General features: G+C 44.7%; 2 protein-coding genes across 6 annotated transcripts; one reads left to right on the top strand and one right to left on the bottom strand.

The window, feature by feature from the left end:
• Positions 1-938: 938 nt before the first annotated feature.
• SELENBP1 (selenium binding protein 1) lies at positions 939-42,089 on the bottom strand. 3 transcript variants are annotated; one of them, XM_082685862.1, is made up of 13 exons: positions 42,083-42,089; positions 8,616-8,704; positions 6,031-6,087; positions 5,741-5,853; positions 5,298-5,483; positions 4,662-4,782; positions 3,378-3,560; positions 2,930-3,108; positions 2,406-2,484; positions 2,193-2,314; positions 1,842-1,934; positions 1,547-1,665; positions 939-1,366 (listed from the first exon to the last, which is right to left on the bottom strand). In XM_082685862.1, exons 2-13 carry the CDS (start codon positions 8,617-8,619, stop codon positions 1,204-1,206), a joined length of 1,419 nt encoding a protein of 472 aa, XP_082541988.1. In that variant the 5' UTR covers positions 8,620-8,704; positions 42,083-42,089; the 3' UTR covers positions 939-1,203. The 3 variants fall into 3 exon arrangements, with proteins under 3 accessions (XP_082541988.1, XP_082541987.1, XP_082541989.1); XM_082685861.1 differs by lacking the exon at positions 42,083-42,089 and adding an exon at positions 10,201-10,226; XM_082685863.1 differs by lacking the exons at positions 1,547-1,665; positions 42,083-42,089 and adding an exon at positions 10,201-10,226.
• Positions 41,555-49,302, top strand: PSMB4 (proteasome 20S subunit beta 4). Of its 3 annotated transcripts, XM_082685864.1 has the most exons (9): positions 42,160-42,348; positions 42,577-42,783; positions 43,109-43,255; positions 43,431-43,512; positions 43,902-44,018; positions 44,226-44,314; positions 47,948-48,070; positions 48,335-48,420; positions 48,722-49,302. In XM_082685864.1, the coding sequence occupies exons 1-9, from the start codon at positions 42,209-42,211 to the stop codon at positions 48,919-48,921; spliced, it is 1,191 nt and encodes a 396-aa protein (XP_082541990.1). In that variant the 5' UTR covers positions 42,160-42,208; the 3' UTR covers positions 48,922-49,302. The 3 variants fall into 3 exon arrangements, with proteins under 3 accessions (XP_082541991.1, XP_082541992.1, XP_082541990.1); XM_082685865.1 differs by lacking the exons at positions 47,948-48,070; positions 48,335-48,420; positions 48,722-49,302 and adding exons at positions 41,555-41,672; positions 44,522-44,645 and having other exon boundaries at positions 42,107-42,348; XM_082685866.1 differs by lacking the exons at positions 47,948-48,070; positions 48,335-48,420; positions 48,722-49,302 and adding an exon at positions 44,522-44,645 and having other exon boundaries at positions 42,071-42,348.
• The last annotated feature ends 6,582 nt before the right edge of the window (positions 49,303-55,884 follow it).

Genomic DNA, 55,884 nt, shown 5'->3' with positions numbered 1-55,884 from the left:
TTTAAAAATTCACTCATTCATTCATTCATTGATTCAAACAAGACACCTTTGTGGAAGGCAGAGAAGAACATAGGCTGATACCTGAATGTTGCTTGGCATTGTTTTGGGTGAGGTGTAAAGGATTCAATAGAATTACTGCCTAGCTTTGGTCTCTTAGGTTCCTGACACTCCCGTCTCATTCCTTCCATGAAGAATAAAGACCTATTGCAGAAAAAGGAGACATTTCTGCTTTGGGCAAGGTCCTAAAACACCGTCCAGGTCTGAACACAAGAGGGCCAGGTCTGGTCTGTTGGATTGGTTCCCCTTGACGTTTCCGGACCTCCTGCCTGCTCATATTCCTGTCTTCCAGATGGGAGGTGACATGCCTAACCTCCTGACAGCTCTGTGTTCTCCCAGTACTCTTGCCAGCAGATTGCACCATCCATGTCAGGGGCCTGGGGTGTCCCTTGTGTGAGAGGGGACACGCTACACTCTCCTGGGGGTGGTGGGTGAAACTTTACATTCATTGAAAGAAAGCATGGATTTAAAAAATAGTCAAGTTCAGGAACACCAATTGACACTCTCTCCTCCCAGGTCTCTTTGTGACAACAATCTCCCAGAGTTCCACATTCTGTCTGGCCATAAAGAAGAGATCAGAGCACCCTTAGCATCATGTTGTCATCACTAGTATAAACTAGGCACTCCCCTAGAGTACTCTTTTTTTTTTTTAAGATTTTTACCTATTTCTTTGAGATAGCACAAGTGGGAAGGAGTGGGAGAGGGAGAAGCAAACTTCCCGCAGAGCAGGGAGCCCGATACAGGGCTCAATCCTAGGACCCTGGCATCATGACCAGAGCCGAAGGCAGACACTTAACCGACTGAGCCACCCAGGCACCCCTCCCCTGGAGTACTCTCCAGGACTTTCCTATGCAAGATACGAAGGGTCAGCAGAAGAGAAGTCACAGACCCTGTGCCCCCAGAGATGAGGTGATCACTAGGTTCACCAGTTTATTTCTTGGCCAAATAATGTCCAAGAGCTCATGTAAAAACAGCCAGGGAGCAACACAAAGCAGTGATCTGTAAGAGAAGACACTACTCAACACATTCCAGCAGCCTCAGGTTTGGCTTTTGTGGGACAATCTGCCAAGGGTTGGGGGCCAAAAGGAGCAGAACGAAGCCAGGTCTCTGAAGAAATGAGGGCTCAGTGGCTACCAGGGCTGGACTTCAGAGCCAAATGTCAGAGCTGCAGTCACCCCCAGGGTAGCGGAGCTCGTGGGCCAGGGCTGGGCCTAGAGGCTCCTTCCCAAAGTCCACGAGGAAGTTGGGGTTCAACTTCAGGCCTCCCCTTACTGTGTCTACATCGATCTGCAGCATCACGGAGCCTTCCCTGGTGGGAACAGGGAGGGGAAAAGAGAGAGGTCACAGATGGCCCATCCCCTTCCCCTAAGAGTCTGTGATGCTGGGCTAGGTCCTAAGGAAGGAGCAGGGCCTGTAGGATGGAAGCAGCCCAAGGAGTCTTCTGGGACAGGAACATGAGGGAGGGAAGCCCCGGCTGTCTGCTTCTCACCTGATGAGATCGGGGTAAAACTGTTTGTCCCAGGCACTGTACAGAGACGTGGTGACGTAGAGACGCTTCCCGTCTAGGCTAAGCTGGATCATCTGGGGGCCTCCAGGTACCCGTTTCCCCTTGGGAAAACCAGGGGGTCAGCCCCATGGCAACACATGGGTCCTTGGAGGGGGATCATGGAGTATGCCCCCCCACCCCATACTTCCCCAGCATGGATCTGAGGGTCTCATGAGCCCGGATGGGGGCTGCGAGGAGGGAGTTGTCAGGGGGAGGGCAAGGGGAGGTAGCTCCTCACCTTGACTACCAGCGGCTCTGGCTGGCATTTCAGCTCCTGGTCCTCCAACACTTGCACAGGCCCTCCCTTAACGATGCTGCCCCCAAGGAAGAGCTGGGTGGGGAGATCCAGAGCATAAGGGAGGATAATGGTGGGAGGTGAGGACACCACAGAAAGAACAGCTAGCCCCATGTTCCCCGCTCCCTGCAGGTAGCCACGGCTCCCCATAGTCCTGGGCTGCGCTATCCCTCAGCCTCCCATTTTTGTTCTCCCTCCACCTCCTTTAACATCCTTTAGCCACTTCATACCCTCTCCCTCATCCCCAGACTTCTTCCGCCCTCCTTCTGGCTCCTCATTCTGTTAGCACCCCACCTGTCCCGTGAGGCGGGGCCTATGTGGGTCAGAGATGTCATACTGTCGCAGGTCCCCATGCAGCCAGTTGCTGAAGTAGAGGAAGCGGTCATCCAGGGACAGCAGGATGTCCGTGATCAGGCCTGGGGTGTGGGTGTGGTGCCGAGGCTTTAGGACTCTTGTTCCCCAAGCCAGGAGTCCCTTCCTGATTCCCACCCTCCCCTGGACACTCACTTGGCATTTCGGGCAGCAGCCAGCCTTTCACTTTCTTGGGGGGCACCTGGATCACCTTCTCCACAGACCAAGTACCTCCCTGTATTGGTAGGTGGGGATGGGGTGAGGAGGCAGAGAGGTGAGCTTGGGAGATTGGGGGACTGAGGTTGGAGCTGGGTCTTTCCAGAGCCCACTGTCTACAGGGAGACAGCAGATTCAGGGTTTTCCTACCACCAGGGTCTAAGCCCACATGGGCCCCTTAACAGGGATGATGTCGGCTTCTCTACTGCATTCCCAGCATCCAGCACAGTGCCTACTGTAGAAACTCACACAAATAATTTTTGAACAAATAAATGGGACTTGAGAGTTTAGGAGAGAAGCAAGATAGAGCAGGTGGCCTTGGATTTTGTTCCTGGAAAATTTGGGCTAGCAGAGCCAGGCAGAGGGGCCCAGGTCTAGAGAGAGGGGTAGCTCGTGGTTCTGGAAGACTAGCAGAGGTACAAGCTGGGACTGCTGGGAGGAGAGGGCCTGAGGACACATGTTACCTGATTCTTGTAGAAGCGCTGGATGGTGGAGCTGAGGGCACAGCCCACGAAGCCCTGGGCTGCATCGGGGTTGTGCAGGAAGCGGACCTCCAGGGGGATGAGTCCATCCTGCAAAGGCAGGGTCTGCACGATCTCATGGCGCTGCCAGTCCCACACGTGTATGTGGCTACCATACAGCCCTGGGGTGGGGGATGGGGCCAGAGGGTGGGCTCAGGATCAGGTCAGGGCAGTGGGCAAAACCCTCCACACAGCCCCCCCGGCAGAAAGTGGAAAAACCGGCTGGAGGGATTAGGAAGACACCTAAACAAGTCAGAGTACTTGGCACAATCCTATACCATCACCCCAAGAGTTGGGTTCATAGGAGGAAGAAGCCCAGAGAGGGGTTTCCAAGCAGACAGGAGTAGTGTGCATGCTCAGGCTCCAGCCGGCCTCTGGAGGGGATTCTCACCTGCCTCTACATCAGCGGGGTTGAAGCCATCTCGAAAGACGTTGGGAGCCGCCCATTCAGTGCTGATCATGACATTGTGTCGAGGCTGGTACCAGAAGTCATAGCCCATAGGTGCGGCTCCCCCAGGCCGTTCCCATGTCCCCTTCACCTCAAACGTCTCTCCATCCAGCAGCACAAAACCCCCTGAGCAGGGAAGGAAGTGGCAGGTAGAGGCAATAGAGATGCTACCGTCACCCACCTCGAGGCATGTCCAAGAGGCTCCAAGTCCATTGCCAGGTGCCCTTTCCTCCCACTGGATTTTCTAGTTCCTTCAATTCAGGTGTCCAGAGGGTCCCACCCAGAGGACCAGGTGGGAGGTGGGGACTTACTCTGGTACCCCTACCGCCATCAATTTCATCCCCTTCCTAGGGGAAATTTTCTGTCCTCTTGAGCCAAGAGCCTGGGACTCAGCACCCCATGCTGCTCTTGCCCAGCCTCCCATTCTATGTGGGGTTCCTCCCAGAGTCTAGGCTGCATTCCGCTCACTACATTGTTTTACTTTTTTAGAGCAGGCAAATTATATTTACTTCTCATTCAACATGAATGCCCAACACATTTTCCCTTGTTATGACACTTGGGCAACTCTTTGCAAATACAACTAGATGTCAACTCCTCAGTGTTACTGAATCTAGGAATGTCACATTCCTCTGGTCTCTGAGAAGTAGCTAATATTCCGCTCTGATCAGATGGAGGACCCTGACAAAAATGGGTAAGGTTTGGAGGGAAGCAGCCTGGCATGTGATGAAGACGCAGCTGATCTGGATTCCTGGGTTGGAGTTCCACCCACAACTCACTAGCTGTGACTTTGGGTAAGATATTTATCAATCTGTGCCCCGCTTTCTGATCTGGAGACTAGAGATCCTGGTAGTGGCTCCCTCAGAGGCTGTATTTGGCACATAGCAGACATTTTGTGTCAGTCCTAATCCTACCATAAGTGAGAGAGCAAATGTGAAGATGCAGGATCCCAAGGACCGCGAGACTTGCTCCTGAATTCATAAAGACTGACATCAAATGTATGCCTTTTTCTGGGGCCATGTCTGTGCCCACATTCCTCACGGTGGGCTGTTCTGACTATAACTTCTAAGTGTCAGGTTTCATCTTCATAGAAATAATGGGAACAACTGAAGTTAATTGACAATGGTTTAAATTTTGGAGGAGACCCAGTCTTCTAGTTCTCCCTGGAAGGTCATCCCTCAGCTTGGGATCTCTTCTCACCACAGGTGTGCCTACAGTGTCAGCAGATACCTTTGCCATTGCCCTTGGGGTCTCCCAGGGAGCTGATCATCACCTCCCCACTAGCCAGGCAGTGGCTGGTGTGGATGTAGCCCAGGCCACACTTGGCATGGATATCCTCAGCCTCAATGACCTGGAGAAGGATAAGGAATGGCATCAGAAATCTCCCAGGGCCCGGGGGGACCTGCCCACGACTCCCCCATTCCCCTACTCCTGTCTGCTGACCCCACCTTCTTTTCCTTCAAGACATGGACCCAATTTTCCCAGTGGGACTAGGGCAGAGATTCAATCTGGAAGCTTCTGCAGAGCAGCAAGGGAGAGTCTGAGAGACCGCTAACTCTGCAGGCAGAAAGCAGTGACTTCTCTCTCTCCCCCTGTGTCATAGCCCTGTGAGACCAGAAGCTTCTCCTGGCCATTGCCAGCATTAACTTTGTAGCACCAGCAGCCAGCATGTAGCACCAGCAGCCAGCAGTGAGTGCCTGGCACAAAGAAGGTACTCAACAACTTGTTGAAAGGAAGGATTGGAGGCTCCTGCTTAAGGGAGAGAAAATGAAAACAAACAAATAGAAAAGCTACGCCCACCCCTCCACTGCCCACCTCCCCCACCCCCTACCCCTGGGTCCCTCACCAACAAAGGCAGGGGCATACCTTGTGTAGCTTCGGGGCCCGGGGATTGGAGCCCACATCCACCACATAGATACGGGAAGACATGAGACAGGGCAGCATCAGCTTGTCACGTGACTTGGTGCTGTCCCCGAAGCAGCTGCTGCAGGTGTTCCATCCCGAGTGATGGAGCTCATCCTTCAGGTTGGGCATGGGCAGTCGATGGATGACCTTCGAGGGGAGAGGGGGAGGGCTGATGCTCACCCAGACCATGCATCTGGGATCCCTGGATCCACTTGGGCTTGGCAGTACTGCACAGGCGGGAATTCTTCACTGCCCCGGACCTCAGGGGCGCCCTTTGGCAGTGAACACAATCTACAGTCACACCCAAAGGAGGGTGCAGAAGGCTGGAGCTGGGAAAGGGCCTTGCCGGGGCCAGGGCTGAAGGAAGGGTCTCAGGGCCCGCCAGTGCCGGAGCTCCACCTCACCTGGCAATACTGGGGAGACTTGGGGTCAATGTCCACAGTGGCCAGATAATCCGGGGCCTCAATGCCAGTGTTTCGGTAAATACAGGGCAGGTAGACAATCTCCTCCCTGGGTCCTGAAGGGTAGCAAGCAGTTAGTGGGGACAGCAGGGTGGAAAGGAATGATAGGGGCGGCACTGGGTGTGCCCAAGGCTGAGGTCTCGGGGCTCCCACCCCCACTAGCCGTGGAATCAATAGAAGGTACTGGCTTGTAGAATTCCTTTCCGGGGGGCTTTCAGATGTTGCCCACTGACCTTTCATGGCCTCCAGAGGGGTAGGGTAGCCGGGTCCACACTTCCCGCATTTTGTAGCTGTGGAAACAATGGGGCATGTTGGTTGGACCACTTTCTGGAGGGTGAGGGCTCCTTCCCCATGTGCCATCACCCATGTGCATGTGCTGCCACCGGCCAGCCAGCAGAGGCAGGCTGTCCCAGGTCGTGGGTCAACTCTGGTCCCATCACAACCACCCATCTCCCTGACCCTGAAAGCTCTGCTGAGAGACAGAGAGAGAGAGAGTGAGAGTGTTTGTGTGTGTGCCTGTGGCAGAAAGAGCTGCACAGGTAGGACCTGAGGATGGACAGACAATCAAGCAGGACCCAAGGGACAGCAGGACAAGGGTGAGCTCAGCAGAGGCTGCGCATATAGCGGTTACCATGACAACTTGCTCCCCAGGCCCAGCTGCTCACTAACTAGCCATGGGCGCTTGGGCAAGTTACTTAATCCACTTCCACACGGAGTGTAAAAAGAAGGTAATAAGAACACCACAGTGGGCTTTTAGGAGCAGTAAACAGGAAGGTTCAGTCAAGTGTGCAGCGTTGGACTTGATTAGAGCCCGTCAGCCCTGGCTGTCCCCCAGCTAGCAAGAGTGGTACCTGTTCAACTCTGTTGCAGACAGTGTCTCTACCCAGACCAGGGACACTTCCTGTTTTTCTCCCTTCTTGGTCCTGACCCCAGGCTGCTGGCCAGAACCTGGGTGACTTAGCTGAAGGTCTAGTAGGGAACAGGAGGTTGAAGTTCAAGGCTGTAGGGCTGTTACCACCTAGATGGCCTCAGACCAGTTTGTACCCCTACCTGTGAGCCCACTACCTTTATCGGTGTTTGGTGCACCTCTGGGGGGCTCAGAGGCCCACCCAGCAGAGCTGTAGGGTGTGGCCCTCCTTGTCCCTTAAGTCTGGCAACAGAAGCCACAGAGCTCTACCGGACCAAAATCAGCTGCTGAGATGGCCGGGGGCAAGGGACTGGGCCTTTGGCTAAGGTTTTGGAGCCGGGAGGAGCTGAGGAATAGCCCAGAGGGAGCGGCAGGCTGGAGGAAATCCCGGAGTGGAGATCACAGGACTGGGTGCTGCCTCCCTGCTCTGGCTCAGGGCCAGTCTGGCCACGGCCCTGTCGACTGGGGTAGCCTGGGGGGGGGCCCGCACGTGGGGAGGCAGGGGGAGGCAGGAAGAGCTAGGAGTCAAGTTTCCCCAGGAGCCTGGGCTCAGGCCCTCAGCCAGGAAACCAGGTCCTCTACACAGGGCAGCCAAGTGACAGGAGGCCAAGAAGTGGCAACAGCGTTTTGGAGTGCAGAAACCTAGTTTCAAGGTCCAGATCTGATACCTGCTCTCTTCACTTTCTCCTTTTCTTTGGCTAAAAGAGGGTAATCATATCTTACCTTCTTTTCTAGGTGACTATGAAGGTCAAATAAGCCAAGGTTTTCACGAAGAACTTTTGTAAAGGAGCAGCACTGTATAAATATGGATAGGGCTGTGCCAGAAAGCGAGGGGGTGGGGGGACAGAAATCCGGGGCCTGTAGTTGGTGCCCCAAGAGAGGGCTGGGGTAGATGGGGCAGGGTGAGAGGTCCAGTCCAAAACAGTTAAGGGGACTTGTGCCAGGGCCTGGCACAGGGGGGCATGGGGGAGAGGAAGGAGGTTGCTGGACACAGAACAGAAGATTCAAAACTCCAAGACTCAAGACAGAGACTCGAAAACCACAAAGCAGAACAAAGACAGAGAGAAGGTGTGAGAGTGGTGTTGCGGGTTGCATCATCATCCCCTCCCCACCCCAATCCCGGTGTTTCAGGCCCTTTGCAACTCCAGGTCTCTAGGAGCATTGATGTGCTTGCTGGGAAGCACCCTCCTTGTCCTCTAAGCACCTCAAGCAAGATCTCTGAACACCTTTGGATTTGAGATGGACCCAGGGGAAGCTCATTGGGTCTTCCTAGTGTCAGGCTGGCTGGTAGGTATTCTGCCAGTCCAAGAAAGAGTCAGATGCAAGGGACAAAGACATCGATAACCCCAAGCAGACCCAAATTCTTCCTCAGCCTGACATCGGGGAGCCAGAGGACGACGAATAGGGGGACTTTGGGGACTAGGAGGGTGGGAGATACTGGAACAGTGAGAGTGTGTGGGCTCTCATTCCCTTTCAAGGGGGTTCAAGGTGGTTAGAGTGAACTGGCCCCAAAGGCCTGGGTTTCCTACTTTCTGGAGTAAAAATCTGGCCCAGGGCTGGAATGAGGATTATCTTTCACCTCCAGTGACAGCCAGGGACAAGAGGTTCTCCTTACATATTCCTCCACCCCTACCAGATTTTCCCAGCTGCAGAAAGGCCACTGGCTCCAGGCTGCAGTGGGAACCCACTGGGGGGGGGGCAGGGGAGGGCCCAGGGCCACCCACCCTCCTCTCCTTGCAGCTCTAGAAACTCTGGCTGAACTGGGAAATGCAGGGGTAGGGGTGGGGACAGTGGAGCAGAGTCCAGCACTCCGTCCCCTAACTAGCTTCTCCCCACCCAGCTTTTCTGTCAGTCCCTGTATTGTGGGCAGCAGGTTGGTGGTACTGGGTTGCCAGGAGGCCCCCTCCTTACCCATGCTGCTTGCTGCTATGCTGCGATCCTGACCGGCCTGCCAGGAGGGAGCAGAGAGCTGGGGTACGCAGGCGTCCAAGTAGGCTGTGCTGGAAAGGGGCAAAGGGAAGGAATTTATACAACCAGTCGGGGGCGGGGTGGAGTAGGGGGCGGGCCTGGGCTGCAGCCCAGAGCAAAAAAGGGAAAGATCAATGGCAGTTGGCCAGGACTCTCTCACACAGTCGGCTCCCTCCCTCCCGAGGCTGGTGTTTGAGTTACTCTGTGTGTGTGTGTGTGTGTGTGTGTGTGCGCGCGCGCGCGCGCGCGCGCGCCTGGGCACATGGACTTTGTGGGGCTGCATGGTCTTATATACCTGTGTGTAGCCCCTGGATGTGTGCGTGTGTCTCTCTGTGTGTGAAAATGTGCCAGTGGGAGTGTTCCTGTGTGTCTGGACTTGGGCACATCTGTGTGTACCTATGTGAGCCTGTGCCTGTCAGAATGTTTACGCCGTGTGGGTCTGTGCGTGTGTGCATGGGAGTGCGTGTCTGCGGTGTTCCTGTGAGCCTAAGCGTGGAGGTGTTCCTGCATCTAGAGGCTCTCCTCTGGACTTGGATCTGTTTCTTGCTATGTAGGGGAACTCAGGGCCCTGGGCCCATCTGCTATTATCCACAGCCAGGGTCAGCTCTCTCCTAAAATTACCCTCCTATTCCGGACATCCACAGGCCAAAAGGCACAATCTTACCCACCCTCAACTGCTCACCCATGTCTTCCCATGTCTCACACTCATGTATTCCTCTTGAGCTTTGAAGTGGAAGGGAAGTTGGCAGTGCCCGTCATCCCCTTCTGTTACCCTCATCAATCTCAGGAGGTGGAAGTTGAGTCCTCCCCACCCTCATCTCTCCGCTTGGCACCTCAGCAGCTCCCAGGGTGGAGAACAAGGCCCCAGGGCAGCCCAGCGGGGTGCCACTGTCCCTCACTGGCCTGTGATGAGTCACAAAACTCTCCAATCATCCAGGAAAGAAGGAGGATTTGGTCCTGGCCAGGGCTGCTGACCCTGCTAGGGATAGTGTCCCAGGGACGTGGGATGGCCTCCGGCCAAATGGTAACTGCTCACCAAGGCAGGGTTGAGGCCTGATCTGTCAGCTCTCCCTGGGGCTGCCCTCATCCAGAGAAGCTGGGGTTGAAGGGCCCCCAATAGTTCTTCATCTCGAAGCCAAGGGCCATCCCTCTTCCTGCAGCTGGCTGCCTGACAAGGGTGACCTTGCCCCCCTCTTCTAGGTACCTGCTGACTCTGTGTCTACAGAAGCTACTTTCATCTCCTTGGATGAAAGCTATGGGGTGAAGTTTTTATTGGCTAATGAAAGGGACAAATTTTGGTCTTCAGACGGCCGGCGGAAAGATCCATGGACTTCCCAAACTGGAGTGGAAGGAAGGAGAACAAAACGGGGCTGCTGTATGATGGGGATCTGTCCTCCTCATTCCCCTGGATGAGAGGGCCCACACAGGAGGAGGCTACGTGGCTGCCTGGGACAGGGAGGCTCCCTTACCCCCTGCTCCCCAGTAACACTCAACCTCTCCTGGCTTTTTCCTACGGCTACATCCTCACCAGGGCACCATTGGCCAGGCCTGTGCCACAGATGACCCTGTGGAGGCAGCTGTCCCACCGCGAGCCACCCATCATGGCTGCTTCTTCACCTCTGCTAGCTTCCTTCTTCGTCTGCTGGTGGCCTCCACTTATCCTGCCTTAAGCCCACCACTCTGGCCTCCTCCCTCTCCTCCTGAGGTCTCATCTCATACCTCCTCCACTTCCCTGCTCTGGGGCTTGAAGTAGACCAACATCCAAAATCTGAAAGAGAAAGAAAGCCCATGTTCACCCTCTCATCCAAAGTCCCTGAGCTGTTACCTCCAAAGAAGCTGTGATTTTGCTGGCTCTAGACAAGAATTGCAAAGTACCATTTCGTCCTGAACTGCCAGCTCTGCATGCCCTGACCTTGGACTTGGCGTGCTCGATGGCTCCTGCATGGGACCCTAGCCTCTACCTGCTGCTTTCTCCCAGAAGGTTTCCTCCAGAGCCTGCAAGGTGCTTGGGAAGAGTTGTCCAAATTAGGGCTATGGGTGGAGGCAGTCCTGGGAGAGGACTCAGGCTGGTAATAGTGGTGTCCATGACCCCTGGCATTTTTGCTCCCATAGTGGGCTACCCCGGTCAGCCTTCTTATGGCCTGAGCATCCCAAATGTTGCTTCTCAAGAACTTAAGGGCTCCTTTCTCTATCTGATTTGCCCTTTCCTAGCCAACCAGAGTCCAACCACAGCTGGCAGACTCCCAGATTCACACAAAGGGATATGGGGAGAGACCTGAGCTTCCAACCCTGGGCTGGCCCGGGGGAGGTGGGACCGCAGCCCAGGTGTTTGTCCCAGGAGGCTGTACACAATCCTGATACTGGGCACGGCCACTGCAAAGAAGGCTGGGTGCAGCCCATGCTCCTTCCTGCTCTTTCAAGTTCTAGAAAAGCTCAGTAAATATTAGAGGAGGCAGGTTATCAGGCTAGCCGCTGAATAGCCAGGTGATTATGTAATTGAACTTTGGCTCTGCTCCATCTCCACAGACAGAAAATGGATTCTTGCAGCCTTGGGGGCATGGAGCCCTGCTGCTGGTTCCTCCCTTTCCCTTCCAGCCTCAGCCAGATTTCTATGGACCTCTTGAAACAGGTCCTGAGACCACCATTTGGTAAGATGGCAAAGGGAGAAAGGAAGGATGAAAACCAGAGAAGGAAAGGGGGAGGAGATGATGAAGCTGGAGTCTCCAAGAATCAAAATGTTAAAAATGTAAAAAAAAAAAACAAAACAAAAAACAAAAAAACAAAACAAAACATAAAAAAGAAAGGGAGCCTGGGTGGCTCAGTTGTTGGGCATCTGCTTTCGGCTCAGTCATAATCCCGTGGTCCTGGGATGGAGCCCTGCATCGGTGTTTCCCTGCTAGGCGGGAAGCCTGCTTCTCCCTCTCCCCTCCCTCCGCTTGTGTTCCCTCTCTCACTGTGTCTTGCTGTGTCAAATAAATAAATAAAATCTTAAAAAAAAAAAGTTGTTCTTCCTCTCTAGCAAAATAAAAGCGACAGGGAAACAATCAAAGTCCAGCCAGGGGAGTGATATCAGGAAGAAAGCAGAACTAACCAGTATGTACCACTTGGTCACACTCACCCCTGCACTTAACCCTTGCTATGCCCCAGTCTTGTAGGTAACTCATCTTCCCTTTTACTGAGGAAGAACCTAAGGCTCAGAAGGGGCCAAAGGCACCTGGGAAGACGCAGGGCAGGAATCCCAGGTTCATCTGACTCTAGAGCTCTCAGTTTTTCTAACTACTCTGGGGTCGTCTTGTGTTTTGTCTGGTTCTGGCTTTGGCAGGGGTGAGGAGGGGGCATGGTAGTGGGGAGGCAGCGGGGAGGCAGAAGCACCAGAAGGAAGGCACAAGCTGTGGTGTTTTGTCTCCGGGGTTCTCCGAGGCCCTTTCTTGGGAGTGGGGAGAGCAGTGAAGAAGGCGTCCCCTGAACTGAGCAGTGGGGTCTTCACCGTGGGAAGTGAGTAAGGGATACCCAACCCCCGTGCTATCTGAAAGATACTACATCCAAGTATGACCTTTGGAGAGGGGTGATGGAGGGAAGGGGATAATTTTCCATTTTTACTTGAGATACTTGCATATTTTAAAAAATAATAAGCATGCATTACTTTTGTAACCAAGACCCCAAATAAGGGTATTAACTTTGTTGTTGTTGTTTTTGGCCTATCTGCCCTTTCCTTGGGGACACACGTTCATTCATTCATTCTTGCATTCCACAAACACTTCTGGAGCACCTGTTTTGGTGGACAGGGTGGGGAAGGAAGCAAAGTTTCTGCCTTCATAGAGATGACATACTGATAATCAAGGAAGCGTAGAAACAAATCACATATGGCCAAGAAGTGCTATGAAGGACACAGGATAATGCAGGTGGCTGAGAGCAGATGGGGGTTCGACAAGGTTGTCCGGTCTATACACGGATTTGCCTGCAAAGGAGCATCACAACCCACTATACACAGGGTCTGTGGTTCCTACCGCAGTAGCCTGGGGAGGTCTGAGGTAGGACTTGCTGGGCAGGTTGAGGTTTCTACCAGCTAAGCAGAGTTTATGAGCCCTGTCCTGCTCCTGCCTCCTTGTTTGACCAGATGGCTCCACACCCTCTGCAGATGGCAGGGACATTTTCTGAGAATCTGTTACCAGATGTGGCTGGCGCCAGGCCGGACCCTGCTTGCCAAGCCGGGCCCTGCTTGCTAGCAGCCGGCTCAGGGACTGCCCACAGCAAACCTGGCCACTTAAGTAGCTTTTTCTTCATCTCACATCAGAGGAAACAGAGTTTCGGCCAGCTGCTCACGCTTATTTCACAGCACCTCCCTGTCTCTGCACATGGCTGAGTTCAAAGCCTGCCGCCCAGAATAACAACAGAGCTTAGAGAAGGGGGTGGGGGAAGAAAGCCCTCTGCCAGGGCTTCCTACAAGGGACAAGATTTTAGAGGTGCTCAGAGGGCTTCTTGCCCGCACCCCCCCAACCGCTCAGAAATGTCCTCCCTTTGGGATTGCCATGGATGCTGGAAACTTTGCCACACACAGTGTCTTTCTTCAGGATGAGGCGGCCTCTTCTCACCTTGCCGCTGTAGGGATTCCCCCTGAGTTGTTAAGTGTGACTTAGTTTTATCAGATGCCTGCCTCTGATGATAAGAGCAAGGGAGACACTGGGAAGTGTTTAAAAAAGCAACTGTTTCCCCATTCCTGGAGACAGAGGAAAAGAATAGAGATTGAGAGAGGGAGAGCTTTTTCTGTGTCTTTGTCTACCTCTCAGGGGAAATTTTCAATATATGCAAAAATAGGGAGAATAGTATAATGAACCTGCAGGTACACCACCCACCTTCCATAAAAGTCTGCCCGTCGCCCATCTAGCTTCATCTCTACCTCCCAGCCCTCCTCTACCTTGGATCGTTTTGAAGTCAACCCTGGACAAGGTCATATTTCTGGCATCAATATTTCTGTATGTATCCCTCCAAGATTAGAACTTTTTTTTTTTTTTAAGATTTTATTTATTTATTTGACAGAGACAGAGAGAGAGTGCACAAGCAGGCAGAGAGGCAGGCAGAGACAGAGTGGGAAGCAAGCTCCCGACTGAGCAGAGAGCCCGATGCGGGGATTGATCCCAGGACCCTGAGACCATGACCTGAGCTGGAGGCAGAATCTTAATCCACTGAGCCACCCAGGAACCCCTAGAATTCTTTTTTTAAAAACCACCATGTCATAAGCATACCTAAACAAATAGTAAGTCTTTACTATGATCAAATATTCAGTGTTCAAATTTATTTCCCCTATCATCTCATCAATTTTTGTTTTACCGTCTATTTGAATCAAGATCTGAAGATGGTTCATAGCTTTCTATTCTTCAATCTCTTTAATCTGTGGGTGAAAAAAGGAGATACCTTGAAGACATACTCAAGTTCAAGAGAAGAAGTGTCTGATTAGAACAGAAATTACATATGTTGTCACATATCTAATCTACTAGAAGAAAAGGTGAAGTGGGTTTGAACCCAGTTATGTAGTCGAAGAGCGGGAACAGCATCATCAGTCACAGAGATGTGGGGGAAAGTTCGCTGTTACCTCTTCCCCTGCCCCTCCTGCCCTAGCCTTCCTTCTGTGCCAAGCCTGGCTCCAGAAAAGCTGAGACAAGAGCCATAAAATGGCTTTTATGCATCATCTCCAACTTCACAGAGGCCCGCTTGGCTTGTACCTTCTCGGTTAAAGGCCCTGGGAAGAAAGAATTACATCAGTCTTGGTTAATGACCCAAATTAAGCCATCAAAACCCCTAATCAAGCCTCCATTTTGGACATGTTATAATACTGTAAATAAAAAATCCAAAGGAAAATAAAAGCCTTTCTATTTGAGGCTGGAAGAACCTTTGGCCCCTGGAGTCATATCCCTGAGTCACAGTTTCTCTACTAAGCTCAGAACGGGCAGGAACAAGTCTTCTCCTTCTTAAGGCCTCCATTTTCTCACCTCTTCACCCAAATGCTGCCTGGGAAGAGTGTCCCAGTGTCCCAAAGACACGGGAATCCTGAAGATTTAGGACCCTTGTCTTCAGTCCTACATGGAATCAGAGGAAGGTCTAGAGAAGAGCCTCACCGCCTTCCTGAATCCTCTGTCTCTCATACACTGTATCTGGCCTGCTATTCCCCTAGGATCTCCCCAGGGTCACGGCCAAGTATAGAAAGATGGAAAGTGCTGTCTGGAAAGGGAATATTTTGGGATTTTCTGTCTCAGTTTATCAAAAGACTGCTCAGAAATTTAAAAAAGGTGAGGGCGCCTAAGTGGCTCAGTCAGTTGATCTGTTTATGGTCTGCCTTTAGCTCAGGCCATGATTTCAGGGTCCTGGGATTGAGGCCAGCATAAGGCTTTCTGCTCAGCAGGGAGCTTGCTTCCCCCCCACTCTCTGCCTGCCGCTCTGCCTACTTGTGATCTCTCTCTCTGTCAAATAAATAAGTAAAATCTTTAAAAGTAAATAAATAAATAAAATACAATAAAAAGGCTTAAACTGAAAAAATAACGTTTGTTTTTAATATACAAAGATCTTTAACATATCAATTAGAAAGAGACAAACAATACAACAGAAAAATATTCCTAGGATATGAAAATGAAGGATAAATGGCTAATAAACATAAGATATGCAATCTCATTAGTAATTAAAGAAATACATGTGGGTTTTTTTTTTTTTAAGATTTTTATTTATTTATTTGAGATAGGGAGAGAGAATGAATGAGACCACAAGCAGGGCGAGTGGCAGGCAGAGGGAGAGGGAGAAGCATCCTACTCTCTGAGCAGTGAGCCTAACACATGGATCGGTCCCAAGACCCTGAGATTATAACCTGAGCTGAGGGCAGATGCTTAACTAACTGAGCCACCCAGGTGCCCCAAGAAATACTTGTTGCAGCAAAAACAACATGATATGATTTTCAAAAATCAAAAGATTGTTAATATTCAGTGCTGGAAGAAGTGTGGGGACAAGGGCACTCTTGTATGCTTTGGCAAAGGTGTAAAATGGTGAGACATTTTAAGAAGGCAGTTTAGCAGGTCCTGGGTGGCTCAGTTAGTTAAGTGTCTGACCCTTGATTTGGGCTCAGGTCATGATCTTGGGTTTGTGAGATCAAGCCCCATGTCAAGCTCCATGCTGGGTGTGGAGTCTGCTTAAGAGTTTCTCTCTTTGGGCACTTGGGTGGCTCAGTTGGTTAAGCGACTGCCTTCAGCTCAGGTCATGATCCCAGGGTCCTGGGATCGAGTCCCGCATCGGGCTCCCTGCTCCATGGGGAGTCTGCTCCCTCTGACCTTCTCCCCTTTCATGCTCTCTCTCACTCTCTCAAATAAATAAATAAAATCTTAAAAAAAAAAAAAAAAAGATTCTCTCTCTTCCTTCCCTCTGCCCCTCCCCCATAAATAAAATAAAATTTTAAAATAATAAGAAAAATAAAATAAAATAAGGCAATTTAGCAATACTTAGCAACATTTTCAGATGAAATCTACTTCTAGTGATCTACTCTGTGGAAATAGACAAGTAAGTATTCATTATATTAATAAGATGTTCATTGCAACATGGTTCATAATAGTGAAAAGTTGGAAACAACCAATAGGGGAATAGATAAAATATATTATGGAACATCCATAACATGAACACCAAGCAACCATAATGTATAGTTTTATACATTTTTTTAAAAGATATGATTTATTTGACAGAGATCACAAGTAGGCAGAGAGGCAGGCAGAGAGAGAGGGGAAAGCAGGCTCCCTGCTGAGCAGAGAGCCCAATTCGGAGCTCGATCCCAGGACTCTGGGATCATGACCTGAGCCGAAGGAAAAGGCTTAACCCACTGAGCCACCCAGGCGCCCCAGTTTTATACATTTTTTAAAAAGATTTTATTTATTTATTTGACAGACAGAGATCACAAGTAGGCAGAGAGGCAGACACAGAGAGAGAGGGGGAAGCAGGCTCCCTGCTGAGCAGAGAGCCGAAGTGGGGCTGGATCCCAGGACCCTGGGATCATGACCTGAGCCGAAGGCAGAGGCCTAACCCACTGAGCCACCCACGTGCCCCTAGTTTTATACATTTTTTTAAATTTTAAATTTTTAGTTTTTTATAATCATATAATAATATATTTTTATCCCCCGGGGTACAGGTCTGTGAATCGCCAGGTTTACACACTTCACAGCACTTCACATACCCTCCCCAATGTAGTTTTATACATTTTGACATGGAAGGATACCCAAGAAATATGGTTGAGGGGGGAAAGGGCCAAAAAATAGTGTGATTCCATTTAATAAAAATGAGATGTAAAATTAATTAGTTAAACCACAGAGTTTTAATTTGGTTCATTTATATAGTAAACTAATTAATTTAAATTATAATTTATAACTACATAGTACATAATTATACTATATAATTTAATTTAGTATATAATATAAACACATACTATATATATATATATATATATATATATGATTATGTGTTTGTAGAAACAGATTTGAAGAGATAAACTTCTTTTATCATACCAAACTTACCAAAGGTAACCAACACAGGTTATCTCTAAGTGGATTATAGGGAGAAATTTTTATTTTTCACATTTGTATTAATTATGTATTTTTTAAATTGTATAGTAAGCTTGAAAGGCATGCATAATTCAAAAATTTAAATAGTGAAAGAATATAATAACACTGTTGCCTATGAGATGAGCAAAAATTTAAATGGTTAAAATCCAGTCATAGAACATGAGAAAAAGGGCAGCATTCAGGATTGGTGAGAGTGCCAACTGGTGCCTTTCTACACAAAGGCAGTTTGTAGGGGCACCTGGGTGGCTCAGTCGTCAAGCATCTGCCTTCAGCTCAGGTCATGATCCCAGGTCCTGGGATCAAGCCCCACATCAGGCTCCCTGCTTGGGGGAGGATAGGGGATGGGGAGCCTGCTTCTCCCTCTCCCACTTCCTCAGCTTGTGTTCCTCTCTCACTGTGTCTCTCTCTGTCAAATAAACAAATAAAATATTAAAAACAACCTTCCCCCCCCAAAACAAAGGTGGTTTGTCAATACCTACCAAAAGTTAAATTGTGCATAGCATTTTACCTGGGAATTCCACTTCTAGGACACAGTCCATAGAAATACCTCCACAAGCAGGGAATAAACAGGTCATAACCATAACAACAGATATCATTTAGGAAATGCTTAGTATAGCCTTGCTATTGTTCTAAGCACTTTAAAGTGAACCCCACACTCACATAAAAGTTTACTACGTGCCATGTACTTCCTTAAGCTCTTTACATGCTCTAGCTTATTTAATCCTTATTAACAAACCTATAAAGTGAAGACTCTTTTATTATGCCCATTTTACAGATAAGGAAATTACAGCATACTAAAGGGAAGTAACTCCCTCCAACTCACACGACTAGTGGGTAACTGAGCCCAGAATTTGAATCTGGGCAGCCCATTTCAGACTCTGTGTCTATAAGAGCTTGGCTCGAATGTAGTGAATCATAGAACGTTGGCTACAGTTCCTGGAGACGGGTTGTTTTTATCTTTCACGCTTTGTGGCTGGCAAGCAGGGCAAGCACCGACAGCCCCTTTTACGTCTGGTCCAAGACAATCAATTACCCACTGCTAGAGGACCCACAGAGTCCAGATAGTCGCTTTCCCAGATCCCTTTGCAGCGGGGAGCAAGCCCGTGACAGTCTGGGTGGGACTGGCGCACCAAGGAGGGCTCAGATGCAAAGAAGTAGAACAGTGGTGGGCATGCAAATGATGGGGTCCCAGGCAAATGTGTGGGTGGCTAGCAATGCTGCAGAAGCTTCCAGGGTCTCTCGAGGCCCGAGGAGCCAGGGCTGTACTGGAATGGCAGGGGAAGAGACAGTGTTCTGACTGTGGGGTCTGGGACGGAGAAGGGCTTTCCGGCTGCTCCTGCTGTGGTTCAACACTTCTGCACTGGGGGCCTTGGGACTCAGTGGATCCAATAGAGCTCTACAGATTGGGGTGATCTGGGTGTGGCAAGCAAAAGCCAGAAGGAGAGTACCCCCCCGCCCCCGGGTGGCCAGAAGACATGTTGAGGCTCAGACCACATCAGCAGGTAACAGCTCCTCTCTTGATAAACAGCCTCTTGTGGGCTTCTGGGTTCCAAGAGAAACTAAACATGGGCCACTGTGACTCTGTGGCCCAAGCCCCTTCACAAATCAAGGAATACCCGATACACTTAGCGGGCCCAGGATCTCTGGAGCACCACACTCCTCACCTCCAAGAACAGCAGGATGCAGCCTGAGAACTTCCTGAGGGTTAGAGGAACCACAAAATGCCCCTATGTGCCCTCCAGCTCACCCTGTCTTGCCAAAAATGGCTCCTTCTCAGTCTGGCCCAATGGTTTCAAGAAAGATATTGAGAAAGAAAAAAGCACTGGAGCTAGGATTACAGGCAGCTGGCTCTCCACAGTACACCATCACCAGGCAGCAGTGGTCTGTTAGGAGATGAAGAGCAAACATTGGAGAACCAGACTGCCTGTGTTTGAATTCCGGTTCCACAGTTCTAGCTGCATGAATCCGGGCAAGTAATTGGACCTCTGTGTACCTCAGTTTCCTAGTCTCTGAAAGAGAGATAGTTAAAAAAATACCTACCCACATAGGTTGTTCAGGGGGAGCCTGGGTGGCTCAGTCTGTTCAGTGCCTGCCTCCGGCTCAGGTCAAGATCCCAGGATCCTTAGATGGAGTCCCTCGCTGGGCTCCTGCCTAAGCAGGGAGCCTGCTTCTCTCCTCTCCCTCTGCCTGCTTGCTGCTCCCCTTGCTTGTGCTCTCTCTCTCTCACTCTCTCTCTCTCTCTCCGTGTCAAATAAGTAAATAAAACGAGTGATGAGATGGTCAATTTAATGTTATAGGTTCTTTACCACAATAAAAAATGTTATAAACTTATGAAAACTGAAGTTTTTAAACATGGAATTTTGTTATTAGGATATTTGCTTTCAAACGTAATTAACGATTCTTTTCTCAGCTCACAGAAAATTAATAAATGCCTCTTTCTTTAAAAACAACAACAACAAAAAGATTAGCAGTGTTTTCTGAGATAGTCCTGGTAGCTAGCGGAGGAAGAAAATCCTTCAGTGGATAAAATTTAAAGTAGAATGCGTCACTGGTTCCACTGGGAGAAGACATAGTCTGAGGATCTTTACGGATTCATGGGCAAGGCCAGTCTTTGGCCAGGTGGACAGATTTGGATACAAAAATTAGAGGACTTGGGTGCCTGGGTGGCTCAGTGGGTTGAGCCGCTGCCTTCGGCTCAGGTCATGATCTCAGGGTCCTGGGATTGAGTCCCGCATCGGGCTCTCTGCTCAGCAGGGAGCCTGCTTCCTCCTCTCTCTCTCTGCCTGCCTCTCTGCCTACTTGTGATCTCTCTCTGTCAAATAAATTTAAAAAATCTTTAAAAACAAAAACAAATCCAAACAATCTGATTAAAAAATAGGCAGAGACGTAAGTAGACATTTTTCCAAAGAAGACACAGAGAAAGCCAACAGGCACGTGAAAAGGTGCTCAACATCACTCATCATCAGGGAAATGCAGCTCGAAACTACAATGAGATGTCACCCCACACCTGTCAGAATAGCTATTCACACAAAGACAAGAAATAACCATTGTCAGTGAGGATGTGGAGAAAAGGGAGCCCTTGTGCCCTGTGGGTGAGAATGTATGCTGGTGGATCCAGTATGGAAAACAGAATGGAGTTTCCTAAAAAATTTAAAAATAGAACTGCCCTATGATCCACGTCTGGGTATTTACCTGAAGAAAATGAAAACACTAACTTGAAAAGATGTACGCACCCCTATATTTATTGCAGCATTATTTACAATAGCCAAGACATGGAAGCAACATAAGTGTCCCTAGATGGAGGAATGGGTAAACAAAATGTAGTGTACACACACACACACACACACACACACACACACACACGAGTATTATCCAGCCATAAAAAGAAGAAAATCTGGCCATTTGTCGCAACATGGATGAAAATTGAGGGTGTTATTTTTTAAATTTATTTAAATTAATTAACATATAGTGTTTCATTAGTTTCAGATGTAGAGTTCAATGATTCATCAGTCTTATATAACACCCAGTGCTCGTTACATCCTGTGTCCTCCTTAATGTCCATCACCCAGTTACCCCATTTCCCTACCCCACTCCTCCCAGCAACCTCAGTTTGTTTCCCTATAGTGTAGTCTCTCATGGTTTTTCTCCCTCTCTGATGACTTCCCATTCAGTTCCCCTCCCTTCCCCTATGATCCTCTGTGCTGTTTCTTACATTGTACATATGAGTGAAACCATATGGTAATTGTCTTTCTCTGATTGACTTATTTTGCTTAGCATAATTCCCTCTAGTTCCATCCATGTCATTGTAAATGGCAAGATTTCTCTCTTTCTTTCTTTTTTTTTTATGTCTCAGTAATACTCCCTTGTGTGTATATATCACATCTTCTTTATCCATCCATCAATTAACATCTAGGCTCTTTCCATACTTCGGCTATTGTGGACTTTGCTGCTATAAACATCAGGGTGAAGGTGCCCCTTCTGATAACCATATTTGTAACTATGGGGCGAAAACCCAGGAGTGCAATTGCTTTGTTATAGGGTAGCTCTGTTTTTAGCTTTTTGAGGAACCTCCATATTGTTTTCCGGAGCGGCTGTACCAGCTTGCATTCCTACCAATGGTGTAAGAGGGTCCCCTTTTCTCTGCATCCTTGTTGAGGGCATTATGTTAAGTGAAATAAGTCAGATAGAGAAAGAAAAATTTCACCTGTATGTGAAATTAAAAAAACAACTCATAGAACAGAGAACAGATTGGTAGTTATCAGAGGAGAGGCGTGTGGGGGGAGTGGGGAAAAATCAGTGCAGGGGATCAAAAGGTATAAATTTCCAGTTGTAAAGTAAATAAGTCATAGAGATGTAATGTATAGCATGGTGATCATAGATAGTAAACACTGTATTGCATACTTAAAAATAACTAAGGGGTGGGGGCGCCTGGGTGGCTCAGTGGGTTGGGCTGCTGCCTTCGGCTCGGGTCATGATCTCAGGGTCCTGGGATCGAGCCCCGCATCGGGCTCTCTGCTCCACAGGGAGCCTGCTTCCCTCTCTCTCTCTCTCTCTGCATGCCTCTCTGCCTACTTGTGATCTCTGTCTGTCAAATAAATAAATAAAATCTTAAAAAAAAAAAAATAACTAAGGGGTGCCTGGGTAGCTCAGTTGGTTAAGCAGCTACTTTAGGCTCATGTCACAATTCCAGGGTCCTGGGATTGAGTCCCGCATTGGGCTCTCTGCTCATCAGGAAGCCTGTTTCTCTCTCTCCCTCTGCCTGTCTCTCCTCCTGCTTGTGGTCTCTCTCTCTCTGTAAAATAAATAAATTCTTTAAAAATAAAATTAAAATAACTAAGTAGATTTAAAGGTCTCAGCACAATAAAGAAAATTTGGTGGTGATGATGTTAACTGTGGTGGTCATTTACAATATATACAAATACCAAATCATCATGCTGTACACCTGAAACTAATATTGTATGTCAATTATATCTCAGTTTTTAAAAAATGAACCGTTGTTTATACATGACAAACTGCACGAATCTTCAGAGATGCTGAGTGAATAAAAGCCAATCACAAAAGTTTACATACTGTGTGATTCAATTCATATAACTTTCTTGAGGTGATAAAACTATAGACATGGAATTACCAGGAGTTCAGGTGGGGCTGAGGGTGGGAGGAAAGTGGATGTGGCTATAAACCAGCAACACGGGGGAAACTGGTGGTGACATAAATGCTGTGTATCTTGACTGTACCAATGATTTCCTTGTTGTAACACTACTACAGTTTGTAAGATACTACCATCAGGAGAAACTGGGTAGAAACTGGGATCTTTCAGTATTTTGTTTTCTCTTAAAACTGCATGTGAATCTATAATTATCTCCAAATAAGAAGTTTAATTAAAAATGAGACCAGGGACGCCTGGATGGCTCAGTCAGTTAAGCACCTGCCTTAAGCTCAGATCATGATCCTGGAGGCCTGGGATGGAGTCGGATCAAATCCTACTTCAGAGTCCCAGCTCAGCATGTAGTGTCCTTCTCCCTCTCTCCCTGCCCCCCCGCCCCGCCCCGCTGCTCATGCGCATGTGCGTGCTCTCTTTCTTGCTCACACACTCTCAAACAAATAAATAAAATCTTTTTAAAAATGACATCAATTAAAAAAAAGCAAGAACAGTACTACTCCTATTTCCTTTCTTACTTCGTGTGTGTGTTTAATTTGAAATCTTTGACAATTTTGTGGCGTAAACACCACTGATTTCAAGCTACCAATGAACCATCACTAAACATGCAATTGGGAGGAGATTAGCACAACTATGCCTCACAAGCTAGGTCCCCAAAACCTTTTTGCCCTATTAGTCTGAAAAAAAAAAAAAAAAGTTAGGAAAAAAAAAGTTAGAAAGGTTGGTAATATCCTCTTTTGGAGAGGTGTGAGAGAATGACACTCATGCATTGTTAACGGGAGGGTTCAATGAAATGCCTTAAAAAATCAAATTAAATTAAATTATATTTTTATTTTTTTAATTTTTTTAAAAATATTTTATTTATTTATTTGAGAGAGAGAGAGAGAGCATAAGAGCCGGGTGGAGGGCAGAGGGAGAAGCAGACTCCCTGTTGAGCAGGGAACTTGATGTGGGTCTCGATCCCAGGAGTCTGGGATCACGACAGGAGTCAAAGGCAGATGCTTAACCAACCCAGGTGTCCCTAAATTAAATTATTTTTACTGAAGTATAGTTAACACAGGATGGTACCTTAGTCTCAAGTGTACAACATAGTGATTCAACAATCTTATATATTATGCAAAGCTCAAATAATGTTTTTTGGAGGGCAATGCTGTATCTTTCTTAAATGTTAGATGTCAAGTTTTAGACCCCAAATGCAATTTTATGGTAATACTTGAACAAGTGAATAAAAGGACAAAAATAGCTGTCCAGTGCAGCATTATTTATAATAACAAAAACAGTAGACATTACTTTTTTTAAAAAAGATTTTATTTATTTATTTGAGAGAGTGAATGAGGGAGAGAGCACAAGTAGGGGGAGCAGGAGAGGGAGAAGCAGACTCCTACTGAGCGGGGAGCCCGATGCAGGACTCGAATCTGGGACCCTGGGATCATGACCTGAGCTAAAGCAGACACTTACCTGCCTGGGCCTCCCAGGCGCCCCCAAAACAGTAGACATTTTATTAGAGAATAGTTAAATACTTTGGGATGTGTCTGTGCTTCATAAAATAAAGAAAGCAGACCACACATACTGGCACAGGACAGTCAAGATATTTGAGCAAAAAACAGGCTGCCAACCGCCAAACTGTATGTGTAACATGATTCTATTTTCAAAAGAATAAAAAACCCTCTTTGTTTGCCTGTGGATAAAAACTGTCTGGAAAAACATGACAAAATGTAAAGGAGTTTACTTGCGAAAAGAGTGAAATTAGATAGTATTTACCTTTTTTTTTAAAATTTTTTATTTATTTGTCAGATAGAGATAGCATGAGCAGGGTGAGCTGCAGACGGACAGAAGCAGTCTCCCCGCTGAGCAAGGAGCGAGACGTGGGGCTCAATCCCAGGAACCTGGGATCATGACCTAAGCTGAAGGCAGACGCTTAACTGACTGACCCACCCAGGCTTCCTGATGGTATTTACTTTGTATATTTATTTGCATACACTTTGTATATAGCATTTTATTATTGTGGTTGTTGTTACTTATGGTAAACAGGTACTGCTTATATACTTTCTAAAACTCAGTTTTGGGCCCACGTGGACCTGAAGAGGGACTATTTCATAAAGTTTGAAGAGTTTTATCTCCTTGAAGAGTTTGTTTTTTTTTTTTTTAAGATTTTTTAAAAATTTATTTATTTATTTTAAAAGATTTTATTTATTTATTTGACAGAGAGACATCACAAGTAGGCAGAGAGGCAGGCAGAGAGAGAGAGAGAGAGAGAAGGAAGCAGGCTCCCTGCTGAGCAGAGAGCCCGATGCGGGACTCGATCCCAGGACCCTGAGATCATGACCTGAGCCGAAGGCAGTGGCTTAACGCACTGAGCCACCCAGACGCCCTTCTTGAAGAGTTTTATCTCCAGACAAGGACCCTAAAACAGAGGTGATATAGAGGAGAACAGTCATTAAAAACAAAGCCGGGCAATTAGATCATAAATGGTCTTACAATGAAAATAGTAAGGCATCAAAAAAGACTAAGTGCAGAAAGACTTGGTGCAGAAACAAGTTCACTGATGTAGGATTTTTGAAGGGTGTGTTCCAAACGTGAAGGAAAGAGGGCTGAAGTTCTCTCCTTTGCCCTCCACTATCTTTGCTTCCTCTCAGATCACTTTTATTTACTTGTTTATTTTTAGAAGGGAGAGGAAGGGTAGAAGGAGAGAGAGACCCCCCAGCAAGCTCCCTGCCCAGGGCAGGGCCCAACGTGAGGCTTGATTTCACAACCGTGGAGATCAGGACCTGAGCCAATAGCCGAGAGTCCAAAGCTTAACTGACTGAGTGCCCCAGGCACCCCAAATCACTTTTAAAACAGCTTTATTAAAACAAAAACAAAAACAAAAACAAAACCCAAACAGCATTATTGAGATATGGTTCACATACCATAAAACTCTCCCACTTAAAGGGTGCAGTTCAGTGGTTTTTAGAATATTCAGTTATGCAACCATCAACACAATCTAATTTTAGAATATCTTCATAATCTCACCCCCGCCCCAAATCAACCCTAGTATTCATTAGTGGCCCCATTCCATTCCCCACCCCCAGCCCTGGGCAACCACTAGTCTATGGATTTGCTTTTTTTGGACATTTTCTATAAATGGAATGATACAATATGTGGCTTTTTGTGTCTGGCTTATTTCACTTAGTGAAATAAGTGAATATTCAAATATTCAAATATTTTCAAAGTTTACCCACATTGTAGCATGTATCAGTACTTCATTCCATTTCATGGCCAAATAATAATTCATTTATGGCCATACCACATTTGGTTTATCTATTCCTCAGTTGATGGACATATGGGTTGTTTCCATTTTTGGTGGTACTATGAATATGTGCGTACCAGTTTTCCTGTGATATATGTTCTCATTTCTCTTGGGTATATGCCTGGGAGTGGTGAGAGAACTTTTTCTGTTTGATTAAAGAGGAGGATTTCTTTCTCCTTTATGTTGGAGGAATTCCTCAAACATCTAGTGACTCCTGGTGATCGTGTTTCTATCTAAATCTGAATTTTCAGCATCCACATCTCAGCCCAGCCTTTCAAGGTACCCAAAGCCTCCAAATTCTAAGATTTTTCAAGATGACAGTGTGTGAAGACATTTATACTTTACTGTCCTAAAACCAAAAGTCTCATGAATACATTAAAAATCAACTACACAAGGGCATCTGGGTGGCTCAGTGGGTTAACCTCTGCCATTAGCTCAGGTCATGATCTCCGGGACTGAGCCCTGCATCGTGCACTCTGCTCAGCAGGGGACCTCCTTCGCCCTCCACTGCCCCCCACCCCACCCCACCCCCTCCTTCGCCCTCCACTCCTCCCCCCCACCGCCTGCCTCTCTTGTCTACTTGTGATCTCTGTGTCAAATAAATAAATAAAATCTTAAAAAAATTAAACTACGCAAGCAATTATTATACCCATTCTTTTTATTTTTTAAAAGGTTTTATTTGTAGATTTATTTGAGAGAGAGAGAGAGAACAAGTTGGGGGACGGAGGAGCCAAGGGAGAGGGAGAAGCAGGGAGCCTAATTCAGGGCTCTGACGCAGGGCCTGATCTCAGGACCCCAGGATCTGACCTGAGCTGAAGGCAGACACCTAACTGACTAAACCACCCAGGCATCCCTGTATCTATTCTTGAAAAAAAAATTATAAAGCTAGAATTCCATTATAACTTCTCCTAACCTCATCTGCCTCTCCAGGGACCAAGTTATTTCCCTCACACCAGCTAAAAGCATACTTCCTGTGTTAATTGCATTTCCAGAAGCAGATTTTCTTGATTTTTTTGTTAGGAAATGTTTTAGAGGTTCCTTAAATCTTCCCTAAGTAAGATTACATAAAACTCACTTTCAATCACCATCATGAGTCTATTAACCTTATATTGATATATGTATTACTTTGTGCGTTTGAATTATTAGGAATGGTATCATATCATTTATATCATTCTGAAGTTTGCCTTTTTTATACAATGTGTTACTTTTTTTTCTTTTTAGCTTCCTTGTATTGTAATACATTTTATAATAACATATTGCATTTAAAAAAATTAATTCCCCTTTTGATGGGCACTTAGACTGTTTCTGATTTTTTGCCCTTGCAAATACTACTCAAACGAATATTCTTATATAGGTTTTCTTAAGCATACATGTGGGTGTCTCTCGCTCATAGATTCACTGGGTCATTCAGGTGTATTTTTCATTTTTATTAGATGCTGTAAAGTCATTTTCAAAGTGCCTGTTTCAATGTATACTTCCATCAGCAGTCTTTAAAAGTTTCTTTCACCAAATCTTCCCCAGTAGTTGATATTGCCAAATAACTAATTTTTGATCATATCATTGGTGAAAAAATGTATTTCAATGTTTTAATTTGCATTTTGTATTTATTAGTGAAGTAAGCACCTTATCAATTTTATTGATTGTGTGGATTTCTTCCCTATACATTGTTGTTTATATTAAAATGTGCTCATTTTCTTAGGATTGGTTGTTTTTCTCACAGATATGTAAAAGTGTTCTGAACTTTAGTCCATTAGAGATGATTTATTTCTCTGTTAATTGTAATTTTATTTATTTATTTTTTTTTTAGAGGGAGGGAGAGAAGAGGGAGGAGGGACAGAGGGAGAGAGAGAATCTTAAGCAGGCTCCACCACTCCATCTCACAATCCTGAGATCATGACCTGAGCCGAAATCAACAGTTGGATGCTTAACTGACTGAGCCTCCCCACTGGATGTGGCATAGTTTTACTTTGTAATGGTATCTTGGACCATATCATTTTAAAAAATATTTTGGTGTTATCAAATTGATTAGTCATTTCCTTTGTGATTTGAATTATGTTTTAGGAATGTATTTACTATTGTAAAAATATAATAATTCTCCCAAAACTTACATATATTTTATATATTATATTAAATATATGTATATTTAATGTATTTCAATCAGAATCCCCATACAGTTTGATGGTTTTTTTTCCAAAAGATTTTATTTATTTATTTTAGAGAGAGCACAAATGGGGAGAGAGAGAGCATCTCAAGCTCAAAATGGGGCTCGATCCCACGACCCTGAGATCACCCGAGCAGAAACCAAGAGTCACACGCTTAACCGACTGAGCCACTCAAGCGACCCCACTTTGGGTTTTTTTTTTTTTTTAAGATTTTATTTATTTATCAGAGAGAGAGAGAGGGAGAGCAAGCACAGGCAGACAGAATGGCAGGCAGAGGCAGAGGGAGAAGCAGGCTTCCCGCCGAGCAAGGAGCCCGATGTGGGACTTGATCCCAAGACGCCGGGATCATGACCCGAGCAGAAGGCAGCGCTCAACCAACTGAGCCACCGAGGCATCCCTGGGTTTTTTGTTTTTTTTTTTTAATTGGATAAAATGATCCTAAAGGAAGATTAAATACCCAGGAAGACAGACAACAGATTAATCTTCACATTTCTTGAAAAGCTTTTATAAATTGTTAAGGAAAAGACGTGCAATCTAATAGAAGAATTGACAGACAACATGAAGAGACAATGCAGAGAGGAGAAAATTCTCTAAGAAATATGAAAAGATGCTTGTATTCATAGATAGTCCAGGAAATAAACTTAAGGGTGAGATGTCACACTCCACCTTGTTGGGCAGACAAAATATGGGAAAGACTATTACAGCTATTGGTAGCAGGGATTTAGAGTAAGGATACTTTTACCTTTACCTTTTTTTTTTTAACCTTTAACTTTTAATGAAAGGTAATGAACTGACATATATACTGGGAAAAAAAACTTAAAAAAAAAACTTTGAATTTTATTTATTTATTTTTTAAAAATATTTTATTTATTTATTTGACAGAGAGGGATCACAAGTAGGCAGAGAGACAGGCAGAGAGAGAGAGAGAGAGGAAGAGAGAGGAAAGCAGGCTCCCTGTTGAGCAGAGAGGCCGATGCAGGGCTCGGTTCCAGGACCCTGAGATCATGACCTGAGCCGAAGGCAGAGGCTTAACCCACTGAGCCACCCAGGTGCCCCCCCCGCCCAAAACTTTTCTCTCTATTCTACACCTCTCATTACACAATTTTGTCTAGATTCATGGTTTTCTTTAATTTTAATCTAGACTCAATGCATGATTTCACATAATTCTATTTCTCATTATTTTTATACTCATCTGAACAGCATTCTATATTTCAATTATGTTTTAATAGCACTGATCTGAACAGCATTCTATATTTCAATTATGTTTTAATAGCATGTCCATTTAGTTTTTTGGATTTTTTATATGGGCAATCATATTGCCTAGTCACAATTTTTTCTTCCTCTTTCTCATTTCCTATGTCTCATTTTTTTTTTCCTCCCTCCCTCCCTTCCTTCTGTCCGTCTTATATCAAGGCAAGGATTGCCAGTCCATCAGATGCAGTGATAATGGGTCTTCTTCATCTTGTTCTTTTCTAATTTTTATTTTTAAAAAGATTTTATTTATTTATGTGACAGAGAGAGAGATCACAAGTAGGCACAGCAGCAGGCAGAGAGAGAGCGGGAAGCAGGGTCCCTGTTGAGCAGAGAGCCCGATGCAGGGCTTGATCCCAGGACCCCGAGATCATGACCTGAGCTGAAGGCAGAGGCTTAATCCACTGAGCCACCCAGGCGCCCCTTGTTCTTTATTTTAATGAGATTATGCAACAACATCTAAGTTTTATCACCAACTAATACCTATTGCAGGATTTTCGGTGGATATCCTTTTCCAGGTTAAAGAAATCCCCCTCTCTTCCTTCTTCAGTAAAAGCTTTTTATATTCTTTTCATGGATGGCTATTAAATATCAAATTCTCTTCCTGCTTCCATTGAAATAATTACATATTCTCTCTTCTTTAATCTGGTGAGTTACATTGATGAATTTCCTAATGGTGAATTAACCTTGAAATCTTGAGATAAACCCTACATGGTCATGTTTTATTATTTAATGCAGTGTTGGATTCAATCTGCTAATATTTTATTGTTTTTGCAAATATGTTTAAAAAGTCTAAACTTTGGGGTGCCTGGGTGGCTCAGTGGGTTAAAGCCTCTGCCTTCGGCTCAGGTCATGATCCCAGGGTCCTAGAATGGAGCCCAGCATCGGGCTCTCTGTTCAGCAAGGAGCCTGCCTCGCTTCCTCTCTCTCTGCCTGCCTCCCTGCCTACCTGTGATCTCTGTCTGTCAAATAAGTAAAATAAATAAAATCTTTTAAAAAAAAAGTCTAAACTTTTCTTATACTCTTCTTGCCTCAAGTCCCAGTGAACTTTGCTTAGAGATATAAAATTTTAATCTGCTCTATTAACTCAATGTATTGACAATGAACCTCAAGTTTAATTTCGGCAGGAAGCATGTGAGAATTACTCTTCTCATCTTCCATCTGTTTTTGTTTGATTTAGGAGGGATTAGGTAAAAATCTGAATACCCATAATCAGACAGTGTTTATTGGACTGGGAGGGGTGTGGAGGTTGAGCACGAGACTTCCTTTACCCCTTCTAGAAACTGGGAGTATGCAGTTCAATAAATGCTTAAAGGCTAGATGGAAGTGTAATGAGAAAACAGCCATTTTGACTTGCTGCCTTGGCATTTCACAATATAACAATTCTGTTCACACCTGGAGTCTGGACGTTTAGATAAGGACCTGAGTTTAGGATTCCACCCGAAGTTCCCCTGTGCTTTTCCTGGGGCACCTTTTATGTATGTATGTCAGTATGTATTTATTTACTCACAAACATTTTATATACACACACATACATATGTGTATATATATATGTATGTATACACACATAATATATACGTGTGTACACACATATATGTATCCATATTGGGTGTATATGTGCACACACACAATATATACACATATATACACACATATATGTATATATATACACACACAAACATATATTTTTAGAAAGGGACTGGGGAGGAGCAGAGGAAGAGTGAAAGAGAATTTTTTTTTTTAAGATTTTATTTACTTATTTGATGGGGTGCTTGGGTGGCTCAGTGAGTTAAGCTTCTGCCTTCGGCTCGGGTCATGATCTCAGGGTCTTGGGATCAAGCCCTGCATTAGGCTCTCTGCTCAGCGGGGAACCTGCTTCCCCCTCTCTCTCTGTCTGCTGCTCTATCTACTTGTGATCTCTCTCTCTGCCAAATAAATAAATAAAAATCTTAAAAAAAAAAAAAGATTTACTTATTTGACACAGAGAGACACAGTGAGAGAGGGAATACAAGCAGAGAGAGTAGGGGAGGGAGAAGGCGGCTTCCTGCCAAGCAGGGAGCCAGATACAGGGCCTGATCCCAGAACCCTAGGATCATGACCTGAGCCAAAGGCTCAATGACTGTGAAACACTGAGGCACCCTGAGAGAATCTTAAGCATGCTCTGTGCCCAGCGCAGAGCCCAGTGCAGGGCTGTGGGGCTCGATCTCACGACCCCAAGATCATGAGCTAAGCCAGGATCAAGATTTGGGTGCTTAACTGACTGAGCCACCCAGACTCCCCCAGGGCACCTTTTAAAATAACCACTTAGTGATGAACCCTTAAAAAGTCAGTGGCCTCTCCCTCAACCACTTTATAAGAGGTCCTTGCTATCCTCCTTTCTACCTCCTGCTTACTGATGACCTGGGGCAGAGGACTACACTTCCTCTAGGTTATAACAATCCTTGTGACTTTATTTTTTTAAAGATTTTAGTGCTCACTTCGGCAGCACATATACTAAAGATTTTATTTATTTGACAGACAGAGATCACAAATAGGCAGAGATGCGGGCAGGGGGCTGGGGAAGCAGGCTCCCTGCTGAGCAGGGAGCCTGATGCAGGGCTTGATCCCAGGACCCCGAGATCATGACCTGAGCTGAAAGCAGAGGCTTAACCCACTGAGCCACCCAGGCGCCCCTTCTGCAGGCTAGAAGTCTAAAGCTAAGGTGCCACCAGCAAAGGTGGTTTCTGGCAACACCCCTATTCCTGGCTTTCAGATGGCTCTCTTTTTGCTATGTCTTTACATGGCCTTTCCTCCGTGCATGTGGGGGAGAGAGAGAAAATGTGTAACATCTCATGGTGTCTCTTCCCCTACACATAAAGAGACACACCAATCCTATGGGATTAGGGCCCCACTCACACTACCTCCTTTAACCTTAACTACCTTCTTAAGTAAGCGCCCTATCTCTAGATACTCCTACACTGGCAATTAGGGCTTAAACATGTGAATTTTGGTGGAGGGGTGGTCACAATTCAGTCTGTAACACAATCCTTTTGAAAATTAAAATTTAATTTTAACTTAATTAAAATTAAAAATGTGCTTGGTCACAATAGCCAACACATGGAAATAACCCAAATAATAGTCAACAGATGAATGAGTAAACAAAATGTGGCCCATTCATACCAAGGAATATTATTCAGCCTTAACAAGTAATGAAATTCTGGGTGCTGGGGTAGCTCAGTCGGTTAAGTGTCTGCCTTTGGCTCAGGCCATGATCCCAGGATCGAGTCCCAAATTAGGCTCCTTGCTCAGTGGGGAGCCTGCTTCACCCTCTGCCCCTCCCCGCTCTCAAGCTGTCTCTCTCATTCTCTCTCAAATAAATAAATAAAATCTTAACAATAAATAAATTAATTAAAAAACCTATAAGTAATGAAATTCTGACAAATGCTACAACATGGATGAACCCTGAAAACACTGTCCTAAGTAAAATAAGCCAGACAGAAAACCACAAATGTTGTATGGTGCCTCTTACTATGTATGAGGTATCTAGAATAGGTAAATTCATAGGAGAGAAAGAAAGTAGAATAGAAGTTACCAGGGCCTGAGAGGAATGGGGAGTGGTAATTATTTGTTCATTACTTAATGAAAAACTTCTGGCTAATATGGTAAGTTTTACGTTATGTGTATTTTATTATAATAAAAGATACAAGAACAAATTTAAATATGCACTCCAATTATACAACGAATACCACAGAGGAAAAATATTCTTACTCTCACACAACTACATAGATGAATCTCAAAGACATATGGCTGAGCAAAAGCCAGGCACAAAAGAGTACAGCATCATTTGTTCATCTGAAGTTCAAGAGCAGATGGACAAATCTATATTGATAGACATCAGGACAGCGGTTTCCTCTCGATGGAGGATTATTGACTTGGAAGGGGTATAAGGGAGGTTTTGGGGGAAAATCTAATAATTTGATCTCAATAGCGGTTACATGGATATATATCTATATACATCTTAACTGAGTTGTGCATCTGGGATTAATGTACTATCTGTATGACATCCATAAAGAAGTAATAAAGGTATGTATCTTTTGACTCAGTTTACAAAAACAAAAGCATCACTATGTAACAACAAAAGTTTAAGAATTTACTGCAGCAATTTATGGGGTGCCTGGGTGGCTCAGTGGGTTAAGCATCCCACTCTATTTTTTTTTTTGGCATCTGTTTGCAGAATTTGCTTGGGATTCTCTTTCTCCCTCTCTCTCTGCCCCTCTCTCCTTGACCTTTTCAAGCAGGGCATACATTAAGGCATGTGGGGTGGGGTCAGAGGGTGGTATAGGTCCTAGCAAGAATAGAAGCTGGAAAAGGAGCAAAGGAAAAAATGTGGCTTTTTTCAAGGGGTCCCTTGAGACAGGAAAACTGAAGGCAGACGCTTAACAACTGAGGAAATGATATAAGAAATAAAAGAAAAACTTAAGTCAGAATTTGAAAAACAATACAACTATGAGGTGATTAAACTCGGGAAAAATTGGAAATAAAAGGACAAATCTCAGAAATGAAGACTATAAACTGGAAGGAATATAAGACTGAATAAATACAACAGATAATGTCTCAAAAGAAACAGAACATCAAAAGAATTTTTAGGTTGAAAATAAATGAAAAGATATTCAGGATTCAAGAGACACAGATACTAAAGATAGGTAAAGAAGATCAGGAGCTCTAACACAGAGATAATAGACCTAAAGAAGAAAATCAAAGCAGGGGAAGAAAATAAATACTAAAAGCTGTAAATAAAGGGAAGAAATATTTTTTAAAAAGATTTTATGTATTTATTTGACAGAGATCACAAGTAGGCAGAGAGGTAGGCAGAGAGGGGGGGGGAAGCAGACTCCCCGCTGAGCAGAGAGACTGATGCAAGGCTTTATTCCAGAACCCTGGGATCATGACCTGAGTCAAAGGCAGAGGCTTAACCCACTGAGCCACCCAGACGCCACAAGGGAAGAAATATTTTTAAAACCCTACACTGTGAAACAACAAACCACATATAAAAGAACATTGACTCAGAATGTTCTTAGAATGTTCTAGTGAAATCACTAGACTTTAAGGAAAAAACTCATCTTGTCCGCTTAACCAAAAGGAGCACATGTCCTCTAAAAGGGGAAAATCAGGGACGCCTGGGTGGCTCAGTTGGTTGGGCAGCTGCCTTCGGCTCAGGTCATGATCCCAGCGTCCTGGGATCGAGTCCCACATCGGGCTCCTTGCTCAGCAGGGAGCCTGCTTCTCCCTCTGCCTCTGCCTGCCATTCTGTCTGCCTGTGCTCGCTCTCTCCCCCTCTCTCTCTGATAAATAAATAAAATCTTAAAAAAAAAAATAAAAGGGGAAAATCATTTTGTGATTAGACTGTTTGACAAGAATGATCTAAGTCAGTAGAAAACAGAGCAGTATTAACTCAAATATACTCAAGGAAAAAACTGTGGGCCAAGGATTTTATATCCAGGAAAACTGACTTGGAAGTTTGAACGGTACAGACAACTGTTGCCATTGTCTTTCACTTCAAAAGTGAGAGAATATAGATTCCATTAGCCCTCCTGGAAGGATCTAGAAAAAAGCTTTAGACAAACAAAATGACCACAGCAACATCAATACAAGGAGAGTTGGTTTAAGCCATATATATGTATTATATATTAAATATAAATTACTTGTAGAATAAATGGGAATTAGAAGAAAAAGAGTATGGTGTTAATGACTCTATGATCTGACCATGTGGATACAGCACATCTATTAAAATGAGGCGGGAGAATGGGAAGAACAAATACAAAAAATGTTTTGTTTTTAGAAATTATATTGTTGGTAGTATTAGTAATACTTTTATCCAGAGACTAATGTATAATGTGGGATTAAAATACATGAATAATCTTGAGATACTTTAATTCTATAACTCTCTAAGTCCTTGAGAAAAACAGGGTCTCTTCCCATTGTGGAAGAAAGTAAGTACAGATAACCATGTAGTCCAGGTTAAATAAAAGGCTTGTAGCATTTTACTTGAAGTGGAAGTAGAAGTATCCACGTCAATTTCACAAGGCACTTTTTTTTTTAAAAAGATTTTATTTATTTATTTGACAGATCACAAGTAGGCAGAGAGGCAGGCAGAGAGAGAGGAGGAAGCAGGCTCCCTGCTGAGCAGAGCCCAATGTGGGGCTCGATCCCAGGACCCTGAGATCATGACCTAAGCCGAAGGCAGAGGCTTTAACCCACTGAGCCACCCAGGCGCCCCTAAATTCCTGTTGTTTTAAGCTACTAAGTTTGTGGTTATCTATTACAGCATCTATATGAATGCACCTGGTAAGCTGAAAGACTTGGCAGGTCAGTCCTTCTACTGCAAGAACAATCTAGATAAATTACAAAAACCTTATTTTTTAAAAAAGCACCAAAGGGCTGTGGAAGGAATGAGGTCTAGGTGAAGTAAAATTCCAGTGATGGAAGAATCTTTCTGAGTTAAGCTGAGCACAGGCTGAGGCTGAAGCTTAACCCATGCAGAATGCCTCCACTTGGGGAAGAGAACTCATCAGTTTTTGGTGGTCATTCAAAGCTGGAGTGACAAGCTGAAAACTTAGGTGGCCAGTTTATTCATGGAACATTTGCTGAACTCTAGGAATGTACAGGAGGCTGGAGAGCCAGACTACAAGCTTCTAAATGGCATAGTAAATCTCCCAGTTTGACATTATTGGTTAGGAAACAAAGACCTGCACAGGCAGAGGAAGGACAAGAACCTCAACTGGACTCCTCCTCAAGATATCTGCCACATTCTGAGCTGCATGGAGCAGGAACCTGGAGATCTAGCTTAATCTTCTTCAGTATTTCCGTGCCAAGGAGATGAATACCTGCCCAGTGTTCAATCAGAAGATTGTGAGGAAATGCCTGAAAAATAGGAGCGAACAGACTGAAACGCAACCCAAACCTCATAAAGCCTAATTCCTGACTGGATTGTGGTGATGAGCACCTCACTCTAACTGCCTGAAAGGAAAAAGGGCGAACATGTTCTTTTCTGGTGGAAAAGAACATGATATGGAGCCTCTAGAATTATTCATCATTTCTAGAAGACAATAAAAAATTAGTCTTTTTGCACAGAAAAAAGAAACATGACCAAAACAAAAAGACTGACAGAAGAAAACTCACAAATGGTCCAGATATTAGAGTCATCATACAAGAATGTAACAGTAACTGTGACTAACATGTTAAGGAAAACAGTGAAAATAATGGAGATCTAGAAGAAAATACAGAGAATTTAAACAGAGAATTGGAATTGATAAAAAAAAAAGTCAGATGGACATTTTATTTTTTATTTTTTTAAAGATTTTATTTATTTATTTGACAGACAGAGAACACAAGCAGACAGAGGCAGGCAGATAGAGAGGAAGGGAAGCAGGCCCCCTGCTGAGCAGAGAGCCCGATGTGGGACTCGATTCCAGGACCCTGAAATCATGACCTGAGCCGAAGGCAGCGGCTTAACCCACCGAGCCACCCAGGCACCCAGATGGACATTTTATTTTTTTTTTTAATTTATTTTTTTTTTTTTAATTTATTTGACAGACAAAGATCACAAGTAGGCAGAGAGGCAGGCAGAGAGAGAGAGAGAGGAAGGAAAGCAGGCTCCTCTGTGGAGCAGGGAGCCCGATGCGGGGCTCGATCCCAGGACCCTGGGATCATGACCTGAGCCGAAAGCAGAGGCTTTAACCCACTGAGCCACCCAGGCGCCCCCAGATGGACATTTTAGAACTGAAAAAAAAAAATACAAAATCTGAAATGAAGAATCCAGTGTAAGAGTGCAACAGCAACTGGACACAGAGAGCATAGGATCAGTGAATTGAAAAACAGGTCAATAGAAAATAGTCCAGCTCAAGTGCAGAGATCAAAAAGAATGGAAAATAAAAATTCTGAAGCATGAGGACTTGCTTAAATAAATAGCATATCTGGAGTCCAAGGAGAGAAAAGATATTGTTGAGCAAAAGCAATATTCACAGAGATAATGGCTGAGAATTTTTGAGAATTAATGAAAGATACCAAACCACGGATTCAAGAACCTCACCAAACCCGAGGAAGATAGATACAAATAAAATCATGCCAAGGTATATCCTCCTAACACTAATGAACATCAAAGACATTGCTGAACATCTTAAAATAAGTAAAAAAAATAAATAAATAAAAAACCAAACCAAAACAAAACCACATTATCTTCAAAGAAACAGTATGACATACAGGGACTTCTAAAAAAAACAGCAGAGGTCAGTGACAATGAAATAACATCTTTAAAGTCCAAAAGAAAACAACTGTTGGGGCGCTTGGGTGGCTCAGTTGTTAAGTGCCTGCCTTCAGCCCAGGTCACAATCCCAGGGTCCTGGGAACCAGGAATCCAGCCCCACATTGGGTTCCCTGTTAAGGGGGAAGCCTGCTTCTCCCACTCCCTCTCCCCAGCTTGTGTTCCCTCTCTCACTGTCTCTCTCTCTGTCAAATAAATAAGTAAAATCTTAAAAAAAAAGAAAGGAACTACTAACCTAGATTTCTAGACGAAAGGGAAAAAATGCCACCACAAAAAAGTTTCTAAAAGATACTTTTATCAAAACACTTAAAAAGGAATAAAGTTGGGGGTCTTAAATTTCCTGACTTCAAATCTTGCTACAAATCTACAGTAAACCAAACAGTGTGGTACTGTCATCAAGACAGATATATAGGGGCACCTGGGTGGCTCAGTGGGTTAAAGCCTCTGCCTTCGGCCTGGGATCGAGCCCCGCATCGGGCTCTCTGCTCCGCAGGGAGCCTGCTTCCCCCTCTCTCTCTGCCTACTTGTGATCTCTGTCTGTCAAGTAAATAAATAAAATCTTAAAAAAAAAAAAAAAAGACAGATATATAGACTAATGGGATACAGCAGAGAACCTAGTAATAAACCCTCACACATATATTCGATGAATTCCATGAAATACCAGTCCATTCACTGAGGAAAAGACAGTCTTTCCAACAAATAATGTTGAGGAAACTGGATCTCCACATGCAGAAAAATGAAGCTGGACTCTTACATTATACCATATACAAAATTTAACTCAAAATGAGCAAGAGATCCAAGGGGCACCAGCTTGGCTCAGCTGGTTGAGCATGTGACTCTCAATCTTGGGGTTGTGAGTTTAAGCCCTACATTAGGTGTAGAGATTACTTAAAAATAAAATCTCAAAAAATTGGATAAGAACGCTAAATATAAGAGTTAAAACTAGGGGTACTTGGGTGGCTCAGTCAGTTAAGCATCTGATTCTTGATTTCAGTTCATGTCACAATCTCAGGGTCTTGGGATGGAGCCTTGTGTCAGGCTCCACAATCAGTGAGGAGTCTGCTTGAGATTCTCTTCCTCTCCCTCTGCCCCTCCCCCTGCTCTCTCATGCTCTCTTTCAAATCAGTAAATAAATCTTTTTTTAAAAAAGAATTAAAACTATAAAACTCTTAGAAGAAAACCAGGTGAAAGCTTCATAACACTATATTTGGGGATAATTTCCTGGCTATGATCTCAAAAGTATGGGCAAGAAAAGATGAAATTGATAAATAGGATTAAATCAAAATGAAAACTTCTGTGCATCGGGGCACCTAGGTGGCTTATTGGGTTAAATGTCTGCCTTCAGCTCAGGTCATGATCTCGGGGTCTGGGATCAAGCCCCACATCAGGCTCCCTGCTCAGTGGGGTGCCTGCATCTCTCTCTCCCTTTGCCTGCTGCTCCCCCTGCTTGTGCTCTCTCTGACAAATAAATAAAATAAAATAAAATAAAATAAAATAAAATAAAATAATTAAAACTATAAAACTCTTAGAAGAAAACCAGGGGAAAGCTTCTTAACATTGTATTTGGGAATAATTTCCTGGCTATGATATCAAAAGTATGGGCAAGAAAAGATGAAATTGATAAATAGGCTAAATCAAAATTTAAAACTTCTGTGCATCGGGGCGCCTGGGTGGTTCAGTGGGTTGAGCCTCTACCTTCGACTCAGGTTGTGATCTCAGGGTCCTGGGATTGAGCCCTTCATTGGGCTCTGCTCAGCAGGGAGCCTGCTTCTCCCTCCCTCTCTGCCTGCCTACTTGTGATCTCTGTCTGTCAAATAAATATCTTTAAAAAAAAACAAACCAAAAAACTTCTGTGCATCAGTGGACACTGTTGAAAGACAATCTCAGTTACCACCTTTGTGAGACTTTTAGTTTGGTGGAGACAGTCTTTGGACAGTGCCATACATGCTGTAAGAGAGATACTGTAGAAATGAATTCTAGAAGACAGAAGATTGCAAAAGTCCTTAGGGAAGACTCATAAAGGAGTGTAGCCACGGACAAACTGGAAGCTCTTTCTTTCTCATCTTTCTGCTTTACGCCCTAGGGCTAAGCCCTGAAAAACGTCAGGAAATGATTCTTAACTCTTTTTTTTTTTTTTTTTAATTTTTTTAATTTTTTTTTTTTAAAGATTTTATTTATTTATTTGACAGAGAGAAATCACAAGTACACTGAGAGGCAGGCAGAGAGAGAGAGAGGGAAGCAGGCTCCCCGCTGAGCAGAGAGCCCGATGCGGGACTCAATCCCAGGACCCTGAGATCATGACCTGAGCCGAAGGCAGCGGCTTAACCCACTGAGCCACCCAGGCGCCCGATTCTTAACTCTTTTGAAGGTTCAAATTCCATTTCTCCTAAAAAGAAGAGTAGTGAAAATGTTTCTGAAGTGATTGTCATGATGGTTATTATTTTCCAATTTAGTCTAGTTTTATTTATTTTTTGAGACTTTCAGGACATCCCCTATACTTAAGGATATCCTGACAAGTATCAGAACCAATCTGGGGATTGCTGACTTAAAAGCTTTAACTTTGGGGCACGTGGGTGGCTCAGCCCACTAAGCATCTGCTTCAGCTCAGGTGATGATCTCCAGGTCCTGGATTCGAGCCCCATGTCGGGCTGCCAGCTCAGTGGAGAGTCTGCTTCTCCCTCTCCCTCTGCTCCTCCCCCTGCTTGTGCTCGCTCTCTGTATCTCTCTCAAATGAACTAATAAAATCTTAAACAACAACAACAACAACAAACCTTTAAATTTGGTGGGAGCTAGACATTAATTAAACTTAAAGTAACAGCCAACCATAGCAAATGAGGCACACTTTACAAAAAGACTTTCCAGAGGGAAACCTGGGTGGTTTAGCCGGTTGAGCATCTGACTCTTGATTTTGGCTTGGGTCATGATCTCCATGTAGTGAGATCTGCTCCATCCTGCGCATGAAACCTGCTTAAGATTTTCCCTCTCTCCGTCTCCCACTCCTCCCTCTCTTGAAAAAAAATTTGCCCCCCGGGTAATACCAGACTGCTTTAAAAAGAGAAGAAAGAAACTTCCTGATTCCCCAGGTTTCAGTTTAATTTATGTCTCATTTTCACCTCATAAGAAAAGACATGCTAGTCACCTTCTTTTGAATATTGCATCATCAAATGTTGGTGGTTTGAGAGCCATTCCACTCACAGACTGGATGATTCTAGACCCTTTCACTTTTCTTCATTTAGACCTAGCTAATCTCTGGAACTGGTACTGACCCAATAAGAGCCTTATTCTGTGACCTAAAAAGGAGTGAGACCAAAAACCAGCAAGCCAGGAAGTTGCTTCTAAACAGGGACATAGCCAGTTAATTGCTGATTGACTGATTTAAAATTCAGAGGATGAAGGCTCTGGCAGCTACAAATAAGAAGGTATTCTTGTAGTTTCTGAGGAATCCCAGTAAGCCATTGTTTGGTCCCCCAATAATGGGACCATGGTCAAAGGAACAAGACTGATACAAAGGGAAGGTCTATTTTGTGCCAAGTATCAAGAATCAAACCTACCGCAAAGAGACCGGTTTCGGCCGCCCCTTACAGAGAGTGCGACCCCTCCCTGCCTCACAGACTAACTTTTATAGAGCAAAGACCATGTGGTTGAGCCTGGCCACACACAGGTGGCCAATGAGACTGCAACACACAGAGGAAGCTGCACAGCCATGCTGGAAAGGGAACACCTGGAATTTAGTTTCACGCCCACAGTCAATGGAATTTTTCTGCTGCTTAAAGGGGTGGGAGGCGGCAAGAGCATTTGACAATCAGGAAACCTTCAGACATCTGTCCAGGGTCCCATAGAGTGAGTGATTCATCTGTGATATAATATACCCCAGGGCATGCACATTTATACGATTCTTTTTTTTTTTTTTTTAAAGATCTTATTTATTTATTTGACAGAGAGAGATCACAAGTAGATGGAGAGGCAGGCAGAGAGAGAGAGAGAGAGAGAGGGAAGCAGGCTCCCTGCTGAGCAGAGAGCCCAATGCGGGACTTGATCCAGGACCCTGAGATCATGACCTGAGCAGAAGGCAGCGGCTTAACCCACTGAGCCACCCAGGCCTCCCACGATTCTTTTTTTTTTTTTTTTTTAAGAGTTTTATTTATCAGAGAGAGAACAAGCACGAGGAGCAGCAGGCACATGGGTAAGCAGACTCCCTGCTGAGCAAGAAGCCCAGTGCAGGACTTGATCCCAGGACCTCATGACCTGCGCTGAAGGTAGATGCTTAACGGACTGTCCCTATATGATTCCTTTTTAAATGTGAGCTTGAAGACTCAGATCTAACTTCACTTGCTCTGTGGCCAGGTAAATACGCCACAAGCTTTATTTATAAAATGGGTCCACACAAGGCTCCTCTGAGAAATACAGATATAAGAGATCCTCATTCACTTTTGACTTTATGTGGGGCTTTTTAATAAAGATCCAAAAAAGGACACGAAAATTTCTGCCCCCTCAAGTGTCTTGAAGTAGCTCCCCATACCTACCTCCCAACCAACCTCCCCTTCCTCGAATTTGTGCGTCAGAACACTCTGATGTAGCCCAGACTGTACTGAGATGCAGCGAAGCGCTGCGACGTCAGACAATTCCAGCTCTCTGGGTCTTTGCCACCAACCAGGAAGATACTTACACACAGCTGTGACTTCATCAACAGGGCTGCTGGAAGCCGCTGGCAGGAAGAGGGTGTGGCCACCGAAGGGTCACTTCCGCTTCCGTTGGCGCAGGCGCTATCATTTCTTCTGCCACCGTGACTAAGATGGAAGCGTTTTTGGAGTCGCCGTCCAGACTTTGGGCCGGGGGTCCGGCCCCGGGGCAATTTTACCACATCCCGCCTACTCCTGGTGCCTCCTTGGAGCCGGCATCCTCGCCCTACGGGGGTCCGATTACGCGCACGCAGTAAGTGTTCGGCATCTTAGCCTGTAAAAGGGGCGGGACGGTGAGGCCTGGTCGGGCCGGCCGGGTCTGAGGAAACCGGGAAAGGCGAGGCGGGGACGCCGGGGCCGAGAGCCCCGGAGAATGATAGGACACATAGAAAATCAGAAGCGGAACTCACTGCGTGGAAGGGAGCTGAGGCTCTTTCCTCTACCTCGTGCTTCTACCCTCGCCAGAACTCTCTCTGTCTAGGAACCCCATGGTGACCGGGACCTCGGTCTTGGGCGTTAAGTTTGAGGGTGGAGTGGTGATTGCCGCAGACATGCTGGGCTCCTACGGCTCCTTGGCTCGTTTCCGCAACATCTCTCGCATTATGCGAGTCAACGACAGCACCATGTTGGGTGCTTCCGGAGATTATGCAGATTTCCAGTATTTGAAGCAAGTTCTCGGCCAGATGGTGTAAGTTATGGGAGAATAGGGAATAGATCCCAGATGGGGAGACGAATTCACTGTTTGGGTTTTTTGTTTATTTGTTTTGTTTGTTTGTTTGTTTGTTGTTTGTTTTTTAAATCCCCTTAGAAGTTCTAGAGTGGAGGAGTTTGAGGCTGCAGCAGAGGACAGGAAAATTGTTGGGGGTGGAAGAAGAGAGTTTGCAATACATAGTTTTCGGCATTAGGGGGTGTAAAATAGGGAAGATTGTGGTAACTTGTTTTGGTGCGGAGGGGGGTGGATGGAATTCCTGACTTCCGTTCTTTCCCTTTTCTCATAACCAATTCCTTTTAAGGATTGATGAGGAGCTGTTGGGAGATGGACACAGCTATAGTCCTAGAGCTATTCATTCATGGCTGACCAGGGCCATGTACAGCCGCCGCTCCAAGATGAACCCCCTGTGGAACACCATGGTCATTGGAGGCTATGCTGATGGAGAGAGGTTGACTTGAAATAACTTAATTTCCCTGACTACCCAACCTCTAGTGTCCATGTAGTATTTTATCTCTTCCTTCTGAGTGAATGCCACTTCTCAGACCCCATGGCCCATCTTTCAGCTAAGATACCTAAGAAAACCTAAGATGAAATGAATTCTTTGACCTCTTGTGTCCTGTTAGCTTCCTCGGCTATGTGGACATGCTTGGTGTAGCTTATGAAGCCCCTTCACTGGCCACTGGTTATGGTGCATACTTGGCTCAGGTAGGTGTGTGAGAGGGGAGGGACGACAAAGCACTGGGGACTAGTTGTCTGCTTGTTCTTCCCTTGAAATTCCAACATGAGGACTAGGCTAGGATCCCTGCTCCTGGGCAGATGGCTTTCTTTGTAGTCTGGAGGCTGTATGTGTTGGCACTTACATTCCAGAGACAAAATGGTATGTCAGATACTTAGTAGACCTGAGTAAAGAGGGATGCCCTAGAATTTACCCTTTAAGTCGGTGTTAGCCCAGGTAAGCAGAATTCATTCTGCTGACAGAGGTGGACTGTCCCTTTTTTTTTTTTTTTCCTTTTTTAAAAATCATTTATGCTGTGGATTTGGAACCGACGGGTATTCAGCCCCTGATATCTCCTGTGTTTTTCCCATTTCCCTAGCCTCTGCTGCGAGAAGTTCTGGAAAAGCAGCCAGTCCTGAGCCAGAGTGAGGCCCGAGAGCTAGTGGAACGCTGTATGCGAGTGCTGTATTATCGAGATGCCCGTTCTTATAACCGGGTGAGGAGGGATATGAGTAATAAAGATGAGGGGACTCTAACTGGTGGGCCCTTGATAGTTGCAGTACCTGGATCTTTGCTTTTGAAGAACTGATTGCCAAATTTCAGATTAGGGGACGATCCCCTACTTGATCTTTGAGCAGCCCTCAGAGACTTCTTCATGGGGGTGAGGGTGGGCATTTTCATTGGGAGCTCTGCTTTCTTTCAGTTTCAAATTGCCACTGTCACCGAAAAAGGTGTTGAAATCGAGGGACCACTGTCTGCAGAGACTAACTGGGAAATTGCTCACATGATCAGGTGATTGAAATTAAAATTACATAATTAAAAATAAGTGGTAGAACAGTTGGGAGGCCCATTGGCTGGCACTAAGCTGGGTTTTTCTGGAGCTCTCAACCAAAAGAATTCTTTGGGTGGAGAGGATTTTGGTAGGAGGGTAGAATTGCTTATAGATATTAATTCTTCCCCAATGGCTTCACAATTTTATTATGCTCTCTTCCTTTTTAGTGGTTTTGAATGAAATACAGATGCATTATCCAGAATTGCAGTTGTACTCTTCTTCTAACTTTGAACTTGGCTGGTTCAAAGATACACTTTTCTATTGTAAAATAAATAAATCCTTTGAAACGCATGCTGAGTGGTTTTACTGTCTGACTAGGTCACACCTGGAGTGAAGGTGTGAAGTACTGCCACACGCCATCTTCCTCCCTGCTCAGAGAACCCTTGGCTCTTGGTTCTTATAGCAAATACAGGATTTTCTGCATGACAGTACAGGAAATCCACCACTGTCTTCATTTGGGCCTGTACTAGAAAAGTTTTGTATAGAGCCCAGGCTTAATCTGTGGGATAACAAAGTGCTTAACATTTTTCTTCAACATATCCATCCAGCTAGATTCTTAAGGATTTTCTGGTTTAATGTTGGCTACAAATGTGATTTTAGTTAAAACACCATTTCAGAGACATAAATGTAGCATCTAATAAAGCTGTGGGTAAGGTGATTCCTAAGCAGGACCTGACAGCTTCAATCTCTCACCCATGCCACCCTCTTCACCCTTAATAGATGGAATACTAAATATCTTGAACATTTAATTTAAATGTTTATTGTTCAAATCTAGTACCATAAAGTCTTAAAATTATGTGTTCATTTAAAGTCCTAAGTTTAGCTGTGAGTCAAATCCTTTGGGGTGTTAGCCAAATTCTCCCCAAATGGTGTTAAACCTGAATTCTAAAAATGAACACTAGGTGAATCTGATGCATATCCTCTCAACTGCTTTGAGAAACTAGTATAGGCAGCAAACTGAAACTACTGCAGAAGTTTAGTAAGGTGAGAGTGCAGATCAAAATATCCCTCCATTTTATCATCCATGTTACAACAAACTAGTAAATGGGAAAGTAAAAGGAAACCATGAGTTTTCTATTTCAGTCTTCACATATTCAGTCTCAACACAGAAAGTAGTCAATAAATACTTGTTTATTGATTAAACTGAATTATAAAAAAACAAAACAAAAAAAACTTCCTTCTACTACTAAGCCATGCGGGCGGAATCCACAAAGATAACTTCCTGGCCAAAACCCAGCTGATCCACTGTTGGTGTTAATGGTCTTAAAAAAATTACCCCTCAAGAAAGTCATACAGTATGCAGAGGACAGGAACCCAGCTCTGCTGAGGCTGGGGCTGCTGTGGAGACTACCAAAGAGGAGGATTAGGTCATTGTAGATAGTTGACCATAGTTCTTGAACTTTCTCAAAGGCAAAGGGTTGACTTCAAAGTCCATACTGTCAAAATGGCATCAGGCAAAAAGCTGGGGAAGAGAAGCCCAAGAGAAGATGGATCCTCAGTTCACTTTTCAGATGCCATGGGTTCATGAAGTTGGCCAAGCTGTTTATGGGCAGGATCACTCCAGTTCACTATATTATAGTGTGCTGGGGGTTAAAAAACCAAAAAAATGGAGGTGAGGAGAAACAGGTGGTAACAAATGTCACCCCTGTACCACCAGGCCCATCACATCTTGAGCATGTCCCAGTCTGTGAAAAGCCTACTAAAATAGGGTTACCTAGAAAAAAACCACATTGTTTATAAATCCATTTCCCCTCATTTTATTAAATGTTCCATTTATGTACATTTTAAAGATGAACCATTTACAAGCCTAAGCAGGCTGCCTCCTTGGCTCCCAGGAGGGACATGTTGCTGAAAGCCTTGGGATGGACAGAAGGTGTAGCTGTGGGAAAGCTGGACTTGGGTTTTTGTTCCTTTTCTATGTATGATACAGTACATTTCAGTTTATAACCATGAGTACATACAGTTAAAAAAAATCCCTCATGCAAACTGTAGAAAAAATTTCTTTCCTTGAAGCTGGCAGTGAAAAATAAAGATTCATGTCTTTTTCTTTGTGCACACCCCTGTGTGTTTCTTCTTCAGGTCACCATCTTCTCTAAGCATTAAAAGAAATAAGGAAAGCCACAGGGTAAGCAGGATTTCAACAAGTGGTCTGTCTTGTTTTTAAAGTTCAACACTTAACTTCTTGCACAATTAGCTCCTGGCTGTAGGACATGTGATCTCTGGAACAGGCATACTATCCACTTAACATGATGAAGACCCATACACTGGGAAGGCTCCCACCCTAATGCTGTAATCACCTCAATACCTCTTGCTTGCTAACGACACATGTATGATCCTTTGTCCAGAGTGATGGTGTGAGCATGGGAAAAGGGGCTAAGATCCCAAGTGCAAAGAATATTGGTTTTGTCATGTTTTTGTTGGAGGGAGGGTGGTGAGGAAAAACAAATCTAATTCTTCATTCTGGATGAGAGGTGGTTTCATGCATTTTTAAAGCCAAAATTTTATACCTCAGAGTTGCTGTAGAAACCAACATCTCTGGAGAGGGAAGGAAACAAAGGAGAAGGAAGAGAGAGTTCGGTGGGATTTTTTTTTTCCATTTTCATTTTTATATAAAAGTGTTAAGACCACAATGAAAAAAGTTTTTTTTATCCATATATATAATAAACCAGTTTGTGAGCTACATATTTTTGTCTTTCCCATCTTCAGAAATGTTCTCACATTGACAATGGTTGGATAGCATCATGCCCAAAGACATTGCCACACAGTAAAACAAACAAAACCAGATGTACTATGATACAGTTGAGGTAAAAGGGGAAACAAAAAATTTTTAACATTCATCCACGAAGAATTTTTTTTCTTTTTCTTGATTTTGTCAGAAAAATACCACACACAGTGATTTAAATTAAAAAAAAAAAAAAAAAGTCACGAAAACCTGTTTTTAGCAGAAGTGAATGACCAATGGGCCAGCTCCTTGGCTCAGATGGGATCACTACTGGTATTCCTAATAATCCACAAATCCACAGGGAAACAGAGTCAACATTGGGGGGAGTGGTGGCATAAAATTAAAAAATATAAACCAAATACCCGACCTGGCATAACCCCCTTTCCCTAAGTCCCTCTACCCCCCCCTTCACACTTTCCCACCCCCACTCCACACCCGCTCATGATGCCAACACTCAAATCTCCATCAGATCTAGGTCAGCTTCTTCAAAGCCATAAAAGGACTCGGTCTCACTTTCACCCTCAAAGAGCTGGTGAAGGCTTTCAGGCTCAATTGTCTCTTCAGGAGATGACCTGGGTCGGGGAGTGGAAGCTGAGGGCTCCTCAGACTGTTCCCCACTTAGCTTCAGCTGCTCCTCGAGGGAGGCAATGAGCTCCTCCTGCATGTCAGCATTTCTTGTGGGTGAGTTAATGTTGCCATCAGGGCCAGGCAGAACACTAGCCACAAGGAAGGACCGTTGCACCAGCTCTGGACAGTCCCCAATGACACCCAGCACCTCAGCCAGCCAGACCAGCACCAGCTGAAGCAGGACGTCCGAATCACACGCAGTATCTGCCATTTCCCGAGCCTGTTCCTTCCACTTTTTGTGTAGGAAGTTCTTGACAGTTCGTTTGATGCATACATCTAACGGCTGGATTTTGGAGCTACAGCCCGCGGGGACCACTGCAGGCAAGGTGCTAGAGGCACTCAGCATAGCCAGCACCTCTTCTGACAAGTGAGTGCGATGACAATCCATCACAAGCATGCCTTTGCTGCGCTGGCATGCCGTGTGCTTCTGCCACACTCGGGCGGACCACAGCTCCATGATCTCATCATCACTGTAGCCACTCTCCTTCGCCTCTAGCAAGATAGAGTCTGGCACATTAGCAGGCTGATCCATTTGTCCTCGGTAGAAAACCAGGGTGGGGAGGACAGTGCCATCTGCCAGAATGGCCAGCACCACATCACACCACGGTTCCCCTGTGCCAACTGTCTGCAGGGCATTCTCCTTACGGTCATCACTGCTCAGCACCTCCGTATCTAGAAACAAGGAGATCTCATCAATCGCCACAATCATGGACAAGGGTAAGTCCTGGTTGTGAATCTGTCGCTGTACGAATTCAATGAAGAGTCCTGCATTCTCTGCCACATCCTTAGGTAGGGTGTGGGCCACGGCGCGCCGGGCATGGGGAGTCAGGTGGTGCCGGAGCATGAAACGCACAGCCCATTCGTAAGAGATCTTAAACCCCCCCTCCAAAGAACGTCCTATTTTGGTGGCCTTCTGGAACAAGGTCTCCTCATTCACAGGTAACTGTTGCTCTCGCTGGGTTAGCACCCACTCAGCCAGCTTCTCTTCTGCCTCTAAGCTCAGGTATTTGCCCTCCAGATTCTCCCCCTGGGAGGCCTGGAAGCGCCGAAGCCAACGCCGGATCCGTCGCTGGGGATTTCGGAAGTGTTCAGCAGCCTGTTCCGTATTGCAGCACAGGGCAAACAGTACCACTCGAAGCTTCTTCACAGACAGCTGCTCCTTCTTGCCAACCCCACCGCCACTACTGCCCCCTATTGCCTGCTCAGGCTCCTGCATGACTGGGCTCCCTTCATCCTGGTCATCAACATTCAGACATTCGGCCCCCTCTGCGGCCAAGGGCGGAAGGGCTAAAGGCTGGGGGTGAGTTGGGGTTGGTGGTGGGGTTGCAGTTGAGGCTGGTGATGGGAGTGCTTGGGCCATAGGAGTCACAAGCTCTTCAGGCTCAGCAGGGGTGGCCCCCGCAGATTTCACAGTGGCAGTTTTATTAGAGGGGAAGGTAGGAGGAGTATATATATTCTTCAAGCTCCGGTCATGCACTCGGTCACGAATGTGGCCATGTCTAAAGGATTGAAAAGAAAGCTCGGTTAAACTAGGAAAATGAAATACTAATAGTAGCAATGATAATAATAAAAAAAGATGAAATACACTGAAAATAGAAATTAAACGATGAAGTGAGTTTCTGTTACCTTGAGTGAGACATCCAAGTGAGTCCTATAGAAAATGAGACAATAAAATGTTAACTCAGAGAAGAAACAAGCCCTTCAGTCTTATATAAATGTCAGGCTGGAATGCTTCCAATTTGGTGATGTCCATCTGAACACCAGATGAGCTAGCCTAGGTAGAGAGGCTCCTGACTCATATGGTAGAACTTATATCCTTATTTTCCTTTTCTGTTGTCCAACTAACTCCCATCTCTACTACTTACCCCGTGGCAGGATGCTGCTGGATCTGTGAGAGGGGTTGAATACCAAATGTTTGGCCATGGCATCTCCCACAGAGGTAACAAAGGTACATGAAGTGCAAGCCAGCTTGATACCACTAAGAAAAAGAATCAAGAGTATATAAAACAAATATATCAATGACACTAGGGATAAAATCTGAGGCCTGATAAAAAAAGAGAATGTTCTTTCTCTTCTTTCTCAAATTAATTCACGTACCTCCCCCAAGTTAATTAAAAGGATTTAATGTTACGAATGTGGAAAATTAAGAGACCATCACTAAGCTTTCCCTTACCTCACAGAATTTTTAAACAAAGCCAAATACTTGGGGCTCTTGCGTGGAACATGATTGCTGAGAAAGACAAAGAAAAAACAGCATGAGTTAGGGGGTTCTGACCATTAAACAAGAGATCATCAGTTTCTGACAATGCCCCAACAAAAGAGATGCCACTTTAATCCATCTTCACCTCAACCTAAGCCAGTTTTCCTACCATATTAATATTCCCTATTAATATGCATATGTATCACCAGAAGAGCTATTAAAACACACATTCTGACTCAATAGTCTGGGGTTGGAAGGAAGGGCTGAATTTCCAACAAGCTCCCATCTATTGCTGCTGGTGTTTGAGCCACACTCTGAGTAGCAAAATCCTACAAAATCAGAGCACAGACCATCAAAGTCAAATGAACATGGGTTTGACTCTTATCCTACTAGGAGAGATGGACAGACAGCTCTAAGAGCTGAAGGAGGGAATAAAATGAGTTCTGGAGACTCTGGAGATAAGATCACTAGTTTAACCCAGACTTACTTGATCATGTGGTTGGCATAGGCTCGAGAGCAGCAGGTGCTATAGCGACACAGAGAGCAGTGAACGTAAGTAGGGAAATGATTAGGGAAATCCGGAATCTCAAAGCTGCACTCCAGGCATGTCTGCCGACCCATAACACTCCTGTTGAGAAACAAGGAAAATTCCTGTTATTGCCCCAGGAGTCCTCAAATTGTGGGGGCTTCAGACAACAGATCCTGCTAAAAAGGCTAGTAGATTACACTGGCTATAGGAACAGTCGTGCCCACCCGGCCCCCAGCCTCCAGAAGCCACTGACATTTTCCTAACAGCTCTCTTCTGGATGTTGCGTCGGACAGGGGGATAAAGGAAGACAGGCAGAGGGTCCGTTGAGGAGGTCAGGGGTGTTGCCTCCTGCAAGGTGCTGGGAGGTGCATCATTGGAGGAAACAGGAACAGTGCGTGGCTGCCCTCGGGAAGCCCGGATTGTCACCTGCGAGCCAAGGGAAGGAAAAATTAGATACCAGCCATGCTAAACCTTGAATACTAATAATCTCTATTCCCCTCCACTTGGATCTATATAAGATACAGTGACAAGTCTTTTACCTTTGTGCCTGGTTTCAAACCTTCCAGCTGCTTGGGTTTACGGAAAGTTTTATGATGCTGAAGCTTGTGTTCAATTTTGTCCTTGGCAAAGAGAAACTGCAGCCGGCATTTGTTGCAGTGATAAACATTCCTCTTCTGAAGGGGGAGAAAGAAAGAAAATCCCTTAAAGATTCCCAATAAATTTTCTTCCCTGATGAGAAGGCAGATGCATGCTAACAATCATTCCTTCCCCCTTTCTGTGGATAACTGAAAGAGGAAGAAATACACAACACCAAACCTACCACTGAGAATCATCACGTCCCATGGTCCCAAAGAAAGGCAGACTCACAGCCAAGATGACTAGGTCCTCCAACCATCTCTTCTTGACTTGGTTTAACAATGTGGATTAGTGGCTTAAGCTTTACTTGCCCCTATTTTGTCTTTATAATGCAGACAGTGCTACCTACTTCTGGATATTCTTTCTTTTTTTAAACACAGTAAAATGTACATGATGGAAAAAAAAATCATCACTTTTTATTCCACGCCTTCACATTTTAAGTTTGCCTTCAATTCCAACCCTCCACCTCTTTGCACAGAAACAATTTGCTACTAGTTTCCTGAGTATTCTTTCAGACATAGCCACATAACACACACACACACAATCTCCAATCATGACCTCCCTGTTTGTCCTTTTTCTTTAACATGAATAACAGTATTTTTCTATAGCTTTCTATACCTTTCTATTCCTTGCTATCTTTCCTCTTAACACTTCAATATATATACATGCACCTCTTCCTGTGAGACCAGTTTGAGGATTCAGACTGCCTAGTATTGAAGTCCTTCAGAAACAGGACTCAGGTCTATGGTTTTCTTCCCAGGATAACAAGGCTCCATTACCTGAGTACAAGGGACAATTTCCACACTGCTCTTTGCAATACACATGTGGGGGATTATAGGCAGTCACCCCTATGCAAATTAAGTGTGTGAGCCCAAGACGGAGCTCACACGTGAGAGTGCAGGCACGTGAGTGCAGACCCAGGCAAGTGTTCAGCACAGATGCAACCATGTGGTTCTCCATTTTGTGCCTTCTCTATGTACCTTCACTCTCCTCTTCTAGTGGCTCCTTTGTTGCAGCATTTAAAACAAGGCCCTATTTACTCCATCTTAAAAACAAAACACAAAAGCAACGACAAATTCTCTTCTGCTACCTCTTTCCCTGGATGTGCCAGCCCTCAATCTTCCCCTTCTGAAACTTTAAAAAAAAAAAAAAAAAAAAAAAAAAGTTGTCTCCATTTCCTTCCTCTTCTTCATTCATCCTGCTGAAATCTGACTTCCACTCTCCTAACCAACCACATGGCTCCTATCAACGTTGCTGAATTAAAGGCTGGCCTCTAAATTTCTATGGTGCTTGTCATCTTGGTGTCTATGGCTTGACATCTATGGTGCTCCAACATTCAGATCATACCCCTGACTTCAAAACACTTTCCTCCCTTCAGCTTCCTTGACATCCAGTCTCTTCTGGATTTCCTCCTAGGACTAAGGTACTGTATTTGTAGACAGAGTCTTCAGAGGTTCTAAGCCTTCATCTTATTCTTAATTGGGGGTGAAGGAACATGACAATTTCTATGTTTAAAATCACTTGGTTTATATAATTCCTAAGTATGTTTTCCACAACCCAAGCTTTTCTCCCAGGTTTCAGACCTAGATAATCTGTTTAACAGACAACTATAGCTGCTGTCCACAGACACTGCTATCTCAGAATACCCAAACATGTAATCCCCACTTCTGCCGCCAACCTTTCTTTCTACCGTGTTTCTATCTCAATACATAGTTTCACCATTCATCCATTTTTCCCGAGCCAGAATTTTAGCCACTATTCCTAACTCCTTTCTCACTACCTTTACCAAATCCATCTCTAAATTATAAATACCACTTACCTTCTCAATTATCTCTCAACACTATCCTTTCTTCATTTCAAAGCCAAAAGCCACTACTGTCTCTCATCTAAACCAAAAGAGCCTTTGATGTGTCCCCCTAACTCTGGTCCTGAGCTCTTTCAATTCATTCTCCTGTTGCAGCCAGTATAATCATAAGTTAAAACAAATTTGAACTTACCACTCAAGAACTTTAAAAATTCCTTTAATGCCTCCCCAGTGACTCATAAAGTTGAAACTCCTTTTCATGGCTTACAGGATTCTCCATCACCTGTTTCCTAATTTCCAACCTTCCCCTTGTAGCCCACACTCAAACCACTTCCTTCCTTTAATTGAACTTCCTTTACTTCTTTGAACCTCCATACTCTCACTCTGTGCTTTGGAGAACACTCTTCTTTCATCCCACTTCACTTGGCTCACCCTTCCTCATACTTCAGATCTTGAATACTCTTCTTCTAAGGAAGCTTTAGCAGGCTTCCAAAATAGGTATATGCTTTTCTTTATCTTATACTTCCCCAACACAATATTCTCCATGCTCTACTACTGGTCTTGTATATCACTAAATCCCTGGCACCTAGCTCAGTGCATGGCATATTACTGCAATTTGGCAAATTTTTGCAAACATATATACAGTATCTTCTCTACCAAAATTATCTGCCTAGCTCAGCCCTGGCCCCAGCATCCATAAGACTTTAAGAATGAGAATATGGGAACTGCTTGGCGCCTGGTACCTGGTGCCTCATGTAATGCTGTTGGAATGCATTGCCATTTTTGAAGACCTTCAGGCAATAAGGGCAGAGCAGATGCCGAGTATCCTCATGGATCATCCGAAAATGGACATCTACCTCAGAGTAGAGGGAGGAGCGATATTGACACACCTGAGTCACATAAGAGGGAAAATAAGCTAAGAGTGAACAACTGAGGCCTTAAAAAAGAGGTAGCAACAAAAAGGTCAAAATAAGTTTTCCTGAATGTACAGAAATCAAATTATTATTCTGACTCTGTAATGCAGGGCTGTTTGTGATAGATTCAGCTGTGGATTAAGATAAAAATAGGGGATGGACAAGAAAGTCTAAGAATACATTTTGTGACTACAAGGAGTAAAGTCTTCTTTGTCCATCTCTACGGAGCCACTTCTGGAGACACACTCCTGCAGTACATGTGTTTGTTCTCTGACTGGGTTCCCTGGCTGGGTACATGCACATGTTCCTTTAATGTTTTTCTCTAGTACGGAAAATCCTGAAAACAGACCCTAGATTTATTATTTCTTCTGGATCTCCCCAGAGTTCCTAAATCTGAGTGTATGCAGTAGGTATGCAGCAATGTTCATTTATGGATTCTTTGTATTCAGCCTGAGAGCAAAATGGCAAAATGGCTAAAGCTCCCTAAAGAAAAAGGCAATACCTGGCAGACATAAGGCATCTCTCCAGGCTTATGAGTATCCTTCATATGCTGGAGAAATAGTGGCTCACTCTCAAACGCCCACTCACAGATCTTGCACTTGGCTGTAAGAAGAAAAATAATCAATAAATCCACCTGAAAGTAAGACCAAAGTCCTGCTAACTCATAATCTTTATTCCCTCTGACTTCTCTATCTTCACTTTCAATAGTCGGTAAATCATTAACTCTCTTCTTTCTTTAAACCAGTTCTGTCTTAACATCTCTTTTCCTTGTGCCTCTAGCTCAGACTTACTATAAAGCTCTATTCTAGGTTCTATAAGACATTTTAATTGGATATTCTATCACCAACTCGAATTCAACCTCTTCCTGATTCCTGGTTGTTTCCCCTCGCACTTACCCACGTCCTCCTACAGTTAAGCACTATCTCTGAGTCTACACCCCTATGTTCTGTCACCATTATTTCAGAATGTATCTAGGAATGGTCATTTTTCCATTCTCAGAGACAAAAACTTGGTAGAAGCCCACATGATTGCTACTACTAATCAGGTGGCTTCCAATACCTCTCATCTCTCCAATAAATACAGTGTCTATGCTTTACATACCATTGCCAAGTGAGTTATTTTAAATTACTACACTATTTGATCCCTAAGCTCAAAGACAGACAATGATCGTCTCCTATGAGAATTCCAAACATTTACCAAATATCTCCTAAATGAGTATAAGAATTTGTCCTCAAAGACTGACAATCATGAACAGAAGTTCTTGCCTTGTTATGAGTTGTTGAGATGATTAAACTCTGAAACTGGCATTCTGTCAAGTTTATAAGACTGCAATTCTGAATTTTTGGTAGTAATTTTAATTGCTACATATTTTGAAATAAAGGGACAAAATAATTTTCTTATAGTCAATGGAATTATTTTCAAGTTTTTGCAAATGTAGAAATTGTAAATTTGAAGCTTTAAGCATTTGCTGGAAAATATCCAACCCCTGTTCCCCAAAAGAGTGAAGCTGAAATAATTCTTTAAAGTAAACAAAAACCAGGGATCCTTAATCTGGGGTCCATGGACGATGCCTTAGGGAACCCTGGTAGCCCCTGAAATTATTTGCAGAAGAGTAAAATGTTTACTTTCTGGGAAGAGGGTTCAGAAGTTTGTGTTTATCTCAAAGGGGTATGGCAACCCATTTAGAAGCACTGCCCAGAAGGCCGCTGGGTGGCTCAGTCGTCAAGCATCTGCTTTTAGCTCAGGTCAAGATCCCAGGGTCCTAGGATTCTTGCACTGGGTTCCCTGCTCAGTGGGAGGCCTGCTTCTCCCTCTGCCACTCCCCCGCTTATGTTCCCTCTCTCACTGTATCTCTCTCTCTTTCAAATAAATAAGTAAAAAGCTAAAAAAAAAAAAAAAAAAAAAAAAAAAAAAAAAAGCACTGCCTAGACATTTGTTAGGTCTTACAAAGACACAAATAAATAAAAAAAATTCTGTCCAGAAGAATTAAGAGGAGCTCTAAGATACATAAGCTGAACATTGAAAGAACAGGGGGGGTTTGCCAGACAGAGCAACCAAGAGAAGAGAACAAAGGTAAGGAGATATGGAAGTGCACGGC

Source organism: Mustela nivalis, assembly GCF_964662115.1.
Source record: "Mustela nivalis genome assembly, chromosome: 10".
Classification (NCBI taxonomy): domain Eukaryota; kingdom Metazoa; phylum Chordata; class Mammalia; order Carnivora; family Mustelidae; genus Mustela; species Mustela nivalis.
This window is presented reverse-complemented; position numbering and strand designations above follow the sequence as displayed.

Coding starts and splice junctions, on each gene's coding strand:
- SELENBP1 (XM_082685861.1), bottom strand. Junction 5,854..6,030: donor CCCTCTGGAGGCCATGAAAG/GTCAGTGGGCAA, acceptor GCTACCCTTCAG/GACCCAGGGAGGAGATTGTC. Junction 2,315..2,405: donor GCTGCTGCCCGAAATGCCAA/GTGAGTGTCCAG, acceptor CCCACACCCCAG/GCCTGATCACGGACATCCTG.
- PSMB4 (XM_082685864.1), top strand. CDS start 42,209: ATGGAAGCGTTTTTGGAGTCGCCGTCCAGACTTTGGGCCGGGGGTCCG. Junction 42,784..43,108: donor CAAGTTCTCGGCCAGATGGT/GTAAGTTATGGG, acceptor ATTCCTTTTAAG/GATTGATGAGGAGCTGTTGG. Junction 43,256..43,430: donor GGCTATGCTGATGGAGAGAG/GTTGACTTGAAA, acceptor GTGTCCTGTTAG/CTTCCTCGGCTATGTGGACA.